This window comes from Hibiscus syriacus, unplaced genomic scaffold, assembly GCF_006381635.1.
Source record: "Hibiscus syriacus cultivar Baekdansim isolate YM2019G1 unplaced genomic scaffold, ASM638163v2 tig00111543_pilon, whole genome shotgun sequence".
NCBI classification, from domain to species: domain Eukaryota; kingdom Viridiplantae; phylum Streptophyta; class Magnoliopsida; order Malvales; family Malvaceae; genus Hibiscus; species Hibiscus syriacus.
The window spans coordinates 778625-847160 of NW_024063116.1; the positions used below are offsets into that span (position 1 = coordinate 778625).

At 35.7% G+C, this 68536-nt stretch overlaps 3 protein-coding genes and 1 pseudogene across 3 annotated transcripts; 2 read left to right on the forward strand and 2 right to left on the reverse strand.

Annotated features, from left to right (window-relative positions):
* Positions 1 to 23175: 23175 nt before the first annotated feature.
* Positions 23176 to 25586, reverse strand: LOC120164846 (annotated as a pseudogene).
* Positions 25587 to 27093: 1507 nt separating this feature from the next.
* LOC120164825 (protein SPA, chloroplastic-like) lies at positions 27094 to 28493 on the forward strand. Its single transcript, XM_039174475.1, has 5 exons — positions 27094 to 27418; positions 27527 to 27610; positions 27690 to 27741; positions 27864 to 28020; positions 28316 to 28493. Exons 1-5 carry the CDS (start codon positions 27263 to 27265, stop codon positions 28335 to 28337), a joined length of 471 nt encoding a protein of 156 aa, XP_039030406.1. The 5' UTR covers positions 27094 to 27262; the 3' UTR covers positions 28338 to 28493.
* An 11225-nt stretch (positions 28494 to 39718) lies between these two features.
* LOC120164834 (WEB family protein At1g75720-like) lies at positions 39719 to 40948 on the reverse strand. The gene is made up of 2 exons (XM_039174482.1): positions 40761 to 40948; positions 39719 to 40363 (listed from the first exon to the last, which is right to left on the reverse strand). Exons 1-2 carry the CDS (start codon positions 40902 to 40904, stop codon positions 39902 to 39904), a joined length of 606 nt encoding a protein of 201 aa, XP_039030413.1. The 5' UTR covers positions 40905 to 40948; the 3' UTR covers positions 39719 to 39901.
* Positions 40949 to 41093: 145 nt separating this feature from the next.
* Positions 41094 to 59499, forward strand: LOC120164847 (AP-2 complex subunit sigma-like). Its single transcript, XM_039174489.1, has 6 exons — positions 41094 to 41159; positions 42258 to 42356; positions 42476 to 42530; positions 42719 to 42882; positions 43197 to 43246; positions 59448 to 59499. Exons 1-6 carry the CDS (start codon positions 41094 to 41096, stop codon positions 59497 to 59499), a joined length of 486 nt encoding a protein of 161 aa, XP_039030420.1.
* The last annotated feature ends 9037 nt before the right edge of the window (positions 59500 to 68536 follow it).

Consider the following 68536-nt stretch of genomic DNA (forward strand, 5'->3'; position numbering starts at 1 on the left):
TTGTCGAGTTTTGATTTGATTTTTTGCTAGTAATGGTATTAATTGGTTGATTTAAAGCTTTAAGAGTAATCGACAGGTGACTTCACTTTGTTTGGTCATCGCACGCACCTCTATGCATCGTCGTGGTACGTGGGTTTTGTTTCCCAATCAAAATATAAAAAACTGGTCTGAGTCAACTCAGAGGAACTAAGTTAACTCAAACAGGCCCACTGAGTCAACTCATACTGGTTTGACCCACTGACTTTGACCAAAAGGTTAAACTTTCTGAAAAGTCATATTTTATGTTTTTTGATGTCTTGAGCCCGAATCCAAAATCTGTTTTTGCCAAATTATAACCAAAAAGCCCTAAATTGAGCATTAAAGCCTGAACATGCATATGTATTTAATTATTTTATTTAAGTATAATTAATTCAAGGACACAAACTGATTTATGTTATTAATTATTGAAGGCACTCGAGATTTTCCTGATCGCTTGTTATCTCGTCCCAGCTCATCCTGATATATTCGACCTCGTGAGCCCATAGTTACTCGTATAATTCTGTGGCCCCTATAAATATTCAAACTTAAATATTTCTTCAGTTGTAACCCGAATTCATTATGGTTTAGGTTCAAGTAGTGTTATAGAGCGTAGCGGGGTCGGTTCTCAATAGACCTACTAGACTGACTGCTTTTTGAGATGTGTTCCTTATGTGCTACATATTGATTTAAATATATATTTTAAATTCTCATGTGCAAATGATTGATTTATCTAATTTGAAATATAATTGTCTGATCTATTTCGAATATTGAATTACTTATATGATATAAAAGCCTGATTCTACATTACCAATTTATGAATGTCTGATTTTTGTTTACTGATTTAAGTCTCTGTTAATTGATAGTCTAAAACTATTTTTATTGGGGTACTTATGGGATGTGATATGAAGTTCTACAGGTTAAGCCCCGATCAGGCTATCCTTATAGACCTAAGGTGACCCTTGGGTGGGCACCTAGGCCTAATAGGCCTAGTGGTAAGACCTTATGGCACTCCCATAGAGTGGCTCGTTTGTTTTGTGAATTGGGTAAGTCCTTATGGACCTGAGGGCACTCCCTTCAGGTGGCTCCTACGCTTTGACTAGGGTAAGTCCTTATGGACCCAATGTGCTCCCTTAGGTTAGCTTCTAGGCCCAATGGGCCTAGGATAAGTCCTTATGGATGCAGGTCTGGGAAACTACATATGGTGTACGGTTGGAGGGTAACTAAACTATTTTACTGAAAACTCTACGGCCATTTTCATACTATACTACTGAACTAATTTTGAAACTTATCCGTATATTTTAAGTATGTACTTATTTGAACACGATGAGCTTCCTAGCTCACTCCCCTAACATTCTTTTCAGATATTTCAGATAAGTAATCCCATACTTGGCATTTAAAGGATCGACACATTGAGTATTACTTATTTTGTTGTAATATTTTCAGCTTTCATATTTTCTTTATTATGAGTGACATGTACCTATATTTTGTTAAATTAGTTTCTTGACATATTTTGTTTTACTACCAATGTATGTATTAGTATGCTATTGATTATTTGATAATCCTATCTTATGAATGATGTTTTATGTTTATATTTACTCAGTTTGAAACTTTACTACTTTTGCTAATATTTTTAAAGGTTATTGGTTAAGTGTGATTTTTTAAAAGGGGTTTAAAATTTGTCCTAGAAAATTTTTAATGTAATTCACCAGACCTAGTCGTGATACATAGGCTGGGTTTAAGGGGTTACATTTGGTTGGTATCTAAGCTTTTGGTTTTAAAAACCTCAGATTTTGGATGGGTCCAAATAAAAGTATAGTTTTGAAATATTTTACAAAATCAATTACAAAGGCCATGTCACCAAGTTTGATAAGTTTTATTGTGTATGAGACTCTGAGTGCCAAATCTAATCTTAAGTTGTACCTGTTGTAGTGAACCTCGAGATTTTTTTATATGAGAGCTAGACGAGGTTGTCGACCTACTCGTGTATGAGGACGACCCGCTAGATTTACTGATCTGACTAAAGACCCACTGCTTCTAGCAGTATATCATCTCGTCCCTTCTGGCAATACAGTTCTGAGAGATTTACCGCTTTCTCCCGAGATTGATATGACGACACCTGTTTGAGGAGAATCAGTTGTTGGGAATAAGATTACTAGAGTAGTGTTATATGGGATGCTAGGTAGATAGTTGATTCAGGGGGTAGTTAGAGCAAGAAGTGCCACCCCTGAAGTTTACATCATCCAAACCTTGATTTTTAATAAGGTTCGAACTTTTAGAGGCTCGAATAGAGGAGCTTCTAGTGAGGCTGAGGATTAGCTCTGTGATACTGAGAGACGCATGGATCAGTTAGGTTTATATCCACATAAGAAATATTTGGGAGTCCTATCGATACTTGATGGAAATGCACACACCTGTTAGGAGTCTATAGTGAGCAACATTTCTACCGACCATCTGATGTAAGATTTCTTCAAGGAGCGCTTCAGGAATCATTTTCTTGGAGAGCGTTATTTGGTCGAGAGACGAAAAGAATTTCAAGATCTGGTTCAGGAAGATATGATAGTCTTCGAGCATAAGATAGAGTTCTTAAAGCTACTGAAGTATAGTACTAGTTTGGTTCCTACTAAGAGGGATATGTGCTATAAATTTGCTCGATGACTCAGATATGAGCTGAGTAAGCAGGTGGACACTCATTAGGATGAGGTGTTTGATGTTCTGGTGAGTAGAGCGAAAGATATTGAGGAGATTGAGGTTGTTTCTCTTACATAGAAAAAGAAGATCGCAAGAGATTTAGGAGGTCTTCTGGCCTGACTGAGTCTTCTACACGCCCTTGGAAAATTACTAGTACTTCTTCTTCCTAGAGGAGTAATACATGTTCTAGGCCTATAGCACCTACACCCTTAGCAGCTAGTCAAGGTGATTCTTCAGGTTTATCTCTTTTGTCGAACTGTGAGCCTTGTGGCAATCGTCATGGGGGAATGTGTCAAAAAAGATGGGTACCTGTTATCATTGTGGATCCAGCGAGCATTTCATTACAAATGTCCCACAACTAGCTTCTTCAGAGCCACCACCTACTCAGACTCTTGCACGTTCTCAGGATTCTATTCAAACCCCAACTAGAGGTCGTAACCAAGGAAGAGCTTTCAGATCTGTTTCCAAGAAAGACACTAGAGTTCGTTCGTATCAGAGTAGAGGGCTAGTTGTATCTGAGGCAAGGCAACCAGCTCTAGTGTATGTTACCCAATGTTGCGATGATAGAGACGAGCCAAAGGTTATCGTATATACTTTTACGATTTATTTTGTTCTATATTTTGCATTGCTAGACAATAGCTCCACCCACTCTCATGTTTCAAGTTTTGTATCCTGAGACATTCAGATCCGGATCGAGGACACTAATAGTGCAATTACTGTTATGAGCCCAAGTGGGATAGTCAGTTGTTGTGAATAACATTTTTCGATGTTGTCCTTTAAAGGTCCATAGTGAAATCTTTCTTGTCGATCTTATGTAACTTCCTTTGGAGGAGTTTGATTTGATTCTGGGGATGGACTGATTAAATAAGCATCAAGTCAATCTGGATTGTGAGTACAAGAGGGCTAATTTGAAGACTTATGATGGTCGGACCGTGTTATTGATTGGTGAGCATCGAGGTTACCTCTCTAATATATTTTCGACCTTAACTGCTGATTGGATAATTTAAAAGGGTTATGAGGCTTTCATTACGTGTATCCTGAATACTAGAGGCTCTTTATCCAAGATTTAAGAATTTCGTACAGTGAGAGATTTTCCTGAGGTATTTCTTAAAGAGTTGCCAGAGTTACCTCTAGATAGAGATGTAGAGTTTGAGATTGAGACTTATCCGGGTTCTTCCCCTGTTTCTGTGGCACCATACCTTACGGCTCCGAATGAGCTTAAAGAGTTGAAGGTTTACATGCAAGAATCGTTTGATCAAGGTTTTATTAGACACGTTACTTCACCGTGGGGAGTTCTAGTTCTATTTGTGAAAAAAAGGATGGACCGCTCAGATTGTGTATTGACTACCGAATGTTGAACAAGCTGACAATTACCTTGCCCAGGATTGATAACTTATTTGACCAACTTCGGGGAGCCACTGATTCTCGAAGATTGATCTTCGATCTAGGTATTATCAATTAAAGGTGAAGGATATTGATGTTGTGAAGACTACTATCCGTATCGAATATGAGTATTACGACTTTCTGGTGATACATTTTGGGTTGACCAATGCTCCAGTAACTTTCATGGATCTAATAAACCGTGTGTTCTGGCCCTTTTTAGACCAGTTTTTTGTGATATTCATTGATGATATTCTGATATAATCCTAAACTGAGGCGAAACATGATGAGCTCCTGAGGATTGTTCTGCAGATACTGAATGAGCATCTTTTTTATGCCAAGTTGAGAAAATGTGAATTCTGGCTTCGTGAGGTGATTTTTCTAGAGCATATTGTGTCTGCTGGTAGTATTCAAGTATATCCAAGTAAGATTGAGGCCGTTAATTAGAAGCAACCCAAGAATATCTCTAAGATCAACAGTTTCTTGGGTTTAGCTGGGTACTATAGGCACTTTGTCGAGGGTTTCTCCATCATTGTTGCTTGTTTGATGAAGCTACTTAGGAAGAATATTCCTTTTGTTTGGGATGATGATCAGCATGAGAGCTTTGAGAGATTGAAGACAAATTTGAATCAGACGCCAGTTCTGATTCAATCTAAGCCAGGAAAAGACTTTATAGTCTATAGTGATACTTCATGCTCTGGACTTGGTTGTGTTTTGATGTAGGAGGGAAGAGTAGTCTCTTATGTGTCCCATCAGTTGAGGCCGTATGAGTGTAATTACCTTACCCATGATCTAGAGTTAGCAGTTGTGGTTTTTACCTTGAAGATCATGAGACACTATCTCTATGGAGAGAAGTGTTATATCTTTACTGATCAAAAGAGTTAGAAATATCTTCTTAATCAGAAGGAACTTAATTTGAGGCAGCGATATTGGCTCGAGCTAATGTTGTCAAAAGGTATCATTTGGATTCTCTATATGTTGTCATATCGAAGAAGATTGAGATTAAAATGGATTTGATTGCGAAAAATAAGTAATAAGGGTATTAGAGTAGGAAGTCAGAGTATTGAAAAATCAAGTGATAATGCTTGTGAAGGTTATTTGAAGTAAGCATAAGGTTAAGAGAATGTAAAATATAAAGGAAAAGTGGTACTCTTATATTTTGAATTAAGCGCGTGCTGAAAATTCGAGGATGAATTTTCTTAAGCGGGTGGGGGAGAATTGTAATACCCCAAAATATTGGCAAGTAACCAAAATGTAAATTTTGAAAGTTTGACGACCAAAGTATAAACTTGGGAAAAGTTGAGAGACCAAAATGGTAATTTTCCCAAGAAGAAATTTTATCTCATAAATAAATAGTTTATTCTTAAGAATGGAGTTTGTATGAATTTAGATTTGATTCGAATTTTGTATAAAAGCTATTAAGCGATAAAGTTTGATAAAATATTCAGATAACCGGATTGAATCAGAAGTTTACAAAAAAAAATTGAAGGAAGGTAGTATGAGGTTAGTAACATTATTTTGATATTTGTTATCTGTAGAATTTGATGTGGATCAGGGGAATTAAGTGGATTTTTCATGTTAAAGTGGAATTGAGGAATTTAAGTGACTAAATTCAAATTTTGAAAAAATTGAAAGGGAAAAAGTGGAAATTAGTAAATGTGATTTTTATATTTATTTAATTTTACTAAAATGGAGATAAAAATATGGCATGGGGGTAAATATTAAGATTCATTCAGAGTAGAATTGACTTGTGGACTAAAATCAATTTTTAATAGCATTTTAAGGATGAATTAAGAGATATTTTTATAAAAAGATCAAGAATTCTCTTGTTCTTCTACATCAAATCGTGTACTCCATGGAAGGTGATTAAGCTTTTCTTTTTCATTTTTTGAGCCATTTTGGTTAATTTTTGGACTAAAGTGTGAAATAAAAAAATTTCCCATTAAATTCTCTTTCATTTGGTATAAGTTTTTCATGGTTTTCATGCATCAAGTGTTGAATGGGTGTTTATGGTTGATGAAGGCGAAGTGAGAAATCAATGAAATAAGATTGGATTTTGATGTTGGGAGTGTTACGGAATTATATACAAGCTTAAAAGTTGATTAAAAACACTTAGAGGAACTTGTTTGAATTTTCGGCCACTTTGGGTGTTCATGAGGAAATGTTGATTTTTTATTTGTTTTTATATAGAAATGATTAGAAATGAATGATAATGAGTTGTAGGTGATGAAATCAAGCTTTAATCAAATTTGGAGACCATTAGAGAAAAGTCCTAAAACTTTCGTCCTAGTGAAGAAAAATTAGGAAAAAATTATACAAAAATTTCTTTAGGGTTTATAATTGATATAAGGATGATTTCATATGGCTGGAATTGAATTTTGAACCAAATTAGAACCTTGTGAAGCGTTAAGGATTTTTTCGCATTCTTTAAGAAATTATAGGATTAAAATGAAAATGTGGGGAAATTAGTGTACTATGCTAAAAATTATAATTTGAATGATTAAATGTTGTATTGGTTTGAATTGGAAAGTTGAATAATTCTTAGGGATCAATTTGCAAGTTTTGGAAAGTAAGTGACAAAACCTCAACTTTGCAATGTGGAGGTATTATTTTGAAATTATGGTGAAATTAGTTGAATATGATGATTAATTTGGAATCAAAGTGAATAGCATGGGATTAATTTGAAAGATTTCAAAAGTTTGGTTTGATTTTATAAAAATGATTATTTATGTGCAAATTGTGAAATTGTGAGAAGTTAGGTAATTTATGGATAAGAATAATTATTTTAGGGAGTTAGAAGGTTATTTTTTAGGAAGAAGAGTTGGAATTTATTAAGGGAAGGAAATTAGTATTGATTATGTATTTATCATATTTTAGAATTTTTATATGAATATGTGTTTAATAAGTTAGTTAGATACTAACATATGTTTGAAATTGTTTTTGTCGGGTAATTAATTTTCAAGTAGACTCTAACCAGAATCAAGACCAAAACGAGCAAAAAGAAAAAAAAAATGGGACAAAGTTTGAGAGTGAATTGATAGAAACAGTAAGGCATCAGGTGAGTACATCTTACCATTTTATATTCGATATGAGGACGGATTGTAATTAGCCAACCTCAAATGTTTTCGAATGAAAACGATTTAAATTATTTTATGATATATTTTATATTTATTACTAAATATTTTTAAAAGATTTTGGGTATGAATTACCTAATACATTTTATATGAATTTTATTAAATTGATTTGTGACATGTTAATAATAATAAAGTTGATGAAAGCCCAATGAATATGTATTGAGAGTCTGAGGTACAAATGACATATCATGAGGTGGAGAGATTATATGATACATATTTATATGGTACATATGGTGCAATTCTACGAGGCATTTTCGAGTGCAATTCTATGAGGTGTTTTTAGTGCAATTCTACGAGGCACTTTCGAGTGCAATTTTACGAGGCACTTTCGAGTGAAAATATTTCTACGAGACACTTTTAAGTGCATATAGCGCACACACTCCACGAGACTCACGTACATGATATTCTCGGTTAAGATACATTGGGCTATACTTAAAATAAATGAAAAGTACAAGTTAATACGAGTTGAATAAGTTAAAATTACGAGTTTAGATGTTTAGCATATATGAAAAGTATGATTTTATACGGTTTAAAAATGGAAAGTATCAGTTATATGAACTAAAAGTTAATAAGGGTTTTTATCAAATCCTTGATTTATATGTGTGTATATATATATATATGTGTGTGTTTTATATGTGAAAATTTTTATGAGAAATTTGATTTTATGCATTTTTGTATAAATTCAGTTAATTTTCTATACCATGATTTTTTATATAATATTTTGTAAATTATTTGGTTTTATTTAAAATTACTTAATGCCTCACTAAGTGATAACTTAGCATGTAATTGTTTCACACGTAGATACAAACAATCAAGAAAAGTAGAGTGCATGTCAACATCATTTATGAGAAATCGAATCTGCCTCCAAAATCGATAAGGACATCCGACATCATACAATGTTACTTTTTAATTATATAGTGGCATGTATTATATAAAATTTTTATTTACTCTTATATCTATTTTATTTAGGTTGCAAATATTTTAAATATAGAAATTTAAAGTAGGCTTAATATAGAAATAGGTGCCCAAATTATAACATGAAAAAAAAATTTAGTGCATAAAAAATTTTTCGTTAAAAAAATGTGTCTAATGTTTTCTTAGTTATATTTTTAGGTTCCACCATTAAATTTTTAATAATAAAATATTATTTTTAATTTTTATTAATAAAAAATATTTACTTTAATCACAAATAACTTAAAATATCATCCTCCTTCTCTATCTTCCCCCGATTGTTCCTCTTCCTCTCCCATCACCACTCTTCTTCTCCCACCATCAACACTTTTATTCTCATTTTTTTCTTTCTACCCATCTCTAACCAATCAAAGAAAGAATTATTCTCACTCATCCCCCTCGTCGGAACTATTCTTCTTCCTCCCCCATCACCACTCTTCTTTGTTAGGAAATAAACCGAGTACAAGTAATTTCCCTATAACCAGATTAGTGAGAATGCGAAATAAAAGAGGAAAAATAATACCCGAAATTGATAACGGAGTTCAACCAATTTTACTTACGTCTCCGGACTGCTGCAGATCTTTTACTAAGAGAGAAATTTTACAGGTGTTTACAAAACACCCACTACTCACAAGAAATCTCTCTAGTATTGGGAGAAAGAAATGATTTTTGGGATGATTTTGAAGCTAAATGAGCTAGGGTATTTATAGTTGAAACTTAGGGACTAATATTTGAAAATACCCTAAAGTTCAATGACTCAATTTTATAATTATACCTATTACAAAATAATAAAAAATTTAGCCTCCCCAAATATTCAAGCAGTTGGCTGCTAGCATCCATTTTCAACAATGCCGGCTGCCACTTGAATATTCAACAATCTCCCACTTGAAGACTGATTTTAATCTGTCTTCACAACTCGATCAATGCAGCAGTATTTTTGGTCTTGTTATTCTAGCATGCCAACTGAAGCTGAACACAACTTCAGTTTGTCCGTAGTCACCGCCTTTGTCAACATGTCTGCAGCATTTTGAGCTCCACTAATCTTTTCAAGTTTCAAAATCCCATCTTCCAGAAGAGACCATATAAAATGATATCTCAATTGTATGTGCTTTGTCCTGGAATGAAAAGATGGATTCTTCGCTAGATGGATAGCACTTTGACTGTCGCAATACAAGACATTGTTTTCTTGTTTCTTGCCTAACTCTTCCAAGAAACTTTGGAGCCAAACCATCTCCTTGCTGGCTTCCGTAACAGCGACATATTCTGCTTCAGTTGTGGAGATAGCAACTATCTTCTGTAGTTGAGAAACCTAACTCACTGCAGTTCCTCCGAGAGTATAGACATACCCTGTAGTGCTTCTTCTGATGTCGACATTTCTGGCTAAGTCAGCATCTACATAGCCTATCGGTATCGTATCTCCACCTTTGAAACAAAGTGCTTTGTTTGTGGTACCCCGCAGATATCTGAGGATCCATTTGACTGCTTCCCAGTGTACCTTGCCCGGATTATTCATGTACCTGCTAACATCTCCCACTGCTTGAGCAATATCTGGTCTGGTACAAACCATAGCATACATCAGACTTCCAATTGCTGAGGCATACGACACCTTCACCATGTGTGCACGTTCTTCCTTCGTCTTTGGTGATTGGTCTTTGGAGAGTCTGAAATGAACACCTAAAGGTGTACTTACTGGTTTAGCATCTTGCATGTTGAACCTGGAGAGTACTTTGTTGATGTACTCAGCTGTGATAACATCAAAGTCCCCGACTTTGTGTTTCTCTTGATCCTCATCCCAAGAATCTGCTTTGCAGCACCCAGATCCTTCATAGCAAACTGCTTCGACAAATTTTGCTTCAAGTTTATGATCCCTTGCATGTTTGAGCCTGTAACGAGCATATCATCAACGTACAACAATAAAATAATGAAGCTATTGTCGAACCTCTTGATGTAGCAACAATGATCTACTTGGCATCTGGTAAAACCACTGCTACTCATGAAACTATCGAACTTCTTGTACCACTGTCTTGGAGCTTGTTTTAAACCATACAAGCTCTTCTTCAACCTGCATACCAGGTTTTTCTTATCTGCCTCTATGAAGCCTTCTGGCTGGCTCATATAGATTTCTTCCTTTAAATCACCATGAAGGAAAGCTGTCTTTACATCTAACTGCTCAAGATGTAAATTTTCTGCAGCTATAATTTTCAACACCAGTCTGATTGTAGAAAAGTTTCACGACTGGAGAGAAAATTTCATTGTAGTCAATACCTTCTTTTTGCTGAAAACCTTTGACCACCAATCTTGCTTTGTAGCGTTTTCTCCCATCGTGCTCTTCTTTGATCCTGTAAATCCACTTGTTGTGGAGCGCTTTCTTGCCTGGTGGTAATTCAGCTAATTCCCACGTCTGATTTGACATAAGCGAGTCCATTGGAAGACTCCCACTTGACTGAATCCTCCTCTTGCATTGCTTCATCATAGCACTCTGGTTCACCATTGTCAGTCAGCAACAAGTAGTGCAAAGAAGGAGAATACCGTTGGGTTGGTTTAGGAATTCTGGAGGAGCGTCTCAGTTCTGGTGTACGTGGTTCTTGAATTGCTTCAGGATTGATCTGAACATCATTTCCAGAAATCTCCTCGAACTCAGCAAATTCCTTTGTTTCAGCTTCGGTACTGGAGCTACTTGATTCTATGGTTGACCTGTCTTTGTACATCACATTCTCATTGAAAATGATGTCTCTACTTCTGATGATCTTTCGATTTTCATAGTCCCAAAACCGATAACCGAACTCATCACCGCCATAACCAACAAAGGCACATTTGTTGGACTTAGCATCAAGTTTACTTCTTTCAGCAGAGTCTATGTGTACATAAGAAATATAACCAAACACTCTTAAGTGTGAAAGGTTTATTTCTTTCTTGCTCCAAGCTTCCTCTGGTATTCCACCATCCAAGGGAACTGAGGGTCTATGGTTGATTAGGTAAGCAGAAGTGTTGATAGCTTCGGCCCATAGAAATTTGGGCAATCCGGCATGTATCCTCATGCTTCTGGCACGTTCATTCAGAGTTCTGTTCATGCGCTCTGCTACGCCATTTTTGTTGTGGTATCATGGGAACTGTTGTCTCCATCTTGATCCCATTGTTTGCGCAAAAATCTCTGAATATACTATTTTTTACTCTCCTCCATTGTCAGACCTCAACCGCTTGACTTTCAAACCAGTCTCATTTTCCACCATGGCCTTCCATTTTCTGAAGGTATCAAAGACTTCTGATTTCTTCTTCAGAAAATAAACCCACACCTTCCTTGTTGAATCATCGATGAAGGTGACATAATATAGTGAGCCTACAAGAGATGGAACTGGAGATGGTCCCCATACATCAGTATAAACTAACTCTAACCTTTCCGTCTTGGGTGTCTTGCCAATCTTTGCAAAACTGACTTTCTTTTGTTTGCCAAAGATGCAATCCTCGCATAGTCCGACATCTACATTCTTTAGATCCGGCAGCTTCCCTTTTGAAAAAAGTGTCTTCATCCCTTTCTCGCTCATATGGCCAAGCCTTTGGTGTCATAGGTTTGATTTTCCATCAGCATTTGCTACTGCAATGATATTCTCTAAATTTGAGGTTACATAGAGAGTACCAGTCTTCTTACCACGAGCAATGACGAGTGCTCCTTTGGTAATCTTCCATTCATAGCCTGAAAAGGTTGTACTATATCCTTCTCCATCAAGCTGTCCAACAGAAATCAGATTTCTTTTGAGGCCAGGAATATGCCTCACTCCTGTCAGCTTCCAGGTGGTCTGGTTTGGCAGCTTTAGTTGGATGTCTCCTTTTCCGACGATCTTCAAGGTTTCATCATCAGCTAGATGAACCTTCCCAAAATCACCACTGACATAGTTCTCCATGATTTCTCGGCATGGGGTGTAGTGGAAAGATGCCTCTGAATCCAAGATCCAGGATTCAATCGGACTGTTGACACTTAAAACCATGGCATCACTTGTCTCCTCCGTCATGTTGGCAGATTCTTGTGCGCCAGTATTCTTCTTCGGTGCTCGGTAATCTCTTTTGAAGTGACCATTCTTACCGCAATTATAACAGGTGAAATCTTTATTTCATGTTCTTGATTTTCCCCGTCTGGATTTGGATCTGCCACGATTTGAATTTCTTTCTGAAGTTCTCCCTCTAGACTCCGTGTGCAAGGCTGAGGAGGTTGATGCTTCACCCGATTCTCTCCGTCGAATTTCTTCGCTCAGTACCAGATCCCGAACATCATCGAATTTCAATTTACTATTTCCCGACGAGCTGCTAACTGCTGTAACAATAGCATTCCAACTGTCTGGTAGAGATGATAAGAGAATTAAAGCTCGAACTTCATCATCGAATTCAATTTCCACGGAACTCAACTGGGTTGTGATTGTGTTGAGTTCATTCAGGTGTTGAGCCACTGATGCCCCTTCCGTCATCCGCAAATTGAATAATCGCCTCATCAAATGAACTTTGTTTGAGGTCGATGGCTTCTCATACATACTGGAGAGAGCCGCCATAAGACCCGCCGTGGTCTTTTCCTTTGCTATGTTGAAAGTAACATTTCGGGACAACGTCAGTCGGATAACTTTGAGGGCTTGTTGGTCGAGAAGAGCCCAGTCTTTATTCTTCATGCCATCTGGTTGCTTTCCTGAGAGGGGTTGATATAGATTTTTTTGGTACAGAAAATCTTCGATCTGCATCTTCCAAAAGCCAAAGTCCGCACCATCGAACTTTTCAATTTTCACCTTCCCTTCGTTTGCAGCCATCGCTCCCACTCAAATCTGGCTTCTTCGGATCGTTTCTGACAATTTGTGCGAACCACCGTGTATTATAACACCTCCGTCGACAAATTCATATCGCCGACAAAATTTCACTATTCACGAAATTTACTATTCACATGAATAGTAATGAATAGTAACCTCGCAAAAAATTGACAAAATTCACAACCCAAAAGCTCTGATTACCAGATGTTAGGAAATAAACCGAGTACAAGTAATTTCCCTATAACAAGATTAGTGAGAATGCGAAATAAAAGCGAAAAAATAATACCCGAAATTGATAACGGAGTTCAGCCAATTTTGCTTACGTCTCCGGACTGCTGCAGATCTTTTACTAAGAGAGAAATTTTATAGGTGTTTACAAAACACTCACTACTCACAAGAAATCTCTCTAGTATTGGGAGAAAGAAATGATTTTTGGGATGATTTTGAAGCTAAATGAGTTAGGGTATTTATAGTTGAAACTTAGGGACTAATCTTTGAAAATACCCTAAAGTTCAATGACTTAATTTTGTAATTATACCTATTACAAAATAATAAAAAATTTAGCTTCCCCAAATATTCAAGCAACCGGCTGCTAGCATCCATTTTTAACATTCTTCTCCTACCATCAACACTTTTCTTCTCATTACTTGTTCTTCCTACCTATCTCCAAGCAATCAAAGAAAGAATTATTCTCTCTCATCTTCCCCCCCCCCCCCGCGCCGGAACTGTTCTTCTTCCTCCCTATAACTTTCTTTTTCCTCCCCATCACCACTCTTCTTCTCCCACCATCAATACTTTTCTTCTTATTATTTGTTCTTCGTGCCAATCTCCAAGCAATCAAAAAAAGAAAAAATGGTAAATGAAGAAATAAAAAATGATAAATGGAGATTGGATAAATGGTTTGGTCATTTGATTTTGGAGCTTCTTAAAAGAATAAAATCTCATATATTTTTTAACCAGATTTATTTTGCAGGTGAGAAGGGGGAACAGAGGAAGGAGATGGGAGATGGGAGAGGAGAGGGATAACGATGGTGGTGGCGCCGGAGAAGGGGCAGGGGGCACGAGATTTTAAAAAAAATTAATAATATATTTTTAAATAAAAAATTTAAAATTATCACGACAAGTGTCACGTAACAGATATATTTAACGACGGCTAATATCTAGACACCTAAAAGTATAACGTTAGAAACATTACGCAACTATTTTCAGCGAAAAAATTTTTAGCCACTAAAACGTTTTTCGAGACATAATTTGAATACTTATTTTTGTATTAAGCCTTTAAAGTATAATAAGTAGTATGGATGAATAGTCTTGTAATAAGACACGCTTTAAATGTTAATTTGTTGATATTTAATTTGACAGATTTTAGGTAGTTTCATTTGTGATATTGAACAGTACTGAACTACCTAGATGATGTTTAAAATCGGATTCGATTTTGACATTAAAATATTAAATTATGATTTTATAAGATCATTAGATTTAAAATAAGGATATGAGTTTTGAGATTTTAAAGAAATAAAATTTCTCTGGTTTTTTACTAGTAAATGTATTATACGATTGATGTGATATCTTTAACTCGTATACGAATACATATATGGATTAAGGGTGTTACATGCGCAATGATCGTCTAGGGGGTCTGTCAGCAAGATCATGGAGATAACCTTCATGGGTAGGGAAAGAGACTAAGAAATAGTCACTTTTAATATCCATTAATTTGAAGGCATGTTTAGGTTTCCACATCTCATTGATCTTCCATCGTAGAGTGGTATAACTGATTCGTCGCCCTAAGAGTTTGATTACAACCATCTGGTCTATAAGCTTTTCTCGGATAGTGATTAAATACGATCAGAAAATTCAATGGAGACGATGCCATCGACTATCGTGCAAGTAACTTCTCCTTCTTGGATTTTGATATCTTCTTCATCAAGGATCTCATCCAAGTCTTGGGGCGGTGGAGGAATTATTCATTAGGGAATCTTTGTAGGAGGGATAGGGTTCTCGGGATGTTTCAAAGTCTCATACGGGTTTAGATGGGTTGAGACAACAACATGATCGCCGGAGGGAGTCCCCACTCGATCAGGGGGATCGTCATCATGGCGTCTATGCTTTCTAGGGTGTGGGGGTTGCCGTCAGCAGCGGGGTTAAGCATTCTAGGATTTTTTAAACTACACTCTCTTTTAAATTGATTCCTTTTTTTAAATTATAATTATTTTAAGTCAACAATTTCTAAAGTAGGTGATTAAAAATTCTTAATTAACATCTCTTCTCTCTTAGGTTGCAAGTTCAATACGAACAAAATTCTTTTTTTCATTTTTCCTAAATAGTAATTTCTAGCACGTAGTATATTATGGTTCTGATACATGGAATTTATAGTTTTTTTAAATAATTTCTAAAAAGTTAAAATTAATAAAGTTATAACAAAATTATTTGACAACATCAAGATATGACATATGACATCAAATGATTCAAAAAAATATTAAATTTAATGGTTAACGATATGAATTGATGAAATTTCAGAATATAAAAACTAAACTGGATAAGAAATTTAACAATTTAATTACATTTTGCCTCAAAAATTTGAAGACATCTAACACCTTAAACCTTATTTTAGAGATTTTTTCTGAAATCTTTTCAAATTTTAATGATTTTTATAAAATAAATAAATAAATTTTATCAAGTCATGTATTATCAGAGTTGCATACTTAACCATCATTAATCAGTTTAATAAGAATGCAATTTTAATAGTTTATTTAATCACTACTTTTATGTTCAAGATTCAAATCAGATACTTAATCTTTTTTTATTTTGAAGTTTACTTAATTTTAACTATAATTATGATAACTCATTTGATATTTAACCAAAGTCGGCTTTAAGGGGGGCACCCTTAGGGACTGCTCAGGGCCTTCACTTTTAAATTTTATTATTAAGGGCTTCTAAACTTTTTAATTTTATAAAACAATTTTTACTTTTTATTTTTACAATTGAGAAATTATAATTTAATCATTTTTTTATAATTTGTTAATGTAATATTAAATTAACTGTTTAAAATAATATAGTCTTTTTTCGTTCTATAAGGTCTATTTTTGAGTTTTCGCTCAAGTTTTATAACTAAGGATCCTAACTTTTTTTCAATTTTATAAAATAGTTCTTACATTCTACTTTTATAACTAAAGGCCCATAATTTAATCATTTTCTATGGTTCATTAATGTAATATTAAATTAGTTTTTTCAAAATAATATAATATATTTTTGTTCTATAAGGTCTTTTTTTTTTGAGTTTTTGATCGAGGTTGATTATTAGGGCCCCTAATTTTTAAATTTTATAAAATAATACATACTTTCTACCTTTATAGATGAGGGATCGTGATTTAAACAATTTTCTATGATATATTAATATAATATTAAATTAATTGTTCAAAATAATAAAATATATTTTCATTATATATGACATTTTTTAGCTTTCGCTCAGGGCCCGAAAATATTCGAGACGGCTTGTATTTACCCAAAAATATTTATGGAGCAGTTTAACCAAACTTATTAAGTTAATGTAAATTATTAACACTATATATCGATTATTTCTATTACAATGATGATGAGTACCTTTTCTTTTGAGCCGGATTCAAACCAAAGAAAGGCAAGTGAGAAGTGGCTGTTGAGTTGTTGACATTATTTTTTCTTTTTCTTTTTAATGTGTGTCGTCACGACTTTTTTCGAGGAGTGCAAATATGGAATAAATTTAGAAAATAGAATTAAGAATCAAAATTTTAGAAATATTTGAAACGTTTGGAGTCGTCATCAACCTTTAGGATTAGGTAGGTTGAAAACCCGGGATATGCCCTTTTAAATAAAAAATTTAAAAAGACAGGATTCGACCTGCGATTCAGAGATTATGGGTATGGGAGTCGATTACGCTTGGGAAAGGATTAGCACCCTCACAACACCCAAATATTGGTACCTTCAATTATGAATTTGTCCCTATATTGAAAATTAAGAAATTTGAATATTCATTAATGATCCTTTTATTCCCTATAAATAAGAATATTTAAAAACCCATCGGCCACCATCTCCTCCACCAGAATCCAACACCGGCTGAGCTCCGGCCACCACTCCTCACCACCGATGAACTTCGCTTGAACCACAAAAAAATATAAAAAAAGCAACCAAGCTAAGCTCACCTCGAACACAGAATCGACAATGAGCGGTGGTGAACGAACTCCGAAGGTAAAAAGTACTTCTTCTCCAACTCCTTACTTCGAAAATCCTTGGATTAATGCCTCAATTTCTCTTGATGATGGTGTTAAATGCTTGTTGTGTGATTTTCCCCGTGATTAATGCTAATGATTGATGCTCCTTTTATATTGATGAAAATAAGCTTGTAATCTAACTGTTCCCGCTCAAAAACGGTTAGAACGAGCTTAGATTCGAGAATAATCTTGAGCTCTAATTTTTTTTCTTTTTTATTTTTTGCATGTTCGAAATGACAGGCGGTACGAATGTGGTGCAATGGCGGTGCGGCGATGATGCTGCGACGACTCACTGAGGAAGATGACCAGACCGGCATGTGTGACTCACGATCCAGCGATGCGCCGACGAACTCCCCGGTTGGTTGTGACATCGGTGAGGAAGCCTTGTCCTCTTGGGGAAAATGAAATCCTAGCCATTGGATCCATCCTTGATCCAATGGTTGAGATTAACCCTTGCTTTCAAACTTGGATTGATGACGTGGCATACGAGGGCCATTGGATCTACCACTCATCCAAGGATCTCTATTTATTTGTGCTTCTTTTATATGGATTGAAGTAATGACTACCCTTGGATCAAAGCTCATCAAGGGTGGAGATGAATTTGTGCTTTTATAACTTGGATTGGTGATGTGGCCTCCTCAAAAGTTGTACCAAATTAATGCTTCATCTTTTGACTTTTCAAAGCAACAATTCCCCCCCCCAAATGCGAGAATATCTAAGGAAAGACAGACTAATATACGGCTAAGAAACGTGTTACTGGAAATTTAATAAGATACTTAACAAAGTTGGTTAAGTGCTAATGGAAATGTTGACTGAAAATAATGTTGTATGTGGAAAACATGAAGAAATATTAAAAAGTTTGGCAACCGGCACACTTTACTTATCGGTAGGTATCGATACCGTGCACAAAATTATTGATATATATAGTAATATATAAGAAAGTGAAGAAAACAAGCTAAAGTAGACATGTATCGATACCTTTATAAGTATATGTATAAAAGAATCGGTATTTTAGTAATTTAAAAGAATTGCAATAAAAAGCCTATAAAGTATCGATACCTTACACACATGTATCGATACATGACAATATAACATGTTGAAATTTGAAAAATTCGGTTTCAATTTGACAAAACAGGTAACGAATTTGACAAAACCGATTGGAAATTGACAAAACCGGTTTCAATTTGACAAAATCAGTAAAGAGCTACCAGAATTATTGAAATTTGTATCGGTACGTTTATAAGTATATGTACCAAAGTATCAGTACTGTAGGAATTTAAAAGAATTGCAATAATAGCGGCTATAAAGTATCGATACATTACACACATGTATCGATACATGACAAAATAACAGGTTGAATTTTGACAAAACCGGTTTCAATTTGACAAAATCGGTAAAGAGCTACCGGAATTGTTGAAGTTTGTATCGATACATTTATAAGTATATGTACCAAAGTATCGGTACTTTTAGGAATTTAAAAGAATTGCAATAATAACAGCTATAAAGTATCGATACCTTAGACACATGTATTGATACATGACAATATAACATGTTTAAATTTGACAAAATCGGTAAAGAGCTACTAGAATGGTTGAAAATTGTATCGATACTTTTATAAGTATATGTAGCAAAGTATCGATACTTTAGGAATTTAAAAGAATTGCAATAATAAGTATCGATACCTTAGACACATATATCGATATATGATGATATAATAAGTTAAAATTTGACAAAACCGGTTTCAATTTGACAAAACCGATAAAGCGCTACCAGAATTTTGATGTTAGAAGTTGAAGTAGAGGTTCATCAAACAACATGCTTCAGTGGTGCTTTCAATTATATTAGGTGGTGGTAGTTGAAGGGTGGGTACAACATTTATTTGTTAGGACATATTTAGGTCTGTACAATTAATAAGTACCAAATGCAATAAATTTAACTGGAAGTATCGATACCACTAATGTAAATATTGATACTTTGAATATAAGTTTATACACGATTTCTGTAAGTATGGATACTTGTTGTGCTGATATCAATACTTTTATTCCAGTATGTTTGTCAAACAATTTGCACGTCAAATGTATCGATACACATTATTAAAATAAAGATATTTATAATTTCAAAAAAAATGTATGCAAAGTATCAAAATGTCCAAGTATCGATACTTTTTATGCGGTATGGATAATTTTATTCCAATATATTTTTTCGAACAATGTGCACACCAAATGTATCGATACACATTATTAAAGTATTGGTATTTATAATTTTGAAACAATGTATGTAAAGTATGAAAATGTCCAAGTATTGATACTTCTTATGCCGGTGTGGATACTTTCATTCAGTATTATTCTCAAACAATTTGCATGCAAAATGTATCGATACACATATATAAAGTATCGATACTTGGAATTTCGGAACCTATTACTTTAAAGTAATAGGTAAATTAACAATGCAAACGGTAAAAGTCTACCGGTATAATGATAATAGGCATAAATACCAAGTATTGATACTCTTTATATAGGTATGGATACTTTTATTCCAATATGCTTCTCAAACAATTTGCACTCAAAATGTATTGATACATGTATAACGTATCGATACTTGGAATTTCAGAACCTATTACTTTAAAGTAATAGGTAAATTAACAATGTAAATGGTAAAAGTCTACCAGTATAATGATAATAGGCGTAAATACCAAGTATCGATACTTTTATATAGGTATCGATACTTTTATTCTAGTATGCTTCTCAAATAATTTGCACGCAAAATGTATCGATACACATATATAAAGTATCGATACTTGAAATTTTGAAACATATTATTTTAAAGTAATAGGTAAATTAACAATGTAAACAGTAAAAGTCTACCGATACAATGATAATAGGCGTAAATATCAAGTATCGATACTTTTATATAGGTATGGATACTTTTATTCCAGTATGCTTCTCAAACAATGTGCACTCAAAATGTATCGATAGAAAATATATAAAGTATCGATACTTTAAAATAATAGGTTTCGAAATTATAAGTATCGATACTTTATATATGTGTATCGATACATTTTGCGTGCAAATTGTTTGAGAAGCGTACAAGAATAAAAGTATCCATACCTATATAAAAGTATTGATACTTGGTATTTACGCCTATTATCAATATACCGAATTGAATCCATTTCATCCAGCTCATGAAGATAGGATAACCGTAAACCGAAACCGTATAAGAGAAACATAATTGAAGGAGACTGATTATTTGCTTGCGTAAATACCAAATATCGATACATTTATATAGGTATGGATACTTTTATTCCAGTATGATTCTCAAACAATTTGCACACAAAATGTATCGATACACTTATATAAAGTATCGATACTTGGAATTTCGAAATCTATTATTTTAAAGTAATAGGTTAATTAACAATGTAAATGGTAAAAGTTTACCTGTATATTGATAATAGGCGTAAATACCAAGTATCGATATTTTTATATAGGTATGGATACTTTTATTCCAATATGTTTCTCAAACAATTTGCACACAAACTATATCGATACTTATAATTTCAAAACCTATTACTTTAAAGTAATAGGTAAATTAACAATGTACACGGTAAACGTTTCTACCGGTATAATGAATATAGGCGTAAATGTCCAAGTATCGATACTCATACAAAGTATCTATACTTATAATTTTAAAACCTATTAATTTAAAGTAATATGTAAATTAACAATGTACAGGTAAAGTTTTTACCGATAGAATGAAAATATGCGTAAATGTCCAAGTGTCGATACTCATATATAAAGTATCGATACTTATAATTTCGAAACCTATTACTTTAAAGTAATAAGTAAATTAACAATGTACACGGTAAACATTTCTACTAGTATAATGAAAATAGGCGTAAATGTACAAGTATCGATATTGTCATATAAGTATCGATACTTATAATTTCGAAACCTATTACTTTAAAGTAATAGGTAAATTAACAATGTACGCGATAATATGTTGATAATATTGAAAACAAATTAAGTAATTAACCTATTTTGTTATCGTCGGATTTCTAAGGCCCCATCAGCTTTAAACATGCGCTACCTATTACATTAAATAAGCGCTACTTGTTATGTTATTATGGTTGATAATGTTTTCAGTAATTAACTGATTTTGTTATCTTCGGATTTCTAATACTCCATCAACTTAAACTTTGGTAACATTTTAGGTGTTACCTAATATGTTGATAATATTGATAACAAGAGTAATTAACCTATTTTTTATAATCGAATTTATAAGACCCCATCAGCTTTAAAAAAACGCTACCTATTACGTTATATCAGCGCTACTTGTTATGTTATTATTGTTAATAATGTTTTCAGTAATTAATTGATTATGATTAAGTCAAAAAAATTGGTGCATTTTACATACAACAATGATATTGTCGGTTATTACCATTAGGGGTCATTTGGATGGGGGAATTTGGGATTCCCCGAGAATGGAATCCACATTCCCCCATTTGGTTTGACCGGGAATGTCATTCCCGGTAATGTTTTGTTACCAATAGTGGATTTTTTTGGTATATTACCGGGAATATCATTACCTCCCTTCCCTTAGGTATTGTAACATTACCGGCGTTTTGGACTAAAATGCCCTTAATTTTTTTTCCAAAAATATCCTTATTCTATCATTGAATAATGAAAATTCTGTGAATGTTAAATTACAAATTTATCCTTAAAATATTTTAGATTTACAAAAAAAAATCTATAATTAAAATTTTATATGAAGTTCAGGGGTTAAAATAAAATTTTACCCTTTCATTAAACCTTTTTTATATTTTTAATTTTGTAAAAAAATTATATAAATTTTATGAATTTAATTTTTTAAAAGAAAATATATAAATATTTTCCAACTTGTAATATTATACAAATATATAATAAGGACAATTTGGTCAAATATAAATTCTAATAATCTTTTATTCCTTTAACCAAACACGGTAATCTTACATTCCTGCTAAACTAACCAAACACAAAATATAACATTCCCAGTAATCCTATTCCCTGGTAATCTTTTATTCCCACTGATAATCTTATATTCCGTGAACCAAACGCACCCTTATTATTACTAACATAAATAATATTTCCGGTGAAAACATATAACATTTACGGTAGCGCTTTTAACATGTCACATATTTAACCAGTCACGTCGTTTTTAACCGTATTTTAACCGCCTCACAGCAGAACCTCCCCAAAATGCACTAAAATCGACGGTCGGGATGTAGATGTAGGCTTGGATTTTTTTTATTTTTTATTTTTTATTTATGCATATATTTGTAACAATGTGAGCTTTTTATTTGGGCCTAAAAAATTATGTAAATGGACTATTGCTTAATGAAATGGACTATCTAAAATGCAAACTATATAGTATATACTAACTAAAACTAAGTATTTAATATCTAATATAATATGCAATACTATTTATAATATGCAATTATTTAATATGAAACTATATGACATGCAAATTCAACTATGATTTAATATGTACTATCACATACAATTATTATTTAATATGTAATCACCTAGCAAAAATTATATACTATATGATATGATATATAATAATATATCTAATATGCCTACATATTTATTATATTACTATATTATAATATGAAATGTGTCACCACCCGGATAAAATGGGTGATGACAATGTGAAATTAGTATAAAATCTCAAAATAAGAGGGAAAAAGTCATTTTATTTTTTAAACTCGTCATGCAAACGATAAATCTTAAAACATTCTATGTAAGCATTTATCAGTATTAAGAATTTGAACTCCTAGCAATATTATAAAAATAGAATCAACTATCCCGTCAAATTACATTAAAAAAAACCCTTGATGCAGGCGAGACGTATCGGCGTTCACCTGTACAGAACAAACTATTACAAAAACTAAAAATTTGCAGGAAAACATGGTACGAGCAAGTAAAAACATCTTGGCTATGGCTACTTTTTCCTCAAGGATTTAACCGAGTCAGAGTTAGCCACCAAACTCGAGAGCAGGCCAACAAGGACTGCACTGTTATACGTGGTTGGTTCTGTTTGCATCGAGTTGTTCCTTGAATCAATGAACGATTCATTTTTAAAAGGCCCGCCCACCATTGCTCCCATAGCCACATTAGGATTGGGTTTCTTGGAAGCTAGCCACTTGAACCCATCACTGCAACCAGTGGTTGCATCAACTGGAATTGAAGCTCCCCTGTGATGCACGAATTGTGGGTATTTATCCCCATACCCCACCAGATAGCTTATTTCCTTTGGGTTATTGCCCAACACATAATCAGCCTGCATACAAAACATTATCACGTAACTGTTATTAAGAAATACTTTTTATGCAACATATTTTTCATGGAACATAAACGACATACCTGTGATTTTGCGAAGTCTCTAAGATCAGAGTGTTTGAATGATTCGTCACCACAAGATAGTTTATCGGTGTTTGCTGTACGCATGTAATCGCTGTATAGAGCAGCTAAAAATGCTGAACCAACAGGATGCTGCAGAGCATCCCATTCACTTATCCATATAAGACCACCTGCAGTAGTAACCTTATGCTGGTAATTCAGTTTATAAGAGCATTATTAACAGTCTAAAGTTATGGTTGCGGATTTGTTACTTAAAGGGCACACAATAAGCTTTGAAGGAGATCTTACTTTTTGTTCTGCCGGATGTGGCAGAGGGAGAATCTGGTAGAAGGGCACACATAAGTTCCTCGGCAGCTTGCTTGTAATCTTCGAGTCCAGAATTCCCGGAGGTGCCTTTGTCCCCTAACAAGCTTAACCTTGAAAGTAAAACCTGTATAGATGCAGCATATTCAAACAACTTGTACTTGGAATGAACTCAAGTGAATGCTACCAATTTTCTTCAACACTCACTATATATGCATGAACATTGAGAACTAAGGCATTCTTAAAGCATCACAATGCTTGAGAAGAGTCTATGAATGTGTCCAATATTCATTTAGAAATAAAAAGTGATTCTATATCAAACCAAGACATCACTTTTTCAACTGCAACAACAATGTTAAACTAGAAGGTAACAAGCTTCGAATTCCAGAGAAAGAGACCATTACCTGGGCTCCTGCAAGTTTATTATCCCAGCTAAACCAAGTTGGGCCATCCGCTTTGCCATACTTTTCCGAATTTTCGCCGGTTACATATTCAAGATACGATTTGTCACCTGTTGCATGGTAGAGCCAACTTGCACCCCATATGAGTTCATCACCATATCCTGTTGAATTGTAATATTTTGCAAGTTCTGGGAGACTCTCAGTGTAAGAACCTTTATGCTCGTCTGCAAAAGTAAAAAGTTGCTTGGCATGCTTGAGAAGGGTACTTGAATAATTGGAGTCATTTTTCTCAAACACCAGAGACGCTGAAGCCAGAGCAGCAGCAGTTTCAGCTGCAACATCCGACCCAGGAAGCGATGTGTTCACATGTTTGAGAGGCCTCCTTCCAGTCATTTTCTCTGGCTTTTCCCAACACTTGTGGTCCTCTTTTGGGTCACCTACCTGCCTCAGTCTTGCAAGTTAGTGCAATTATCACACAACTTACATGCACTTGCTGAATCAATCATGCACAATTATATACCTGAATATAGAGCACGTTGGCAGAGGGATGAGCATTTATAAGGAAATCAGTGATCCATCTGAGAGAACCTTTGGCAAATTCCAGTTGATTCACATGCTCCATATGAACTTCATACTCAAGAATAGCCCATGATAACACAGTAGCAGTGAATGCCATTGGGAAACCAAATTTCAAGTTATCCCCAGCATCATACATCCCCTTGGAAAGATCCAGCTTTGCTTCACTCCCGTCCTTTAGCCCCGAATCTGCTCTCCATGATATCTGATCATTTACTAGCTTACCAGCTACCACATGAAACAAACAACACTTCAAAACCAATATCTAATATTTTAAAAAGTTTATACGTAAAAAAAGAAACAAATATAGAATGAATGAGAGAGAGAGAGAGAAAAAAACAGGTACATTTTTGGACATCAAAGAATTGCATTGCGATTTCGAGAGCATCTGCATACTTCTTGTCGTCCATGGAACCTTGGGAGGAATTTTTATGATCCATTTTCTTCTTAAGCATAAAACGCCGACTGCAGCCGCAGCCAGTACTATAATGATCAGAATACAGCATAAACATCGTCTGGGCTTTGCCATTTTTTGTAACTTCAAATTTCACCCTTCGAAGAAACGTTGAAACAAAGATCTATTGGGAATCAAGTGCATGGGACAGTGTGATAGGTTTAAAGAAAAATGGAATTGGAGACTGGTTAAAATGTGGAAATGAATATGTAGAGTTGTTATGAAATGGGTTTGGAAGTATGTATTTTGGGAGAAATGTGGTTAAGAACAAAGGGGATTAGTTCAATTGAAGCTATTTAAGGTAACGAGTTAGCTGGATCTGGTGAAGAATCAGCAAAAGGTTGGCCCTCATAACATGCACAAATTACAATATTTCCAACGAAATTTCTTGTAATAATACAATTATGTGGTCTAATTCTGGTTTGAGTACCTCTACCATGCTGAAATTTAATTTCTCTTCTTTTTGTATAATGTTAGACATAGGTCAAATTTATAATACCATTAGTTGTTAATTAATCAATAAAGTCGGGTCACATATAAATATGGGTAAACTATCGAAATTGTCACTTACCTTTTAAATTTGTATACTTGTGCTCATTAAAGTAAAAAATTTAAGTTTTGGTCACTTGTGTTATCGTTTTATTAAAAAAAATTCATTAAAACTTTGAATGTCGTTAGTTTGATGACGTGACATGTTAGTAAAGAGATTTAATTTTTATCTTAGCTCTAAACTTTAGATAAAATACTAATTATGAACATTTTTATAAACCCTAAGTAATTTAGACAAAATTTCAACTTAAACAAAATAATTTATCTAAAATTCAATTTACGAAAATCTTACTTGGTACCATTTTGCCTTGTTTAGTTTTTTTGATTCTTTTTTACCCAGTAGGAGTAGCAGATCCACGTGAAGGTATGTACGTATTTATCTTAAAATTTGATTTTTTTAGTTAATTACTTATTTTAGTGGCAATATACATTTTAAAGTTTTATTTGTGTCTCTACTTTATTCAAAAATTATTTTATTAACATATCCATTCTAAGTTGATGTTGAACATCTCTGAGGAGGAATCAATAAAGAAACTCCTAGAACAGGAGAGTAGAGTTTTCGTTTCTTCGTCGTTAATATCATCCTTTAAGCTTTTGCTGCTAAACAATCCGCTATAGGCCAACATGGTGTAAAAAAAATAAGTAAAATCGTCCAATAGGTCAGGCGGGTAAAAAATTAACACATTAGGTCATCTTTAAAATTAATTTATGATTTACGACATTTACCATAATGACTTGAAACTCATAATGAGGGTATGATGAGTTTCAATAAAATATTTTTTTAATAAAATATTTTTTTATTAAAATTTATCATATCGACGTGATAAATTCTAATAAAATAATTATATATTTTTAGAACTTGTCACGTCCGCGTGACAAGTTTGAAAAAAAAAATTATTTGGACAAACTCGTCATGTAAGTGTGACGAGTTTATCTTGCATTATAATATTTATCGTAGATCCCGAATTAAAATCTGAATTGACCTAATGGACTAATTTTTTTACAAGCTTAATTTATTGGGTGAATTTTATGTAAAAAAAATATCTTTGAGTAGAAATTGTGCCATACAATGGATTATACAAAATCCAACCCAAAGCGAGATGGTTCCAATGTTATTGGGCAAATAAAACTCTCAGCAACCCAGAAATGTAGCCCAAAACAAGCCGACGAGGCTTCAATATTTTCCAGTCGACAGGAAGAAGGCAGGAAAGAGCGCCACGTGGAGAACACGAATTCTCCAACTGTCTAGTGGCTCACATTGATTTGGATACCAATCCCACAAATAAAAAAACATATCTTAAATCCGCCATCGCTAGCCGTGCGTTTAGATTCTCGGCGCTCCACTTTCACTCTTTTTCGGTTTCTCTTTTGAATTCTGAGGCAAAATGTCAATCAGTCCCTCGCTCTCTCGCCTTAGCTCTCCATTTCTTTGCAGCCCGCTCAAACTCTCGACTCCGTCTTTGTCCTTCAAATGTGGAAGGAATCAACGGTCGCCGGCCTCTTATCCATGCATCAGAGCCGTTGAATTTGATCAGAACACGGTTCTTCCTCTACCATTTTACTTGCTACTCTTTCGTAGTGACATTGATATTAACTTTTAAATTTTTTAATAATTTTTGTATTAAAAGTAACCTGGAAGTTGTTTTCAGGTAGTAGCAGTGACGGTCGGACTTGTCAGCGTTGCGGTTGGGATCGGCATTCCAATCTTCTACGAAACCCAGATTGATAATGCTGTAAGTTGTTTGTTTACCAATCTTTGGATTGAATTCTGGGAACAAAAGATAAAGAATTGGATCAATTCTTTTTTTGCAGGCTACTAGAGAAAATACCCAACCATGCTTCCCTTGCAATGGCACCGGTGCCCGTAAGTAATTCCTCTCTAGTATAACAAAAACTTGTGCCCTGTTGTAATTAAAAGAATCCAGGATATTCCCAAGGGAAAGCTTTGTTTTGATCGAGTAATTCAAAGTGTTTGTGACTATGCAGAGAGGTGTAGATTTTGCGTGGGAAGTGGCACGATCACTGTAGAGCTTGGCGGGGATGAAAAAGAGGCGTCCAAATGCGTCAACTGCGAAGGAGTTGGTTCTTTAACATGCACTACTTGCCAAGGTAGTGGGATTCAGCCTCGGTATCTTGATCGCAGGTATGAATGGAATGAGATTATAAAATTTGATGGAACGGAGAAAATAAATTAAAATAAATTATCAATAGAAAATAAGAAAAAAAAACTTAAATTACATGAAAATTTGAAATTTTCAGAGATGGCTATATCTCAGAGTATGATTCTCCCTGTAAATGCTCGAAATTTGACTCGGTTGATCTAATCACCATAAGAAGTGGCATCTAACAAATTTAACAGGATGTAACATTATGGAACACGAGAATATGTAAAAGCGGGAGAACCATTGTTGAAGGATTCAATGTTTTGATTTGAACAGGGAATTTAAAGATGATGACTGAAGTGCGAGGGAAAAGAATTTGGACTTGCCTCGTGGGGATTGTTGATAAACATAAACCCGGTGATTTTGAAGGACATTGTGAAACCATTGGTTCTTTTTGTATTTACCCTACATTTGTTTTCTCCCATCTATTTCGTGTCAAATTGTCTACTTGCTGATGGAATGGAACAACTTGTTAGAAATTGTTCATACAATCTTTATTGTATCATTGCTGGTGGTGGTGCTAGATGAGCAAGACACTAGCATTGTTCACAGATAAGGGAGAAAATCAAACAATTTGGGTATTCAGATTTCGAACCAATGATAATCTAACTTTTTTTTTAAATAAAACATATGTCATCTAAAATTCATGTTTATTTTAATCGTGGATCTGCTAAATTTCTATTTAGAAAAGTCGAAATACCTGGCCTAGAAATTCAATATAATCAATTAATCTTAGCAATGTAGGCATAATTGTACGCCTTTTTAGCATATTCAATCAGACAGGTTTTTCGCGTATTTTTTTATGTTACGGCTAAATGTTCTAAACTATACCCCAAATGTCACCTAGTTTTTGTATTTATATCGATTTTATTTCTAATTTTGTTTCATGTAAAATATTTTCCGGAAAACGCTTTTCTCATTTCTCAGTGTTTGGTTGAAGGAAAATTAACAAATTAATGTAAAACATTTTCCCAAACAACAGAATTTTCTTTACATTTTCTAGAAAATGATTTATGATCTAATTTTTCGTAAATCATTTTCTAAACTTTTCACTTCAAAGAATAAATACTCAAAATAATTTTATTTTATGTATTTAATATTAATATAATATTTTAATATTATTTTAATAAAAAAATTAATTATTAAAATATTTAAAATATATTTATTAATATTTCTAATAATATAATATACTTTTTAATATTATAGTAATATTGTCAATTATATTATAATTATATAAGATATTTTATTTTTATTTTAATGATATATAATAAATTATTAATAAAATTTATAATATTTATTAATTTGGAGTAAATACAAGATAATATTTATTCATAGATAACTCTCAACTTCTTAACTTTTTAATATTATAGTAATATACTTTTTTAATATTATAGTTATATAGTCAATATTCCTTCTCCTAGGATCATCTCGACGCGACCGCGATCGAGGCTGTCATTAGAACGGGGAGTATTTCTACCACTTCTCTTGTGCTTTTATTTATATTTTGAGACAAAATGACTTAAGTAAGGGAGTAGAATTGCATCAAATTTTTGCCTTGCTTATTCGATTGACTGAAATCAGGTTTTTTGATATTGATATATTGAGATTTCTTGTTGCCTATCCGATATTTCGCTTTGATTCTCTTATTTCCTTGAGAATTGTGACCTTGTAATTTTTGGAATTTAGGATGCATGATAATAATTGGCATGATTAATTGATTTTCTATAAAAATTTACTTGACTTTCCATATATTTGTTAATTAAATTGAAGCCTGATTTAGTACAAGTTTAACTTTTCTTGTGAGTTTTGAGCCTATTGAGCATATAATTTCCTTCATGCTCTTTGTTTCATTGAGTGTATCGAATTAGTTCTTAGAATTCTAGAACTTGCAACATAATGCTTTTCGAGGCTACATGCTTGAATATAATGCTTTAGTATGATAGGGTCACTTAGGATTTAACCACTTCATTTCCCAAAATAAATTGTCTACCCTTTATTTTCCCTTAGTAAACCAATTTTTAGCCTTATATACTTTTCTTTGTTTATTTACCACATTATTAACTCGAGCCGATTTATTTTTATCCCCTTTTGTCACCCTTTTCAGGACAAAGGTAAGATTGTTTCGAGAGAAAAAAAGGAGAAGAAATATTCGAAACTATTCGAACAAAAAAAAGAGAGAGAAAAAGAATCGAAAAAAATAATGAATAAAGTGTTGATTTCTTTTGCTTCCTTTGAATAAATTTATGGAATGATCATAGTTTTGTCTTGAACCTTAACTTGATTTTTGGCCTTTTTCCCTACCCGAACCTAAGCCACGTTACAACCCTATTTAAAGACCCCTTAACTTTTGCATTATGTTCGAAGTGGATATTAGATTTATTTACTTGTCTATGGTAATATTTTGATTAGTTTCAACTTGAGCGATTCTTTTACCCTAAACACATTGAGCGAAATGAGTGAACTATGGAGAGGTACTAAATTTTGTTTCATTGATATTAACGGATTATTGGAATGTCATGTTTTTCTTTAACTTGCTTTTAGTTATGTCTTTTGCTTAATTGTTCCTTGATTTTTGATATTTTCTATGGTCTTGATTCGATTGGATTTCTTTAAATTATTGTGTGATAGAGGATGGCAACTTGTGATTTTGATTTGTTGATTGAGAAATGCTTGAGGACAAGCATTGAATAAGTGAGGGGGAATTTGATGCGTAGTTTAAACAGTCGTTATTTTATCCTTAATTACTCCTTGTTTAGTTTTTGGTGTTGATTTGGGTTTTCCTATTCATTTTCTGTATAGGACATTAGATTTCAGGAACGACACTATAATGACACAATTCCAAAGAATTTTTATTTTCTAGAGTCAAGGCTGGATTAATGGGCATGACTGCATCCGATCTAGCAGCTTCTAAAAGATCCAATCAGCGTCTTCCAGAAGGTCCAATCAGCGTCTTCCAGAAGGTCCAATCAGCATTACTAAAATACGAACGATTACCTTCAAATTCAAATTATAATTTATTTTTATTTTTTTAGAAATTATCATTTAGAACTATCTCTTATCTTTTAAGAATTATTATTAAGAATTGTTTCCTATTTATTAGGATTTATCTTTTAGGAGTTATTTTTCTTGTATAATTCAATAATTATATCTTGATATTTCTACGTATTTTTAGGATCTTTAGGAGGCTATAAATACCCCACCGGGGTAAGCTAGAAAACATATCTCTCATCTCTCGAACTATTTTGTTCTTTGCTTTCTTCAGTTGAATAAAACTTTCTTTTCTTTTCTTTAATTTTCTTTTAATGTCAAGCATGAATTCTATGTTGCTTGACTAATTTTTTGAATAAGCTGAAGGCGGAAGCTGCAACCCAATCCAATCTTGTGAGAATCGAAAAAGGTACATAATTTCCTTATATTATTTTCTTGAATTTTCGACAACCCAATGAAGGCAATCGACCTTTCTTCAACATCTCAATGTTTTTAATCCAAGGAGTGCACATTGGCTTGATCGACGTTGCGATCTACAATTGGGGAGGAGAATCGACTTGTAGCAAGTTCAATTCCCTAAGAACAAACTTAGCGGTGGTCCACTTAGGGAAACCAAGATTGAGTTCAATTCTCATTGAGACACCATAATCCGAGCACGAGCTTTTCCTATTTCTGAACCAGTACCGACATTAACATCAATTGGTGTTGTTAATCCGAACAAGGGTTGTATTCCATGGATTGACTTTGAAATATTAGTTCACCAAAGAGGAGAGTAAATTACAAGGGTTGGACCTCGTAGACTTTAACCGACAAATATCTAAGGTAAAATATATTTCAGTGATCAAGACCTGATTGAGGCAAAGCAAAAGCTGGAGGTTATCTTTCATTAATTATCTTTTCTACAATTTACTTTTATCACTTTAGTTATTTAATTTTAGTTTAATTAATTATTCCAAAACCCTCATTTTTTAATTATTTGTTTTTACAGGTTTCGTGGTTAGAATCAAATAAAATTAAAAACAAATATTTCTAGAGTCCCTTTGTATCAACCATTCTTCTCACTATTCTACCTATATTATTTCTTGAGATTAAGGATAATTTATTTGATAGGAAAACGACGCTTGTCAACAATACATCTTCATCCTATTTAAATTTCAAGTGGTCTAAATTAAGGATGGGCACAAGACCCGAACTCGACATGTTCCTATTCGATTTGACTCTCTTGGTCAATTTTAAAAAAAAAACCATGTTCAAATTGGGTTCAAGTTTAGGGTGAAAATAGTTAATCCGACCTTACTCAAAAAATAATGTAATTATACTTTATATATTTTAGGGATAATTACAATAATATCATTTTTAAATTATTTTTTCAATTAGATTTGTATTTTTCTGAATAAAAAATTAAGATTTTTTTATAAATATATTTATGTCGTTTCAAATTGAGTCTGGTCGAGTTCGAATTTTAACTCAAAAGATAGGTCGGGTTTGAGGTATGGTGAAATCACCCCAAATCAGATTGGTTGATTTTCAGGTAAAAGGTGCATATTTTTTAGTCAGGATGGGTTGACCGAAAACCTAATCTATTCTCGTCCCTAATCTAAACTCAAAATATTTAAAATTATTTAAATTTAAAGCAACTGGAATCCATAATATTTCAAAGTTATCAGAATTTAGAATTCTCTAAAACCCGAATCTCAAATATTAAAAATTTAAATTTAATTTTACTTGAATATAAAAATAATTTGTGATTCTAAAATCGAAATTGACCTAACTTAAAATCAATCCAATTCATCCAATTGATGGGTCTAGGCTAAAAGAGTTCAAACACTTCTGGGATCCAAGTATTTAGTGGGTCAACTGGGCTGCTTAAGGCTCCAGCAAACTTGGTAACATCATTTGCCATTTCGTATTTGTCATAGTGATTATTAGCAAGTAAATGAAACAGGTTATGTAAATGAGTGAGGAAATGAAAATGGTAAAGCATGAAAGAGGGGTTGCTGATGTATTTCATTACTAGGGGGTTGGTGTCTGTCTCTCATAACTAAACTATCTAAAAGCAAATTGAAGTCGGATCATTAAAGCTTTGATAACTACAAAAGCCAGATATTTGATAGCTCTCCCTCTCTGCGAACTGAACACATGCCATAGCAGATCGTAAATTCGTAATGTTTTTTCCTCATAACCATTGATTTCTAATTTATTGGTTGATTAATTCAAATATGATATTATAGAGACTCATCAAGAATATACCTGATTGTACTGTTGATCAACCTATTTAAGCCTTAGGCTAGGATCAACAAGAGCCTTGGTCTCTATCAACTAAAATTTTTTTAATCTACGTTTGAAATTTTACATATATGACTCAAATTGGGGCAGTATGGGAGATTACAAGTCACCACCATCGGTAACATTTATGAGAAGGTTTACTAAAGAAATTTTAAAAAGTCAAATCCAACTATGAACTTTATTACATATCTCTCTAATAAAACTGTTGGGGAAACCGGGTTATTTCCCACATGAACGTAGTTTCAAAATTGACCTAAAATGTCAAGATCAAAACCACCAAAGGTTGCACAGCGGATAAACCCGTCAAACTATTAATATTGAAACACAATGAAAAAAACCGAATAAAGAACAATAAAGGAGAGAACACACCAAATTTATGAGATTCGACGATAATATTGTCTACTCCTCGGGCACCACACCGGATGATAACTTCACTATCAACAAAATATTACAACAAATAGAATTCTTTAGAATTCCCAAAGTAAGAGAATGAAGAAAACAAATGGAAGAGAGAACTTGTTTATGGGATGATTTCTAATGAAATACTTAGGCCTATTTATACTTGAGTTTTAAGGACTAAACTTATAAATAACCTAATATTTTAGGGACCAAAGATAAAATTCCCATGTGCAAAGTTGGTCGCCTACCAAAGATTAATTTTGCAATAAGTTGGCCACCAACCAAGATGAATTTTCCAACTTCCCAAATTTGATTTCAAGTCAAACATAACAAATCTCCACCCTGACTTGAAATTACCAAGCCTACTCAACTTCTTCAACTCCCCAAATTTGATGTTGTGCCTCTAATTGCACTCAAAAGTGCCACGCACCCGAAGGTGTTCATAGTTTCAGGATGTTAATCAAGTTCAAACAATGATTGAACTTGATTACTGTTACTACATTGGTCATCATATCTGCAGGATTTTCTGCTGTCATAATTTTCTGAAGCATAATCTTTCCTTCTTCAAAGATCTCCGGCACAAAGTGATACCTCACGTCAATATGCTTAGTCCTTGAAAGGTAGACTTGATTTTTCGCTAAGTGAATAGCGTTATGACTGTCACAATAAAGACTAATGTGACTTTGAACAACTCCCAAGTCTTCCATCAACCCGTTAAGCCAAATTGCTTCCTTCACAGCCTCTGAAACTGTCATGTATTCTGCCTCTGTAGTAGACAAAGCCACCGTAGATTGTAAAGTAGACTTCCAACTTACTGGGGCTTTAGCAAGAGTAAACAAATACCCAGTAGTTGATCGACACTTATCCAAATCACCAGCATAGTCGGAATCAACATATCCAACCACACACTGACCAAGTGTTTAATCCTGTTCAAAAACTAAACCAACATCCACGGTTTGTTGGAGATAACGTAGAATCCATTTCACAGCTTGCCAATATCCTTTTCCATGATCATGCATGTACCTACTCACAACTCCAACTGCTTGTGAAATGTTAGGACGCGTACACACCATTGCATAAATCAAGCTCCTAACTGCATTAGCATATGAAACTTTTGCCATATACTCTCATTCTTCGTTAGTTTTAGGAGATAACTGAGAACTATGTTTCAAATGAAAAGATAGTGGGATACTTACATGTTTGGTATTTTCATTGATGCCAAAACATTGTAATATCTTTCTCAAATACTGCTTCTTAGTTAAACAAAGCTTCTCTATTTATCTATCTCTTCTTATCTTCATACCAAGAATTTCTTGGCCTCACCTAGATCTTTCATCTCAGACTCTTGATTCAACGTACAAGAGAAGATAAATAAAAGATCCATCTTTGAGCTTTTTCAAATACACACAATGATCATATTTGCTTCTAGTGTACTTTTTCCTCCTCATAAAGCTATCAAAACGCTTGTACCACTGCCTCGGAGATTGCTTCAATCCATATAATGATTTGTTCATCTTACAAACCTATTTCTCACAACCACTATCTTTGTATCCTTTTGGCCGAGTCATATAGATCTCCTCTTCTAAATCACCGTGCAAGAAAGCCGTCTTTACATAAAGTTGAGCTAGCTCCAAATTCAACTGTGCTACTGAAGATACTCATTTTTTTTCATTTGATTATTATTATTATTATTATTATTATTATTATTATTATTACTAAATAATTTTATTTACAAACAGGCCCAATACCCGAGGCCCACTTACAACCAAACCCAAACCCGGAGCCCAATAGAAACCTTAAATTAAGTAGGGTTTGTATCATCCCATCCCAGCCGCCGCTGCTTCCAGAACCTCCACACCGCCAACGCCTATGATGCAAGGTGGTCCAATGCACTGCTGCCAAATGCTCCAACTGACCACTACTGAAAGGTCAGCCGCCCCACGTCGATATCTCGCTGCCATGAGCTTCTCCAGAAGCTTCCAGGAGTACCACACAGCCCCCACGTCGCAGCTATTAGGGTGAGTCACCACATAGCTCGGTGACTCACCAAATAGCCACCCTTTACCCGGTCCAAAGCCATCACCGGTGATGGTTATAAGAAAACCATTAAACCTGAAAAAAGAGAGGATGAGAGGGCAACGAGCAACACAGCAACCACCAAATCCACAAAACAAAAAAGAAAAAGGAAAGAAGAAGAAGATGAGCTTACCTCGTCAGAGAACCCCAAACGTCACCAAAAAACTAAAAATACCGAAGGTATTTTCTTAGATATAGGAAATTATAGGGATTTTTAGGGGAAATAGATACCAGATTTGGCCTTAAAATAAATAGATCTATATCCTAGGGAATTTTAGAAATTTCCGGCTACCGTTGACGGTGGCCGACGGTGGTGACCGATGCCGGAACACGGTTGCAGGCCAGAATTTGCCTCCCTCCGGTGGAGGGTTTAGAGAGAAGACAGAGAGAAAATATTTTTCTCTCTGTTAGAGAGAAAAGAAGAAATGAAGAAATGAGAAGGTTGGCCCTTGGGGCCGACTTAAATGGGTATAAATACCCTCATCAAAACGACGCCGTTTTGGTGAGGGTATCTTTGAAATTTCACATATGGGTAAACCCCATCCGCAGTCCATCAGTTTTATAACTTTATATTTTAGTCACTAAATCAAATTTTAGATTCTTTTAATTCAGTTTTTGAATTTTACATATATGTATTTTAGTCCTTAACCGTAATTATATATATTTTAGATAAATAACATATTTAGTCCTTTAATTTTATAAATTAATATTTTAATCCCGAACAACATGTTTTAATTTATTTTAATTTGATGTTCGAATTTTACACAATTTTATTTTAATCACTAAATTAATAATACAAGTAAAATTGCATGCTTAGTCACTAGAATATTAAATAATTGGTAAATTAGGAATCTAATTTTAAGAATGTTATAATTTATCCATTTAATACCTTTATTTAATTATGAGTATTATTATTATTTATATATATATATATATTGATTTTAGTTATTATTTATTTTTATATTTTCTTAATATTTGAATATTATTATTAGTTATTCATATATATATATATATATATATAATAAGTAATATTTATTTATAATCCTATTTATAAATTTTATAAATTATTTATAAATTATTTCAATTATGTTTTTAAATATTAAGAAAGGGGTAGTCTTAAAGCAATTGGATATCTATTTTCTGATATTTTAAAAAATATATATTACTTTTATAAAACTATATCTATTTTAAATAATTGTTTTAATATTTATTTATTTTTTAATATTAAGAAAAGAGTTGTCTTAAAGCACCTAGAAGCCATTTTCTGATATTTCTAAATAAATAAATATCTTATTTATATTTAAATTAATATATTTTCATAAAATTATAAATTTGAAATAACAGAATTATAGATTAAATATATTTTTGAATAATTAAAATTCTAATAAAAGAGATAATTTATAATTAATGAGTACCAAATTTTGGGCGTTATAGGGGTGTTAATCCTTCCCTAAACGTAATCGACCACGAATCCTATTTTACTAATTTTTTTTGTTATACGCAGATCAATTTTATCTTTTAAATTATGTTTTATTCAAAACTATTTTAAAAGATTATTTTTTTAGGTATTTGACCTACCTAACCCCAAAAGGTCAATGGCGACTCCCAAACATGTATTTTAAATCAAAATCATTTTTATCCACATTATTTTTCCCTCCAAGTAAAAATTTCGTGCCCGGACGAAAACCGGTTACGACAGCTACCAAGGCTAACAATATTCTAATGGAGGAATGCTTCACAATGGGGGAAAATCTTCATTGTAGTCGATTCCCTCCTTTTGAGCGTAGCCTTCAGCTACCAGCCTTGCCTTGTAGCGAACATCTTTCTTGCTATGAGATCCATCTTTCTTTGCAAATACCCACTTACATCCAATTTCTCTTTTATCTTTCGATAATTGTGCCAGTTTCCAAGTGTTGTTCTTTTGAAGAGATTTCATTTATTCATCCATGGCATTTTTCCACTTATCACTTTCCAAGCTTTGTATTGCTTCTTGGTAAGTGATAGGAAATCATCATCAACAACTGGAAGAGCATAGGCCACCATATTAACAAATCGAGCAGGTCTACGAATTTCTCTCATTGGCCTTGTAACTACAAGTGGTTCTGGTGTCTCCAATAGTTCTTGGGTTTGAACCTCTTCATCTTCTGATTCTTCCATTGGAGTTGAAGAATCAACTGCATCAACTTATGGAATCATCGTCTAATGAAACTCCACCTGTTTTGGAGTATGCTCTACCTGCTGCGGAGTATTACTTGTCTGGACAGCTTCATTTGTTACCTTCTTTACTAGGGCAGATTCATCGAAGGTAACATCTCTGGTACAAATTATCTTCTTGGTGTCTAAACACCAAAGGTGGAATCCCTTCACTCCATGGGTGATTCCCATAAAGAGAGCCTTCTTTGCTCTCGGATCAAGCTTGGATTCCTTCACATGATAATAAGCAGTGAATCCAAAGGCTCAATAGTCACTATGAGAGATGGAGTTTTAAAATTCACATCTGGCGCACTTGTGATGATGAAGGGCATCAAGAAAAATAATTTGTGTTACTACCAAGGTAGTACAATTATTGGAGCAGTTGCAGCAGCTTCTGAAGGCGATGATTTGGACACAACCCAGTTGTGGCATATGCGGTTGGGACATGCTGGAGAGAAATCCTTGCAAATTTTGGCAAAGAAAGGATTGTTGAAAGGTGCAAAGGCTTGCAAATTGAACTTTTGCGAGCATTGTGTTCTAGGAAAGCAAAAGAGAGTGAAGTTTGGCACCACTATACATAATACAAAAGGTATTGTGGATTATATTCACTCAGATGTATGGGGTACTTCAAAGACACTGTCTTTGGGAGGAAACCATTATTTTCTAACTTTTGTAGATGACTTTTCCAGAAGAGTTTGGGTGTATCCGATGAAGTCTAAAGATGAAGTGCTTCGAATTTTCCTTAAATGGAAAAATATGATCGAGAACCAGACTGGTATAAAGATCAAATGTCTTAGGACGGACAATGGAGGGGAATATAAAAGTGACCCATTCTTTGAAGGTTGCCATGAGTATGATATTGTTTGACACTTCACTGTTAGAAATACACCACAATAGAATGGGGGTGGAAGAGCGTATGAATCGAACACTATTGAAGAAAGTTCGATGTATGTTGTCTAATGATGGGTTAAGTAAGGCATTTTGGGCTGAGGTTGTGACATATGCTGGCCATCTTATCAATCGTCTGCCATCATCAGCGATAGGAAGAAAAACACCATTGGAGGTATGGTCTGGAAAACTTGCTACTGATTATGATTCCTTACATGTATTTGGATCCACTGTTTATTATCATGTGAAGAAATCCAAGCTTGATCCGAGAGCAAAGAAGGCTCTCTTTATGGGAATCACCCATGGAGTGAAGGGATTCCGCCTTTGGTGTTTAGACACCAAAACCAGGTTATTTCCCACACAAACATAGTTTCAAAATTGACCTAAAATGTCAAGATCAAAACCACCAAAGGTTGCACAGTGGATAAACCCGTCAAACTATTGAATATTGAAACACAATGAAAAAACTGAATAAAGAACAATAAAGGAGAGAACACACCAAATTTACGAGGTTCGACGAGAATATCGTCTACTCCTCGGGCACCACACCAGATGATAACTTCACTATCAACAAAATATTACAACAAATGGAATTCTTTAGAATTCCCAAAGCGAGAGAATGAAGAAAATAAATGGAAGAGAGAACTTGTTTTTGGGATGATTTATAATAAAATACTTAGGCCTATTTATACTTGAGTTTTAAGGAATAAACTTATAAATAACCTAATATTTTATGGACCAAAGATGAAATTCTCATGTGCAAAGTTGGCCACCTACCAAATATTAATTTTCCAATAAGTTGGCCACCAACCAATATGAATTTTCCAATAAGTTGGCCACCAACCAAGATGAATTTTCCAACTTGCCAAATTTGATTTCAAGTCAAACATAACAAAAACAATCACATTCTGCTTATGACTTACCCTGCTAGAACTTACAAGTGTATGAAGAAGGAAATTATGAAGCTTCAGAAAAGAAAAAAAAAGGTCCAGTTGATAATTATTGTTGGAACTATGGAGTGATTCAGGGACTTTATGGTGATGCAATTTCTGGGTTTCCTTTTTTCCTAGAGAATAACCCTCCAATCAGGGGAATCAATGGCTTCTTCTTCTTCTTCTTTCTTAGTGAAGGGTGCCTCTCGAGTTTCTCCACACCTGGTGGAATAATAAGTTGAGCCAAAGAAGGTGGATTTGCAAATGTCACGTATCTCTTCTTTTGGAACTCTGTTCCTTGTTCATTGCATGGTTGTGTTTTCTTCACGTGGTCTGGGACAAGCTCCATATCAAACTCCTCCATTCGTTTATGGGTTTCTCGTTCCTTCATTTTCTGCAATTCTCTCTTGGTTCTTTCTAGCTCCTCTTTAAGAGAAGACAGACAATTGGCCATTGTCATACTCTCCTCTCTGGCTTTTTCAAGGTTATGTTTTGTCTCTTTCAGCTCAGTATTCACGGTTCCCAGCCTGGATGAACCATTTCCACTTGCTTCACCATACATCTGTCAAAAATTAACTTGGTAAAACTGGTTAATTTAGATTATAACATTACCAAAAATATCATATAAAGTTTACAATATTCCAGTTGATTAGTTTACAAGGAAACTGTGGACAGTGACAGAATGTATGCTTGCTCTCTTTATGGATAATCCTCCCTTTCTAAAGTTTTGAAAATAATCTCAGACATTCTAGAAGGGGGATGGAGATATATCTTCATCACCTTTCTTGATGGACAACATATATTTGATTTTACCATATGGATCATTGATGAAACCGCTATGCATGACATGACATGTTATATTTTTACGGTAAATGAACATCTAGAGTGATGGAAAAAATACACATGCATGTCTATCTACCATGACGAAAAGGAGAAAAGAAACAAGTCGACTTAATTACCTCCTTGAGTGTGTTGGCATAAAGTTCACCGGCTAAAATTTTCTCCCCCAACAAGGAGACCGCCTCTTTCACCGAACTGAATGGCGCCCTGGTATCGATCTCCGCCCGCATGACCATCAGAACACCACCTTCACCTTCTATCATATGAAAGTTGTCAAAAGAAGCCTGTTATGTATTTAGGGAGGTTGGTTTCGAGTTTCAAGTGGCTAAATGTTGAAATGGAGCAAAGGGATATAGGGTGGGAAGGGAGCTTCGTTACTTGGCGTTCACTTCACTGGAATTCTATTATATATTTGACACTGAAATCTGAAGAGTGAAGCTAGTGCCGCGTTGATGGGAATGAAAAGAGGCGCTTTTAAACATCAAAGGGCCCAGTATCTCGCACTTGGGAGTTTTTGGGTCCCTTCTCTCTCATCCTTTGATTTACTCAAATTTTCAAGAGTGGAAATTACTTTTTTAAAAAGTATAAGGTAATTATAATGTAGCATTTATTTAAAAGCTTTTTAATAATTTAATAATGAACAATCAAATATTTTATAGACGTCGTGCTTAAAACTAGGACCTTTATATATAATAATAATTCTTTTAATCACGAAAATCGTATGGTTCGTACAAAAATAGAAATGAGTGGTTTTATAATTTCGAGCATTAAATAATCCATGTGTTACGAGAATTTCATTTCATGTTTGGTCTAAAAGAGAGGTTGGGTGCATGGGGATGCACTTGGTCCTCTAGGGGATCAAGTGCATACCAATTATTTTAGATAAGTGATCAAATATAGTTCAATATATTGAGAGAAGAAAAAGAATTAAAAAATTTGCATACTCATCTTATTGGAAAAATTAGAATTAAAATTTTTGGACTTCATTTTCAAATTTCTAGATCCGCTTCTAGTTAGGTGTTGGACAATTATAATACAACTTACTTTTGCTTCAATAGGGACTCCAAATTCGCATACCCTTTCTCTTTCATTAAATGTACACCAAAAGTTTTTTTATTTTTTTGGTAAATATAAGAAGTGTGTGTGATTGAAGAAAAGGAAATTGATAAATAAAAGTTACAAAAAACGAGTCACGGTTAAAAGAGAAATTTGAGAATAAAACATTAAGTTGAATACATTCAAAGATAATTCTCTTAATTTATTAGAATAAATATTTTACAGTATGATAAAATCTAGTACGGATAAGATGGCCTTGAGTTAGTTAAGTAATCCATATAAACGGATAAGAAACTCCGAGGTATCATACGATTCTGTCCGTATGCGGTAGTAGACGGTACTAGTGTCAACTCGCCATCTTGTAAACTTTCCAAATCCGTCGTCTTTGACCATCTGCCAAGTGCCAAACAAACAATAAAAAACATTTTTGCCTATTAGCTCCAACAATGGTACAACCTTATTCTTTACTCTTCCTCTTTCTCGAAGATGGCATTTTTTTTATTGGGATAGAAAATCTGAAATCTTAGTTGATCTTTTTGTTGTGTTCTTGATCATGGCAGATCCAATTCGTTTTGTTGCAAAACAGGCAAGGCAAGACTCGTCCAGCCAAATACTATGCTCCTCTCGATGATTCAGAGAAGCACAAGGTCGAATATGAGGTATTACATTCTCCCTTTATATTGATTATTATTAAAAAATCTAGACCTTTTGTTTATAGTTTGAGTTTTGGACGATTTCTTAGTTTGGGTTCTTTCATATCTTGATTATACATTTACAGGTTCACCGATTGGTTGTTAACAGAGATCCAAAGTTTACCAATTTCGTTGGGGCACGTGACTTTCCTACTTCTCCTTTTCAATCCTTTTATAAAGTATGTTTTCCCTCCTATTTTCAATTTCCAGGTGTAAGGAAAGTTTTTGTTTAATTGAAGAAATATGATAGCAGGGGTAGAGATCTAGACTTTAAGCATTGATTGAATTGCTGAATTTTTATTGATTCTATGCATAATCTTCTGATGCAGTTTCGGTAATCTACAGGCCATATGCTGGATTGTTCTTCTCCTTGTGTGTTGACATAACGGATAATGAGTTGGCATACTCGGAAAGCATCCATTTATTTGTGGAGATATTGGATCGTTTCTTCAGTAATGTTTGCAAGCTCGACTTGGTTTTTAATTTTCACAATGCATGCAACTACTCTGATTGTTATTGTTAACTTTTGCATCAACATAACTTGCTGTATTGAAATTTACTTTGTGATTTTTATGAAGATGCCATTTTCAAAAGCTTTCCAGTTGTTGATGAAGGTTTGCGCTCTCAGGCCTTAACAAATGTTGAACCGCCTTTTCAAATTGCTTTTTTGCAGTCTTTATCTTGTGCTTGTGAAAGCTAGTTCTGCCTCCTTTCCTGCTTTGATACGCATCAGTGTCACCGTGTGCATTAATCTTGACTGTCATAATTCTGCAATATGATTTACCCTTTCCCTGGAAATTCTTAAAGGTCTATCTGATACTTGATGAATTCATTCTTACCGGAGAGCAAAAAGGTCTGCATTTTTCTCTGCACCTTTAAATTTTTAATTATTGTTCATGCAGATGGTTCTATGATTAACATTGATCATAACTGCAGCTCTGTCCTTCCCAAATCATTACCGTTGCTTCCTTTTTCTGGCCATACATTTCTTTTCCATGATTCCATCATTATCCTTCGAATTGTTTTTAATATTTTTGGTCTTGGAATTTTCATAGTTTTGCACAATTTACCGAAATGCTATGTCATGTACTCTTTGGATATGATAGCAGTAAGATATATCTTATTCAAAGTTCTTTTTCCTGTTGTAGAGGTGCAATGCTAATGTCTAATGGCTTAGAATCTATAGTACACGTAGTTAGTCATGTTGCATTTTGCAGGCAATCATTGAATACACTAAATTTCGTCCTTATGTTATATAATATATATTTATATTATAAATTATATTATATATTTATTTACATGTTTCTTTTCAGGGCCCAACAGTGGACTAAACCCAAGTCCCACGTGAAGAAACCCTATGGCAAATTAGGGTTTCAGCCGCCTCTCTCCACCAGCGCAGCAGTCCTTCTCTCGCACGCCTCCCTCACGTCCCCAACAGTCCGAGTCCTCCGGCGCAAGAATCACAACCATCATCAACAACCCACATTAGTATTTTACTCGAATTAGAACACTAAATAGGCTGATTTTTTCACTATAAATAGAGGTAACTAGAACACTCAGGAGGAGGTTTTTTTTTTTAACTAGACGAACATACGAGATCATCACAACAGCCCGCACATACAAACATTACGAGGGTTCATTAGTGAAATACAAGCAAAGTAACTTCAGAGATCGATATTTTGTAAACGTTTCGTATCAAAATAAAGGGTAAAAGTTTCGTACCTTTCTTGTTTACTTTGTATGTATGTATTTCCTTCACTCTGGTTTGATTCTAAACAACAAAAAACGTTTTGGCCGAGGACCAAAGGGGGTTGCTTTCGAAGCTATTTTGCTAGATCTACACGACCCCGAGGCCCGTTTAAAAAAACTAGTTGGATTTTTGTAACCTACGCAAGAAGACCTTTCAAAAAAACAAAAGCTTTTTCATTTTCGCCGCCGAGGACCGCGGCCAGCGCCGTTCGCGGTGGCCGACGAGGCGGCATACGGTGGCCGGAGTCTGGGAACTACGGCGGCGTTCATGTGTTCATCAAGAACACATGAACCAAGCAGAGAAAAAAGAGAAAGGGGGAAGGACTCGGTTTGGAGAAGAGAGAAATGTGTATTTTGCTAAAAAATTTTGATTTTTATGCTTAAACATCCGCGTGTTTCTGTCTAAATTAGGGTAAACTACTCTTTCGGTCCCTCCTTCCTTAAAGGCTCGTCATTTTGGTCCCAAATCCGATTTTAAATTCCGATTTACTTTCAAATTGGCCACTTGATTTGCTTTTCGTTTCATCTCAATCCTTATTATATATATATATACTAAAATATATTTATCTTTTTGGTGTTTTATTTATTTATGTTATATTATACCATTTTTCATTATTTCTTATATATACACGTAGATATATTATCGTTCGTACTTCTTTTCGTTTATTTTCATTTCATTTTGTATCTTTTTTTTTATACTAATATCTTGTTTAAACGTTATTATATATATATGTTTTGTATTCTATCTTATTATTTCCTTACTTTTGTATTACTGTAATTATTATCTAATTTTTCTATTATTATTATATATTTTTCCCTCTCTCTCATATTTAGCTATTATATATATATGGAATTAATATTATTATATGTTTTTTATTAATTTTACCTTATACGCTATTATTTACATTTTTTATATACATATGTACATTTTATTTAATTCTTATCACTTTACATTTGTATATTATTTTATTTCACCTTTATTATGTTTTATTTATTTATTTTTTTTTTTTCCGTTTTATTGGGTCTTATTTTCTTATTTCTTTATTCTTTCATTTTTTTATCTTATCACATGTTGTCATACTTGTCTTCATTTTTATTTCCTTCATGTTCTATATCTCCATGACGATTATGTTACTTTTGGTGTATCATCTATTGTTATTTTTGTTCTTTGTTTCGTTTTCTTTATCTTTCAATTTTAATTCATTTTCATCACCTTTTCTAATATACGTTTCGGCTCCTAAAAGGTTCACTTTCAAGTCAATCAATTGTAAGTAATCGGATCGATATTTTACCTTCCAATTTAAAATTACGATTTTCTTAATTAAAGACAACTGGAAATTACACAGTACCGAAAGGGCAGTTCAAGGGTGCTAACCCTTCCTTGACTGTAACCGACTCCCGAATCCGACACATCTTTGGTAAGACGCAGATCAGGTAAGAAATAAGGTACCCGGTCAACCCATTTATTTTTAAATGAATGATCGGTGGCGACTCCAATCCACTTTTTCCTAAGTCGAAGCCCAAGTTCGGGGACCAATCGAAGGACGGTTACGACAGCTTGGCGACTCCGCTGGGGACAGGTAAGTGAGTCAGGCTAAGGTAATTTCCAGTTGTCTTTCTAATGAAAAGGGTAAGTTTGAACGTTAAGGTAACATTTCGATCCTTATTACTTACTTTTGGTTATATTTTTTTTCGAGTAAATAGTTGGACTGACCGTTTTCTAATGATTTCAGTCTTCCAAACTTTTTCATCCAAAGGCTCTATACCCGAGCTCCGAACCCTTTAAGTGGGGTGAAAGCGACGCATTCGTGTGAATTTATTCACCGCATATGCCTAGCAAGTAGCCTTCGGGATTCATATACCTTATGTCTTCGTGTGAATTTATTCTCCGCATAGACATAAGGGAATGTGTCCCCTCGAGTTTAACTTAGTCCACACAAGCCTGTGATGGGTTTAGGACTAAGGGTCTGGTAAGCCCAAGGGGGCACCAGCAAGGAGAACTCGGGTACCGTTTTTAGAACCTAAACCAGGAGACTTCGAAGAAATAGAGCCTACCCCAAAACCACATTCCAAAACCTAGGACAATTTTTTCCTAACCATTTGTTTTTTCTTATGTTTTATTGCCATTTATTTCTTGTTATTTTTATTTATTTCCATTTATTTTTATTTTACTAACCATTTGCCTTTGTGTTTGTTTTTAGCATTTGCATCATAACAAGAGGCCATTGATCCCTAAAAAGACGTTCATTACGCACAAAATAATCTGAATTAATGGATAAAGGTGTTGTAATACAAGAGATTAAAAACCCTGAGGTACGACTATGGTCCGAGAAGACTCAGAAGGAAAAGGGAGACAGTCTTCAAGACAGCTATGTGTCAGAGCTGGTTAGCTACGCCTCGATCAGCCTAAAGCATAATGACATACAAGAGCTCCGGGACATCTGGGACAGTTGGAAGAATGAGGTGAAACAGAAGTTCAGCCAACGATACGGTGATGTTGCACTTCTGCTTCATGTTAAGATTGATGAGCCCTTAATTAGAGCCTTGGTTCAATTCTGGAACCCGGGATACAGTTGCTTCACCTTTAACCGGAAGACATGGTGCCTACCATAGAAGAATACACTACACTGCTGCATTGTGAAAACATCAAACTCGAGCGTGCCTACCTTAAGCACATTAAAAGTCAACCTTTCAAAAATGCACTAGCTAAGGTTGCCGGAGTTGATGAAAAATGGGTAACTGACCGAGCTCGATGTAAGGGTAGTGGAGAAGGAATCGCTTGGCTTCATATCAAACAACTAATGAAGCACCACCCTGACGAGTGGAAGACAATAGACCTGTTTGCATTAGGTCTGTATGGTCTAATTTTATTCCCAAAGACCTTGGGATACATCGATGCCACCGTAGTGGAGCTATTCGAACAACTCTCGAGAAGAGTCAATCCAGCACCAGCCATCTTGGCTGAGACCTTTCGATCTCTCAATCATTGCCGAAGAACTGGCGGAGGAAGATTCACCGGGTGCATTCAGCTCCTTCAAGTCTGGATTCACAGCCACTTCTGGAAGACTGACGGGGTTGCCTACCGCCGTTTCAGCACCACCTATTCACCTCTAGGTGAATTTATTACCTTAAAATGGCATGAAGGCGCCTCGAAAGAAAAATGGATGAAGTCTTTACGCATCTTCAAGACCGAGATATTGTTTGAGAGCCCCTTGGTTATTCCTCAGTGATGTTCTTTTTCGATGTGGTGACTCCGACACTGTGACCTTACTTGGACTTTGGGGAGCAGTCGGGTATGCTCCGCTATTAGCACTTAGACAATATGGAGCACGTCAGTTTGTCCCAGCAACATGCGGGTTAGCTAGGTCAGAGTTTGAGTATCACGGCGACAGCTATAAGAAGATGATCAAAGAAGTAGCCGATTCGTGGAGGAAAGTATTCCGGATGGATGTTGTAGCTGCCAGAAGTATGCTCACTCCGGATTATGTGGAGTGGCGAAGATTGAGAAAGAATGACAATATCCCTGTGCCAGACTGTGATGACACCCGGACCATGGAGGAACATCTCAGGCACGTCCCTTCTGAACTCGAGATAGCCAAGACCGAGTTTGAAGCCGTGAATAATGAGCTGAAGCAAAGGATAAAGGAACTTGAAGCTGAACGTTATCAGTGGAAGCTTGATGCTGACTCTCAGAAAGATCGGGCAGAAAAACTGGAAAAAGAACAAAAAAGAGTCCGTTTTGAGCTCGAAGACTTGAGAAAGGGGTATCAAGATAAGGTCAAGGATAACTCCAAGTTGAAGGTAACCTCTGAATACTGGAAAGACGAAGCTCATAGCCTGAAAAGGAAGTTCGAGGGGCCTGATGAGAGCTTGGAAAGAACAAACAAAGACTGCCCAAAGACGCTTGGCAGATAGTCAATATCAGAACCAACGCTTGAGAATTCGGGTAGCTGACTTAGAGAAACAGCATGAGAAAGATGGCAAGACGATAGCTGAGTTAGAAGCTATTATAGATGGGTTCAACAGGCAAGCAAACGAGCTTCAGATGGTGCCCTTCGACGAAGGACTACAATGGCGTTTCCGTTGGGAACAAGCACAACGAAGGGTGAGGGCCCGAGACGCAACCATCCGAGATTTCCTGGATCAAGTGCAAAAAACAGCCCGTCATCTTCACGGCCTAGCAAGGGAAGCTGGTGTGGTTCGACAAGGCATTCAACCAGTGACAGATGAAGGCAGAAGACTTGTCAACCTACTGGAAGCTGTTCGGGGTCTAGAGGATTTAGTCCGAATGTACCTTTAATCTGTCTTTATGTCTCTAAAAAGATAAAACATTCTTGTCTGAATAAGGATTATTTATAATAATGAACACTTTTCTGGATCAATGCCTCCAATTTCATACATCATACATTGCATTTCTTGCATTTTATATCTCATGTTTATTTATTTTATATTTTCCATGTTTTTACATTCGTATTAACTAACAGAACATGTCTCAGACACCGAGCTTACCACCGCAAGCATCAGATACACATCACCCGCACAATACTCGAGCAAAAAAGAGACAAATGGAAGCCAGAATAGAGAAGATCGAAGAACACATGGCAAGACTTCAAAAGGAGCTAGAAGATAAGATGGCTCAGAACAGTGAAAGTACTCTTGAGTCCATCAAGAAAAATCAGGAGTCCTTGGTCGACCAAATCGTAGCCAAGTTGTCGGGTCTACAGCAAGCTAGTGCATCAGGGGGCAATTCTTCCGAGGGGGTGGCCATACCACCAACCCCGCAAGTGGTTCTCTCACCCGGAATATTACCCGGGGACGCATCTGCTACTAAAGGGAAAGCAGCACTACCCGGGGACTCATTCGTTACCAAAGCGAAAGTTGCACCTGCTGTGAAGATACAAACTTCTACAATCATCCCTGATGATCATCCGGATGATTATCACGTCCCAGACTTTGACGAGGAAGATAAAGCTAAAAAGATGGAAGAGAAGATAAAAATATTAGAAGATCAAATAAAGATGGTCCAGAGAGACCATGATTATTATGGAGTGGACGCAATGGAGCTGAGCCTAGTTCCAGACTTGGTGCTTCCACCAAAGTTTAAAGTTCCTGAGTTTGAGAAGTTCGACGGGAACAGTTGCCCTTCAGCCCATATTACTATGTTCTGTCGAAAGATGACAGGATATGGCGGGAATGACCAACTCCTGATCCATTGTTTTCAAGAGAGCCTGTCCGGTTCAGCTATTCGGTGGTACAACCAGCTTAGCCGAACTCATATCAAGACGTGGAAAGACTTAGCCAAGTCTTTCTTGGAGCAGTATAAGCATATCAACGATATGAGACCAGACCGGGTCATGCTACAAAGCCTAGAGAAGAAACATAATGAGAGTTTCCGACAGTACGCACAGAGATGGAGGGATTTATCTGTGCAAGTTCATCCACCCTTGGATGAAAAGGAAACAAGAAAGCTATTTGTACAGACCTTGAAGGCACCTTACTTCGGGCATTTGGTAGCAATCACGTCAGGGAGTTTTTCAGATTTAGTCATGGCCGTGAAATGATCGAGTTGGCCATTAAACAAGGGAAGATTGAGGGAGGACTCCAGTAAAAAGCCTCCCATGAAAAACAAGGAGCGAGAGATCAACAATGTGAACACCTACAATGTCAGCAAGGGGTTACGATCTCAAGCTCAAATTCCACAGCAGCTGTACCATCCGGTACTTCTAGACAGAACCAGAGAGAACCAAGAAGAGAAAGGGAAAGGGAACAGTTTGACCCCATTCCCATGACGTATAAAGAATTATACCAACAACTCTTCGACACTCATGCAATGTCGCCTTATCCTATGAATCCAATAAATCCCCCTTACCCGAAATGGTATGACGAGAGCGCCCACTGCGAATACCATGGCGGTGTGCAGGGGCATTCGATTGAAAGTTGTCTCGCATTCAAGAGACTTGTGGAACGAATGCGTAACAAGAATTGGATCACTTTCAACTCCGGAGCACCAAACGTCGCCCAGAATCCCTTGCCCAATCATCAGGAGACAGGAATCAATGCCGTTACCACCGAGGGGGGCAAGAAGGTTAAATCGAGTGTTTCGGAAATCAAATCTCCTTTGGCTTGGGTATGGAGCCAAATGGTAAAGGCAGGGCTTCTTGCACCATATCCAGATACGACAGAAAATGAAGATGGTAACCATTGTTGTTACCACAACAAAGAAGGGCATAAAGTGCAAGATTGCCCAGAGTTCAAATTGTTAGTCCAGCTCATGATGGATCGAAAGGAGTTGGAATTTTACGAAGAAATTCAAGATTCTTGGGAAGCAGATGTTTGTGCCACCGGAGAATCATCAGATAGAAAATTTGGTAGGGGTAATCCTTTGATAATTACCCCTAAGGCAAGCATGACAGTGAGAACACCAGCCAAGGTGGTAATCTCCGCACCGCGGCCTTTTCAATATAAGGACAATCGGCAAGTGCCATGGAAGTACGAGTGTCAGGTGAGCACTTCCGGAGGAGGTAATAGTAAAGTGGGGCAAAGACCACTGGAGCCGTTCAAAGAAGATGTGCTAGTCGTCAATGAACCTATAAAGGAGGAAGAAGCTAAAGAGTTCCTCAAGATCTTGAAGCACAGTGAGTACAACATTGTAGAACAGCTCCACAACTTACCTACACGTACTTCAATGCTAGCACTATTTTTAAGCTCGGAAGCACACCGAGAAGCGTTGTTGAATGTCCTTAATCAAACGTTCGTGCCACAAGACATACCAGTCAGCAAGATGGATCGACTGGTGAACAATATTCAAGCTGATAATCTCATCTCGTTTTCAGATGATGAGATTCCATCAGGAGGAAGAGGCCGAACGAAGGCGTTACACATTACTACCTACTGTAAGGGCACGCTTTACCAAGTGTCTTAATTGATAACGGTTCAGCCCTGAACGTGATGCCTTCGATTACATTGAAGAGGCTACCAATAGATACCTCTCATATGAGAGCTTGTCAGAATGTGGTCCGAGCATTTGATGGGACCAAAAGAGAGGTAATCGGAAAGATTGAGGTACCATTGACCATCGGACCAGCCACCTATGATGTTGAGTTCCTTGTGATGGATATCATGCCGTCCTATAGTTGTCTTTTGGGAAGGCCGTGGATTCATCAAGCAGGTGCAGTACCCTCCACGTTGCACCAGAAAGTTAAATTTGTCATTGACGGGGCCTTAGTAATCATCAACGCTGAGGAAGATATCGTGGCAAGCGTGACCACGGAGGCTCCATACATCGAAGTAGACGAGGAAGCGGTAGAATGTTCGTTCCGCTCTTTGGAGTTTGTGAATGCCACATTTGTGGCAGAAGGAAAGAGAATCCCAAGACCTCGACTCTCCAAATGCACAAGGATGGAGATAAAGCAAACCCTAGGCCGAGGTGCCAGAACCGGGAGAGGTTTTGGGAAATATTTGCAAGGGATGATCAATCCTGTTATTCCTATCTCAAAATTAGACCAATTTGGGCTCGGTTTTCAGCCCAGTTATCATGAAAAGAGAAAGGAGATCCAGAAGAACCGGAGAGAAGATTGGCCAGATTGACTGGGAACGAATTTCAAAGGAAGCCCATGACATTCCCGCCGCTTTTCAGAACATTCAAGTCAGGTGGTTATGTGTTTGAGACCACCACATCCGAGTTAGAAACGGCTCTGGAAGATCTGAACGTTAATGCCGTGACCACAGAAGATGTTGACAACGGAGATAGATCCGGGATATGCCTTCTGCCACATGGGTTCGTGCCTAGCAGTTGGTCGGTGGAAGAACTACCTGTGGTTTACAAGAATCTTTCAGAGTAATATTCGAACTATCCCTATTTGCCTATACCCGGGGCAATAGGTGATCTTTTGTAAGGGTGAATAAATATTTTGTTTAAGTTTAATAAAAGATGCATTTTTCTTTTCCATGGCAAACAAACTTTTCTTTTATTTTTGAATTCATTCTCTATCTCCTTCATTCCAGTACTTCATTTCCAGTTACTCTCAAAGTTAGTTTTTGACCATTCCGTGTGGGATATTATCCTCTCACACATACACATCTTCCTCCTTTCAGGTTCCCAGATAATGATAATGTGGGCACTAATGACCCTGATCCGGAGGTGGATTTTGAATCAACCATTTGTCTTGGGGAATTTGAAGAATGCGATAATGAAGAAGGGTACAACTTGCCTACCGAATTGTTGAGAATGATAGAAAAAGAAGAAAAGCAAATACTGCCACATGAGGAGGCGATCGAAATCTTAAATTTGGGTACTGAGGAAGATCGAAAGGAGGTTAAAATCGGCACAACTCTTTCGACTGAAGCAAGAAAAAACCTGATAGCCTTACTTCAGGAGTACGAAGATGTGTTTGCTTGGTCGTATCAAGACATGCCGGGACTAGACACAGATATGGTAGTTCACAAACTACCAATCAAACCAGAATTCAAACCAGTGCAGCAAAAATTGAGAAGAATGCGACCAGAAATGCTTCTTAAGATCAAGGAAGAAGTCAAGAAGCAATTTGATGCTGGTTTTCTCCAAGTGGCCAAATACCCTGAGTGGGTGGCCAACATAGTGCCTGTACCGAAAAAGGACGGGAAAGTACGCATGTGTGTCGATTACCGGGACCTTAATAAGGCCAGTCCCAAGGACAACTTTCCTCTGCCACACATAGACACTCTGGTGGACAATACGGCCGGGAACGCCTACTTTTCATTCATGGATGGATTTTCGGGGTACAATCAGATCAAGATGCATCCCGAAGACATGGAGAAGACCACTTTCGTCACAATGTGGGGAACTTTCTGTTACAAAGTGATGCCTTTCGGATTAAAGAATGCTGGGGCAACATATCAGAGAGCTATGGTGACCCTGTTCCATGACATGATGCACAAAGAAATCGAGGTTTATGTCGACGACATGATTGTCAAGGCAGAGACCGAGAGTGAACATGTCAAGAATCTGAGGAAGCTCTTCCAGAGATTGAGAAAGTTCCAGCTGAGACTAAACCCTAGCAAGTGTACCTTCGGGGTAACATCTGGAAAACTATTAGGTTTTATAGTCAGCAGGAGAGGCATACAGATCGATCCTGATAAGGTTAAGGCCATCCAAAATCTACCTCCACCACGAACCCAAAAAGAAGTTCGAGGTTTTCTGGGCAGACTAAACTACATAGCTCGGTTCATATCTCAATTAACCGACAAATGTGACCCCATCTTTCGCCTCCTCCGAAAGAATAGCCCTGGAGCATGGGATAAAAACTGTCAGATTGCATTTGAGAAGGTAAAAGAGTATTTGTCTCACACTCCTGTCCTGATGTCCCCTATCCCAGGAAAACCTCTGTTTTTGTATCTCTCCATATTCGAGAACTCCATGGGGTGTGTTCTGGGTCAACACGACGAATCTGGGAAAAAGGAAAGAGCCATCTACTACTTAAGCAAGAAGTTCACCGATTGCGAGGTCCGATATCCTCCTATTGAGAAGGTTTGTTGTGCCCTGGTATGGGCTACAAAAAGACTTTGACAATACATGTTGTATCACACCACTTGGCTGATTTCCAAGTTAGACCCACTAAAATACATGATGGGTGTACCTGCTCTATCCGGAAGGCTAGCCCGATGGCAGATGCTTTTGTCTGAATTTGACATCGAATACGTGAGCCAAAAAGCGGTAAAAGGCAGCGCCATATCCGATTTTTTGGCGAGCAGAACTGATGAGAGCTATGAGCCACTGGACTTTGATTTCCTAGACGAGGACTTAATGGCCATATCTTTAGAGGAAGCAAGCATTTCAACAGACGGTTCCTGGAGAATGCACTTCGATGGGGCATCAAATGCACTAGGACATGGCATCGGGGCAATTCTAGTCTCCCCAGAAGGGAGTCACTACCCATTTACCAGCAGACTGAACTTTGATTGTACCAATAACATGGCAGAATATGAAGCCTGTGTCTTGGGAATTCGGGTTGCACTGGGGCAAAATATAAAGACTTTGCGGGTGTATGGAGACTCGGCCTTAGTAATCTATCAACTCCGAGGAGAGTGGGAAACCAAGGATATAAAGCTGTTAGAGTACAGAAAACTAGTGTTGGATCTGCTCGAAGAGTTCGACGAAGTCACCTTCCACTACGTGCCTAGAGAAGAAAATCAAATGGCTGACACTTTAGCTACCTTGGCAGCCACATTCAAGGCTGGAGGGGAGTCTGAAATGATGCCAATTAACATGCATTCGTATGAGTATCCAGCTCATTGTTACCAAATCGAAGAAGTGAAAGATACTAAGCCTTGGTACTACGACATTCTACAGTATATCAAGCATCGGAGTTATCCAGAAAAAGCCACTGAAATCGAGAAGAGAACCCTTAGAAGGTTGGCAGCTGGATATGTCCTTGACAGAGAGGTTTTATACAAGAAAAGCCATAACCAAGTTCTGTTAAGGTGCGTCGATGCTGAAGAGGCAAAAATGATAGTGGAAGAAGTACATGATGGGGTTTGTGGAGCACATGCAAATGGGCATATGATGTCAAGACAAATAATGAGATGCGGATATTTTTGGTCCACACTGGAAAGTGATTGCATCAACTATGCTAGGAGATGTCATAAATGTCAGATTTATGGAGACAAGATAAATGTTCCACCCCATCCACTTCATGTAATGACGTCACCATGGCCTTTTTCTGTGTGGGGCATGGACGTTATCGGGCAAATCCATCCGAAGGCTTCGAATGGTCACCGTTTCATTCTCGTAGCAATTGATTATTTCACGAAATGGGTAGAGGCTGCGTCATACGCCAGTGTCACTCAATCCACTATTTGCAAGTTTCTGAAGAAAGAAATTATATGTCGGTATGGTCTACCTGAAAGGATTATCACCGATAACGCAACAAACTTGAACAACAAGATGATGAGTGCTGCTTGCGAACAGTTCAACATAAAACATCACAATTCCACTGCTTACAGACCAAAGATGAACGGAGCAGTAGAAGCAGCAAACAAAAAATATTAAGAAGATAGTGGAAAAAACAACAGAAACTTACAAAGACTGGCATGAGAAGTTGCCTTTTGCTTTGTTCGCTTATCGAACCTCGGTACGAACTTCAACTGGGGCAACTCCATTTTCACTAGCCTATGGAATGGAAGCAGTGCTACCCATTGAAGTCGAGATTCCGTCTCTCAGGGTCTTGTCAGAAGTCAAACTGGATGATGCAGAGTGGGCACAATCCAGATATGATCAGCTTAATCTGATAGATGAAAAAAGACTGAAAGCCATTCATCATGGTCAAATCTATCAGAAACGAATGATCCGAGCACACGACAAAAAAGTGCGCCCGAGAATATTCCGTGAAGGGGATCTAGTGCTAAAAAGAATTTGGTCAGTCCAGAAAGATTTCCGAGGAAAATGGACGCCAAATTGGGAAGGACCTTATGTCGTGAAGAAGGCTTTCTTCGGAGGAGCCCTTATTCTGGCTGAAATGGACGGACCTGAGCTGCCACATCCCATTAACTCGGACACAGTCAAGAAATACTTCGCTTAGGATGAAAACCCGAGAGGGCGTCCTAAGTTAAAAAAAAAAAAAAAAAGAACGTTTAGGGTGAAAACCCGAAAGGGCACCCTAAATTGAAAAAAGAAAAAAAGAGGAAAAAAAGAAGAGGAAATAAGGTGGGTTCAAGATGAAAACCCGCAAAAGGGCGTCTTGCAACTAAGGATGGGTCCAAGTTGAAAACCCGGAAAGGGCGATTTGGATATCAACGGTGGAAACATCCCGACACATGAATCTTCTACGAACTCAACAAATCGGAGAAATGTTGCACCCTCCCAAACGTTGTCGCATTTTCAAAGATCCTTTGGCAAAGGTTGCATTCAAAGTCACCAAACGGCTTTTCAACTCAGAAGTGCCCACGTTATCGAGATCTAAGACATTCATTTACACATCATTGTGTATTCATTTTCTAGAATGTTTGCCATGTATTATTTGTTCTTCTCCTCCCTTATAAATAAAGACCATCTTTCCTCCAATTCCTTTTGAGCATCTTGAATTAGATTTAAACCTAATGGTTTATTTATTTTTATGAAAGATAATCGCATATTACTGTACAAAGATTCATTGAAAAGTACAGGTATCCAGAAGCCGATCAAGGCTCATGCACATGCTTGAGATGGTTGAGGAGCATCTTCAAAAAAAAAACAAAAAAAAAAAAAATCATCAAACATTTGAAGAATTCAAGATCAGAGATCGGAACTTCAAGCTCAAGAGTCAACAACGACAGGCCACCGGAGATCGAGATTACTCTCCAGAGCCCAGAATAACATATGTTGCATATGCATTTTAGGCATACCTAAGAGCATGACATCCATAACATCACATATATGCATATCTTTGCAGGTTTTACTCAGAGCCAATTTCAACTTCACAACGAAGGATATTGGACTCCAGACAACGCAAGTTCAACTTCACGACGAAGGGACCGCTGGTTGTCAACAAACATTTCTCAATTTCAGAGCCAATTTCAACTTCACAACGAAGGATATTGGACTCCAGACAACGTAAGTTCAACTTCACGACGAAGGGACCGCTGGTTGTCGACGAACATTTCTCAATTTCAGAGCCAATTTCAACTTCACAACGAAGGATATTGGACTCCAGACAACGTAAGTTCAACTTCACGACGAAGGGACCGCTGGTTGTCAACGAACATTTCTCAATTTCAGAGCCAATTTCAACTTCACAACGAAGGATATTGGACTCCAGACAACGCAAGTTCAACTTCACGACAAAGGGACCGCTGGTTGTCAACGAACATTTCTCAATTTCAGAGCCAATTTCTGCTTCACAACGAAGGATATTGGACTCCAGACAACGCAAGTTCAACTTCACGACGAAGGGACCGCTGGTTGTCAACAAACATTTCTCAATTTCAGAGCCAATTTCAACTTCACAACGAAGGATATTGGACTCGAAACAACACAATTTGCTCGAGAGTAGATTTCAACTCCACGACGGAGGATATCTAACTCGAAGCCAAACTTCACAATGAATGACTCATACTCAGAATCTTCCAGTTTTGACTCAACCTCACGACAAGGGAATCATTTCGTGATTTAAAAACCAGTTTCAACATCGAATTTTAACTCTACGACAGAGGATATTCGATATGGACGAAATTTATGTCTTTTAATCTTTACTCTCTTTTCGTTACACGACAATGAGCAAAGAGGGGCAGCTGAATACACTAAATTTCGTCCTTATGTTATATAATATATATTTATATTATAAATTATATTATATATTTATTTACATGTTTCTTTTCAGGGCCCAACAGTGGACTAAACCCAAGTCCCACGTGAAGAAACCCTATGGCAAATTAGGGTTTCAGCCGCCTCTCTCCACCAGCGCAGCAGTCCTTCTCTCGCACGCCTCCCTCACGTCCCCAACAGTCCGAGTCCTCCGGCGCAAGAATCACAACCATCATCAACAACCCACATTAGTATTTTACTCGAATTAGAACACTAAATAGGCTGATTTTTTCACTATAAATAGAGGTAACTAGAACACTCAGGAGGAGGTTTTTTTTTTTAACTAGACGAACATACGAGATCATCACAACAGCCCGCACATACAAACATTACGAGGGTTCATTAGTGAAATACAAGCAAGTAACTTCAGAGATCGATATTTTGTAAACGTTTCGTATCAAAATAAAGGGTAAAAGTTTCGTACCTTTCTTGTTTACTTTGTATGTATGTATTTCCTTCACTCTGGTTTGATTCTAAACAACAAAAAACGTTTTGGCCGAGGACCAAAGGGGGTTGCTTTCGAAGCTATTTTGCTAGATCTACACGACCCCGAGGCCCGTTTAAAAAAACTAGTTGGATTTTTGTAACCTACGCAAGAAGACCTTTCAAAAAAACAAAAGCTTTTTCATTTTCGCCGCCGAGGACCGCGGCCAGCGCCGTTCGCGGTGGCCGACGAGGCGGCATACGGTGGCCGGAGTCTGGGAACTACGGCGGCGTTCATGTGTTCATCAAGAACACATGAACCAAGCAGAGAAAAAGAGAAAGGGGGAAGGACTCGGTTTGGAGAAGAGAGAAATGTGTATTTTGCTAAAAAATTTTGATTTTTATGCTTAAACATCCGCGTGTTTCTGTCTAAATTAGGGTAAACTACTCTTTCGGTCCCTTCTTCCTTAAAGGCTCATCATTTTGGTCCCAAATCCGATTTTAAATTCCGATTTACTTTCAAATTGGCCACTTGATTTGCTTTTCGTTTCATCTCAATCCTTATTATATATATATATACTAAAATATATTTATCTTTTTGGTGTTTTATTTATTTATGTTATATTATACCATTTTTCATTATTTCTTATATATACACGTAGATATATTATCGTTCGTACTTCTTTTCGTTTATTTTCATTTCATTTTGTATCTTTTTTTTTATACTAATATCTTGTTTAAACGTTATTATATATATATGTTTTGTATTCTATCTTATTATTTCCTTACTTTTGTATTACTGTAATTATTATCTAATTTTTCTATTATTATTATATATTTTTCCCTCTCTCTCATATTTAGCTATTATATATATATGGAATTAATATTATTATATGTTTTTTATTAATTTTACCTTATACGCTATTATTTTACATTTTTTATATACATATGTACATTTTATTTAATTCTTATCACTTTACATTTGTATATTATTTTATTTCACCTTTATTATGTTTTATTTATTTATTTTTTTTTTTCCGTTTTATTGGGTCTTATTTTCTTATTTCTTTATTCTTTCATTTTTTTTATCTTATCACATGTTGTCATACTTGTCTTCATTTTTATTTCCTTCATGTTCTATATCTCCATGACGATTATGTTACTTTTGGTGTATCATCTATTGTTATTTTTGTTCTTTGTTTCGTTTTCTTTATCTTTCAATTTTAATTCATTTTCATCACCTTTTCTAATATACGTTTCGGCTCCTAAAAGGTTCACTTTCAAGTCAATCAATTGTAAGTAATCGGATCGATATTTTACCTTCCAATTTAAAATTACGATTTTCTTAATTAAAGACAACTGGAAATTACACAGTACCGAAAGGGCAGTTCAAGGGTGCTAACCCTTCCTTGACTGTAACCGACTCCCGAATCCGACACATCTTTGGTAAGACGCAGATCAGGTAAGAAATAAGGTACCCGGTCAACCCATTTATTTTTAAATGAATGATCGGTGGCGACTCCAATCCACTTTTTCCTAAGTCGAAGCCCAAGTTCGGGGACCAATCGAAGGACGGTTACGACAATCATAAAGAGAATGGGGGAGCTGGAGAAGCTAGAGTAAAGATGAATCATTTATGCATGAAAGAAAGATGGTGCAATTTGTGTTGAATTTTCTCGATTGTTGCCTCTATTTTTTTGCAGTCTTTATCTTGTGCATGTGAAGGCTAACTTGTTTGATCGTGTTACCATGCACATCATAAGCTTACTTGGTCCCAACAGCATCTAGTGTTTTTTTATTATTATTAATCTAGGGTGATTAAAAGGTAGTATCTCTTTGAAAGACTCAATCATTTGACAATGAATGCTCAAGCATCTTATAGACGTTGAGTTCGAACCTGAGACATCTAAGGATAATAATCATCCCTTTAATCAATGAGATTGCTTGATTCGTCTAGTGTAGAATATGTTGGAAGCGTTGGTAACTCGCACAATATTATTGATACGAACAACCAAATACGTTACATACTAATAACCAATTACATTTATATATAATAGTTAATAAACCGCCTAGTTTTGCTATCCTTCACTGTCGCCTTTCTTCTCTCACGTGGTGGAATTTCATGGTTGCCTTATCCCTTGTTTTGCCGCCTCACTTTTCTTAATCTTGGAGTTTTCTTGTTGCAACATTGTACTTCAATTTTGCTGCGAAAATATCTTAGTTACTGCCATTTGTAATTTTAATTTTGCCACCTTAAATGATAAGCAATTTACAAATTGCTTCAAGAGTCTTCTAGTTTTGTCAACCTTAATATGCGCTTCCTCCTCGTAAGAATTAAAGATCAAGTTTGAATTCTAACAATCCCCACAAACTTAATTATCCATTCCGAGCTTTTCCTTTAGTCGATTGAATATATTTGCTTTCAACGTCTTTGGAAAACACTACAGCAAAACTGTTCTGTAGCGGCGTTTTTAGCGGCGTTTGTTGATAAAACGCCACAAAAGTATTACATATAGCAGCGTTTTCAATCCAAACGCCACAAATTGAGACTTTAGAGGCGTTTTTTGTGGAAACGCTACAATAGAGTATAAATATAGCGGCGTTTTTGTTAAAAACGCCGCCATAGGATGGTATATAGTGGCGTTTTTTCAACAAACGCCGCAATTAATAATAGTTTTTGCGTCGTTTTTAGAAAAACGCCACAGAAAGGTTAAACAATAGTGGCGTTTATAGTAAAAACGCCGCAATATAGTAGACATATAGCGGCGTTTTAGCTAAAACGCCGCAATATAGTGTTAATTTAGCGGCGTTTATACCAAAAACACCGTAATAGAGTGATAAATTAGCGGCGTTTTTTGTATAAACGCCATAAAAAACATGTGATATAGTGGCGTTTGTTAAAAATGCCGTAAAATGTTAAATATATTGTCCTCCCTTTTCTCTCACCCAAACCCTAAAATCATTTCAACTCTTCTTCCCTCATAGTTTCTTCTCTGGTACAACAACGACCCTCACACGATTCCAAGCGACGTCGTCTTTTGTCTATCCCGGTGACCAAATCGGCCCTCTCACCGACAAACTATAACACAATTCCACGGTTTGATCCCTCTTATCACTAATGATCTTTTTCAATTTTGTTTTGGTTGGTATTCTGAAAATGGGGAAAACCCAGAAAGCTAACATATTTGAGGAAAAAAGAACAGGTCTTGCCTTGAGTAAGAGAAATTATCCTCGGAATGTCTACGTGGTGTCTTTGCTCTGACGATGGATCAAATTATCGCTGGGAGGCTATCGGTCTGGTTTCACCGTCGAAACTCGATGATGACTCGACAGGAACTCATACTGCTCCATACCCTTCCATGGCTGATCTCCTACTTGAAGGTAAAATTCTATGAATCTTTATGCCGCTATATTTCCCTTTTTGTACGGTCACTCAAATTTCATAGATCGTACGCATGTAGGATCTTCGAAGCTTATTGAGAATGATGATAGAGAAATGGATAAATACCCTATGTTTAGAAACGAATTTGGTAACTCTGTGGCATTGAAAGAATCTTCAATTGCAAAAGCAGTATCGATCCTCAATGAAGACAATGTTGCCTCTACTGTTACTCCAAGTAAACGTTTATATCATCTATTTAAATATATTTTAATGTTTGATTCAATTCCCAAGCATCTCCAATCAAGTTTTATACTGTAGGTGGAGGGTCGTTATCTGTTTCAAGTGAAGCACTGAAGCGCGCAAGGAGTCTTCTTGGTGAACCGGAGGTAGGAGATTTATTTGGTGAAATGGATGAAGAGTTTCTCCATATAGAATTTACACGGAGGAAAAACTTAACGATGCGTCGTCAAACAAGGAAAACAACTTTCCTACGTCCTTTCCCCACGAAGGAGCAATGAAGACTAAATTGTACTGAACAATATGGTGAAGACTGTTTATGCATAAGTACTTTAATGTTTCTAAATTATAATGTATGTTGAAGACTGTTTATGCATAAGTACTTTAATGTTTCTAAATTATAATGTATGGTGAAGACTGTTTATGCATAAGTACTTTAATGTTTCTAAATTATAATGTATTTTGTTGTTAAGTAGTTTTATGCATAAGGACTTCTGTCTTAATTAAAATGTATGGTTGTAACGTTTGTTATAAAAACGCCACAAAATCACGTACATTAGTGGCGTTTTTTCATGTAAACACCGTTAAAATCTCGTACTATACTATTGTTTTATTAAAAACGCCGCTATAAACTCATGGATTACCGGACCTTTTGGAAAAACGCCGCTATAGACTTGTACATTAGCGGCGTTTTAACAAACGCCGCAAAATCACGTACATTAGTGGCGTTTTTTCACATAAACGCCGCGAAAGAATAATTATATGTCCCTCATATCTCCTGGCCGATCCCTAATTCTTTTGAACCTTTCTTCCCAATCTTCCCTCTTCTTCCCTAATTCTTCCTTGAAAACCCCCAACACGACATCTTCTCCTATCTCCTGGCCGTGAAAGAATAATTATATTTCCGCCGACATGGACAACAACGAGGATCTAGAGCTTATTTCGCCTTTCGACGAGACATCTTCTACTAGTCAAGAAAGAAAATTTAAACGATTGGAGAAGGTGAAAACGATTTCAGAAAATACATCCCCAATTGAAGCCCTGGATTTTGGTACATCAGAGCCCCATGTAGTTGAGGAGCTGAAATCGGGATCCTTATACGAGGGTTCTTTTGACGAGGAAAATGAATTGAGTTCTGGCTTTGATGTGTTAGGTGTTGAGAGAAACAGGTCGGATTCAGTTGCTAAATGGGCTTTGGATTTTGATTCAATGACCGAGGAAGTTGATGGAAACGTTGAAGGTCAGAGTCAAGAGAAAAGAATTAGATATTTCGAACCGGAGAAGTCAGAGAAGAAACTGCCTAGTTTCGAAGAAACGGAGATTAAAAGAACGAAAAAGAAATGAGAGTGAAAGGCGTTGGCGATGGGGAGATGCTCATCTTACCTTAAAGAAGAATAGCGAAGGTGCAGTCTTGCAGATAAATATTTTGTTCTTATTTTTAGATAACAATTTCACATAATAACATAAAATTCTATGTTAAATTATTTGTTTCGAAATGTTATTTGTCTACTTTTTCGTGGTTTATTATTAATATTTTTTTACAGGAAAGAAGAGAATTTCTTGTCCAACTTCGTGCTGAATCTCAGAGACTGCTCCGAGGTATTATGAACAATCAAGGTTTATGTACAATTTTGGTATGTAGCTTCATAAATGATTTTGATGATGACTATCTAACTCTTGATTTATGTATGACTCTGGGTTCGAAACTATACATGTTGCGTTTCAACCAGCACCGATTGTTCAAAAGCCCATATCATCAGTTTTAGATAAGATTCGATGAAGGAGGCTTGAGGTTGCAAAGAAATGAGCATTTAGCTTTTGTAGTTTGCCTCTATGTTGATTAAGGCTTGGTATTTTTTAAGGTCTTGTAAACTTTTACATGTTTTCAGGACATATTTTGCCATTGATGATCATGATGGGAATTCAAGCAAGGATATGGCAGGGACTGCATTTGAAGATGTAGCTGAGGACGAAAGAGGCGATGAAAGGGAGTTTATGGAAGTTGAAAGCGAGGAGACAATTGTAAAGCATGGAATTTTAGATACCTTGTGCTCTGATGAAATAAAGAGTGCTAAGAATAGTCATGAAAATCTTTCACCACAGGTTGTGAGTAATTCATATTGTATTTTTACAGTGAACCTGATTATTGCATGTTTGAAAACTTTATAGGCTTCATGATTTTAAGGTTGAAAACATATTTGGGTAGGTAGTATTATTTCAAGTGTATCTGATTTTGTCTCTGGTGCTTTCAAGTATTTTTCCACTTTTCTGAGCCATGACTTAAAACTAAAGACTTTTGCTTGTGTTCCGTAAAATATGTTATTTTGAGATGATTGTGCATTTAGTTTATTCTTGAATTGGTCATTATTTTCTCCTGTTGCAGATTGTTTATCGGCAACTTAAGCATGATGACTCTACACCATCTGTAAACAAGCCACGCAATGACTATTTGGTGGCTCAGGTTTGTATTTGATCTTCTATGTTGATTATGAGTGCCAAATAATAATCTGAGTATCTACTAAATTGACAATTGTTTGTGTTTCTGATATTTAGAAGTATTTTTGCTTGTTTGATTGTTATGGTTGAAAACCAAAATGCCAACTGGAAAATGATGAAAATTCTTTTTTATGAAGTTATATTTCATTATGGATGATTGCAATATTACCTTTCTTTAGTGATGGCAGTAGGTTGCAAATGCCTTGAAAATTAATTTATTATTAAATTTTAATTTACTTTCACTGGGTGACTGCATGTCAATTTTACACGAGTAAATTTTTATATTCATTTGAATCACAATCTGGAAAGTTGGCAGATTAAGTTTGTGCACGTTATTGGTTATCCCATGAATTTGCATGCTTTTGTAACTTTCTTGAGCAATATATGATTGATAATGTTAAGCATTTATGACATTTTTGTTATTAATTCTGTTTATATCATATCAGCGACGACAACTCTCCTATTATCCTTATATATTATTTGTAACTTTTTTTTTCATTTATAGGTTAATACTCTAAGGCAGGAACTACAAATCTTGGCTTCAAACAGACCAATTACAATTGTTACTGGACGTGGAACATGTTATGATTGTTTCCATTCAAATAAACTACTTGCATAAAAAAATGCATCTTTACACTTGGCTATAAGTTATATTTCTTAACTGGTTTCATGCTTGGAGACTTCCTGATATGATTGTTTGCAACAAAGCGTAGTTTATCTGATGCACGTGAAGCCATAGCCAAACAGCTTTAGAGTGTTTACTCGTCAATCTCGACAAGTGTTTCTTGTACTAGAGAACAATGTCAAACTACATTACATTTAATTTTAATGTTTATAAATTTTTATTTATTGTGTTAAGTATTTTTTTGCATAACTTGTGTCTTAATTAAAATGTATGGTTGTTGTTAATTAGATAAAGCTACATGATGTTAAATTTAGGTGATGTAAAGCAAAAATGAAATATGCAAAATCAATTAATCTTAGCTAAAGAAAGGTAATTAGCGACGTTTGTATCCAAAAATGCCACTATAGATCTGACCTTTTGCAGCGTTTGTATCCAAAAACGCCTCTATAGATCTGACCTTTTGCGAGGTTTGTTTCCAAAAACGCCGTTATAGGTCTAACCTTTTGCGGCGTTTTGAACTAGAAACGCCGCTAATTCTCAACCCTTATTGCGTCGTTTTCGATAAAAATGCCGCTAAAAAACATAACTTACTGCGGCATTTTTGGGAAAAACGTCACAAAATATCAAAACCTATTGCGGCGGTTTTAAGTAAAACGCCGCTACATCTCAAAACCATTTACGGCGTTTTTTTCTAAAAACGCCGTTAAACATCAACGCCTATTGCGGCGTTTTTCTGACAAACGCCGCTAAATAACAAATCCTATTGCGGCGTTTGTTCAGAAAACGCCGCTATATGTTGTAACCTATTGCGGCGTTTTTTTAAAAAAAACGCCGCTAACTTTAGCGGCGCTATTTTCAGCAGCGCTTTTTGCGGCGTTTGTCATAACGCCGCATGTGTTTTTAGCGGCGCTTAAAAACGCCGTTATAGGTAAAAAAACGCCGCAAAATACATGTTTTGCTATAGTGAAAGTATCTGCAAGTTGATCTTCATTTCTGTAATAAACTAATTCCACATTTTTGTTCTTCACCTGCTCTCGTATAAAATGATACTTTGTATCTCTATGCTTACTTCGACTATGGAAGACCAGATTTTTTGCAAGAGAAATTTTTTATTTGTTGTCGACATAAATTGTAGTAAGTTATTCTTGTGTCAAGTTTAACTTGTTCAAAATATTCTACAGCCATAATGCTTGACAAGTGCACGCTGCAGCGGCTATATATTCTGCTTCATATATCGAGAGAGCTGTTATTTGTTGCTTCTTTGAAGTCCATGAAAATACTACAGATCCAGTGTGGAATAGATATCCAAATGTGCTCTTTTGATCATCCAAATCTCCCCCCATAATCACTATCAAAATAACCAACTAACTTTGAATTTTCTGAATGTGTGTAGAACAAATCATGACCCATTGTGCCTTTGACATATCTTAAAATTCTTTTTGTTGCACTCCAGTGATCTTGTTTTGGCTTCTCCATGAATCTACTTACCATTACCATAGCATATGTGATATCTGGTCGTGATATAGTCAGATACCTTAAACTTCCAACTAGACTTTTAAACAAGGTTGGATTCATCGACTCCTTGTTGAATTTACACTTAATTTCATGTCTAGTTTTGCTCACTTAATTTCATGTCTGGTTCTGTTGAAATGGATACCAACTTGCAATCTTCCATTTTGAAATTGTTCAAAATTTTCTCGGCACACTACTTTTGTGAAATAAATATTCAATCTTGCATTTGCTTCACTTCAACTCCAAGAAAGTATGACATTTCACCAACATCTATAATTTCAAATTCTTTAGTCATAGCTTTCTTGAAATCTTTAAACATATCTGAATTATTTCTTGTGAAAATCATGTCGTTCACATATAAGCACACTATCATAATATCACCATATTTATTTTCTTTGTATATAAAGCATGCTCGTATAGACTCTTCATGAACCCATTTCTCTGGAAATATTCGTCTATTTTCATGTTCCACGCTCTTGGAGCTTGCTTCAATCTATACAAGGCTTTCTTCAAGCGGTAAACTTTATCTTTATACCCTTTTTTTAATATATCCAGGTGATTGTTCGATATAAACTTCTTCTTCCAAGTAGCCATTAAGAAATACTTTCACACCCATGTGATAAATCTTCCATTTATTTTGAGTTGTAACTATTATGAGAATTTTGATGGTCTCTATCCTAGCCACCGGAGAAAATATTTCATCATAGTTTATTCTTTGTCTTTTTTTTTGTAGCTTTTGGAAACCAATATTGATTTGTATTTCTCCACTTTTCATTCTTTGTTGGTTTTTGTCTTATACACCCACTTGAATCCAATTGGATTGTGACCTTCTGGTCATTTTATTAGCTCTCACGTATCATTTCTTTATATCGATGCAATTTCTTCATCCATTGCATTCTTCCATTTATCATCTTCAATTGTTTCTTCATATGTTATTAGATCACTATTTGTAAGTAAGTAGAAAAGTTAAACATTTTGTAATTCATAGTTGAATTTTTTGTTCTGTTGCTACCATCACTGATGCCGCTTGATGATGTAGTTGAATTTTGTGGAGGACCTTGATCATTATCTTGTTCATCTTGATCGACAAGAACATCGTTGTCTTTATCTTCATTAAAAAATAACTCTTCAACTTTCTTTTCTTCTTTTCTCCATTTCCAGTATTCTGCCTCATCGAACTTGGCATCTCTTGAAAATATTACCTTCTTGGTAAGAGTATTATAGAGCCTATAAGCCTTGCTTCTGTCATTATAATCGATGAAAATGCATTTTTCTCCTCTATCATCGATCTTTTTTATTGTCTGCTCAGGAACGTGGGCGTATGCGATGCACCTAAAAATTTTGAGGTGTCCAACTCCTGGTTTTTTTACCTATTCATGCTTGATTTGGCGTCATATACTTCACACTCTTTGTTGGACATCGGCTTAACATGTAAATTGCACATCAAACAGCTTTGGCCCAGAAATTTCTGGGTAAGTGCTTACATTTTATCATACTCCTTGCCATGTCAAGGATTGTTTGATTCTTTATTTCAGCTACTCTATTTTGTTGAGACGTGTATCTAACTGTCAATTGATGGATAATGTCATGCTTATTGCAGAATTCTTCAAACAAATCTGGTGTATGCTCGCCTCCTCTATCAGATCTAAGTATCTTCAGGTATTGGCCACTTTGCATTTCCGTAATTGCTTTGAATTCTTTTAATTTCTTCAGTGCTTCAGACTTTTCTTTCAGAATATATATCCAACTTCTTCTACTAAAATCATTGATAAAAGTTAAGTAGTACATGTTACCACCAAGTGATAGGATGTCATAAGGACCAGATATGTATGTATGCACAATCTCCAACGACCTTCGGGCTCGCCAAGATTTGCCAACTTCGAATCTTTGTATATGTTGATTTCTTTTGATGAAAGCCTCACATAATTGATTTAGAGAGTTTATTTCTGGCAGTCCTTTCACCATACTTGTTTTCGATAACAATTTTAGACCCGATAAACCAAAATGTTTATATCGTAGATGCCACAACCATGAATTATCTTTTATTGTCATCTTCATGCACTTGACTTCTCCTGACTCGATGTCGATGGTAAAGAGACGATTTCGAATCATGTCGACTTTGGCAATTAATTCTCCTTCTTTATTTTTTATGGCGAGGGAGCGATTCCTCATCTGAACTTCATATCCTTTTTCCAAGAGTTGACCAAGACTGATGATATTGCTTTTTAAAGCATGTACGTAATACACATATGAGATGTATTTCTTTTTACCATTCTTTTGTGTGGTCATAACTCCGCCTTTGCCTTTGACTTATGCATGTGAGTCGTCTCCAAATGTTACTCGACCATGAATAGTTTCATCTAACTTCACGAATAACTCCTTTCTGTCACACGCATGATTGCTTACAC

Bases quoted from the DNA above. Each gene is read 5' to 3' on its own strand.
- LOC120164834 (XM_039174482.1), bottom strand. From the start codon at position 40,904: ATGATAGAAGGTGAAGGTGGTGTTCTGATGGTCATGCGGGCGGAGATC. The intron at 40,364-40,760 runs GTAATTAAGTCG...AATTTTTGACAG, and splicing joins ATGCCAACACACTCAAGGAG to ATGTATGGTGAAGCAAGTGG.
- LOC120164847 (XM_039174489.1), top strand. From the start codon at position 41,094: ATGGGAATGAAAAGAGGCGCTTTTAAACATCAAAGGGCCCAGTATCTC. The intron at 42,357-42,475 runs GTATTACATTCT...ATACATTTACAG, and splicing joins AGCACAAGGTCGAATATGAG to GTTCACCGATTGGTTGTTAA. The intron at 42,531-42,718 runs GTGACTTTCCTA...CTTCTGATGCAG, and splicing joins TACCAATTTCGTTGGGGCAC to TTTCGGTAATCTACAGGCCA.
- LOC120164825 (XM_039174475.1), top strand. From the start codon at position 27,263: ATGTCAATCAGTCCCTCGCTCTCTCGCCTTAGCTCTCCATTTCTTTGC. The intron at 27,611-27,689 runs GTAAGTTGTTTG...CTTTTTTTGCAG, and splicing joins AAACCCAGATTGATAATGCT to GCTACTAGAGAAAATACCCA. The intron at 28,021-28,315 runs GTATGAATGGAA...TGATTTGAACAG, and splicing joins CCTCGGTATCTTGATCGCAG to GGAATTTAAAGATGATGACT.